The sequence below is a fragment of the Triticum aestivum genome, chromosome 6D, assembly GCF_018294505.1.
Source record: "Triticum aestivum cultivar Chinese Spring chromosome 6D, IWGSC CS RefSeq v2.1, whole genome shotgun sequence".
NCBI lineage: Eukaryota > Viridiplantae > Streptophyta > Magnoliopsida > Poales > Poaceae > Triticum > Triticum aestivum.
In genome coordinates, this window is record NC_057811.1 from 308,443,655 (window position 1) to 308,515,743 (window position 72,089).

General features: G+C 43.7%; 1 protein-coding gene and 1 long non-coding RNA gene across 4 annotated transcripts; one reads left to right on the forward strand and one right to left on the reverse strand.

The window, feature by feature from the left end:
* The first annotated feature begins 42,130 nt into the window (after positions 1-42,130).
* On the forward strand, positions 42,131-48,050 carry LOC123144794 (hydroxycinnamoyltransferase 2). The gene is made up of 2 exons (XM_044564034.1): positions 42,131-42,839; positions 46,916-48,050. Exons 1-2 carry the CDS (start codon positions 42,414-42,416, stop codon positions 47,816-47,818), a joined length of 1,329 nt encoding a protein of 442 aa, XP_044419969.1. The 5' UTR covers positions 42,131-42,413; the 3' UTR covers positions 47,819-48,050.
* A 17,068-nt stretch (positions 48,051-65,118) lies between these two features.
* On the reverse strand, positions 65,119-68,198 carry LOC123144795 (uncharacterized). Of its 3 annotated transcripts, none has more exons than XR_006471928.1 (4): positions 67,695-68,198; positions 66,344-67,511; positions 65,731-66,264; positions 65,119-65,423 (listed from the first exon to the last, which is right to left on the reverse strand). It is a non-coding gene; the product is annotated as an uncharacterized lncRNA (long non-coding RNA). The 3 variants fall into 3 exon arrangements; XR_006471930.1 differs by lacking the exon at positions 65,119-65,423 and having other exon boundaries at positions 65,809-66,264; positions 66,344-66,721; positions 67,015-67,511; XR_006471929.1 differs by lacking the exon at positions 65,119-65,423 and having other exon boundaries at positions 65,809-66,279.
* Between the last annotated feature and the right edge of the window lie 3,891 nt (positions 68,199-72,089).

Consider the following 72,089-nt stretch of genomic DNA (forward strand, 5'->3'; position numbering starts at 1 on the left):
CCACCCTCGTGGGCCCCTCGTGGCTCCCCTGACCGACTTCTTTCACCTATATATATATCAATATACCCTAAAACCATCGGGGAACAGAATATATCGGGAGTTCCGCCGCCGCAAGCCTCTGTAGCCACCAAAAACCAATCGGGACCCTGTTTCGGCACCCTGCCGGAGGGGGGATCCCTCACCAGTGGCCATCTTCATCATCCCGGCGCTCTCCATGACGAGGAGGGAGTAGTTCACCCTCGGGGCTGAGGGTATGTACTAGTAGCTATGTGTTTGATCTCTCTCTCTCGTGTTCTTGAGGTGGTACGATCTTGATGTATCGCGAGCTTTGCTATTATAGTTGGATCTTATGATGTTTCTCCCCCTCTACTCTCTTGTAATGGATTGAGTTTTCCCTTTGAAGTTATCTTATCGGATTGAGTCTTTAAGGATTTGAGAACACTTGATGTATGTCTTGCCGTGCTTATCTGTGGTGACAATGGGATATCACGTGATCCACTTGATGTATGTTTTGGTGATCAACTTGCGGGTTCCGCCCATGAACCTATGCATAGGGGTTGGCACACGTTTTCGTCTTGACTCTCCGGTAGAAACTTTGGGGCACTCTTTGAAGTTCTATGTGTTGGTTGAATAGATGAATCTGAGATTGTGTGATGCATATCGTATAATCATACCCACGGATACTTGAGGTGACATTAGAGTATCTAGGTGACATTAGGGTTTTGGTTGATTTGTGTCTTAAGGTGTTATTCTAGTATGAACTCTATGATAGATTGAACGGAAAGAATAGCTTCATGTTATTTTACTACGGACTCTTGAATAGATCGATCAGAAAGAATAACTTTGAGGTGGTTTCGTACCCTACCATAATCTCTTCGTTTGTTCTTCGCTATTAGTGACTTTGGAGTGACTCTTTGTTGCATGTTGAGGGATAGTTATATGATCCAATTATGTTATTATTGTTGAGAGAACTTGCACTAGTGAAAGTATGAACCCTAGGCCTTGTTTCAACGCATTGCAATACCGTTTGTGCTCACTTTTATCATTAGTTACCTTGCTGTTTTTATTTTTTCAGATTACAAAAACCTATATCTACCATCCATATTGCACTCGTATCACCATCTCTTCGCCGAACTAGTGCACCTATACAATTTACCATTGTACTGGGTGTGTTGGGGACACAAGAGACTCTTTGTTATTTGGTTGCAGGGTTGTTTGAGAGAGACCATCTTCATCCTACACCTCCCACGGATTGATAAACCTTAGGTCATCCACTTCAGAGAAATTTGCTACTGTCCTACAAACCTCTGCACTTGGAGGCCCAACAACGTCTACAAGAAGAAGGTTGCGTAGTAGACATCAAGCTCTTTTCTAGCGCCGTTGCCGGGAAGGTGAGTGCTTGAAGGTATATCTTTAGATCTTGCAATCGTATCTTTTAATTTGTTTCTTGTTTTATCACTAGTTTAGTTTATAAAAGAAAACTACCAAAAAATGGAATTGAGTTTGTCTCATACGCTTCATCTTTTTAATATCTTTCGTGAGTATGATGGAAAGGAAAATCGTGCCAAAGTGTTAAAAGAAGAATGCATTAGAATGTTTGGCACTAAATATTTGAATGATGAGCATGATTGCAATGTTGTTAGTACAAATTCCTTGAATATCCATCATGCTAATGATATGCAAAGCCACAAGCTTGGGGAAGCTATGTTTGATGAAGATGATATTTTTGTCCCCCAAGCTTTGATGAGCAAATTTACTATGATGAAAGCATGCCTCCTATCTATGATGATTATTGTGATGACACGTATGCTTTAAAGAATAATGATAACCACGAGACTTGTCATCTTGATCTTAATTTTCAATCATATGATAGTTATTTTGTTGAGTTTGCTCCCACTACTATTCATGAGAATAAATTTGCTTATGTGGAGAGTAATAAAAATTATATGCTTGTAGATCATGAAAAGAATGCTTTAGGTGCTGGTTATATTTTTGAATTCATTCATGATGCTACTGAAAATTATTATGAGGGAGGAATATATGCTTGTAGGAATTGCAATAATATCAAGTTTCCTCTCTATGTGCTTAAAGTTTTAAAGTTATGCTTGTTTTGCCTTCCTATGCTAGTTGATTATTGTTCCCATAAGTTGTTTGCTCACAAAATCCCTATGCATAGGAAGTGGGTTAGACTTAAATGTGCTAGTCATATTCTTCATGATGCTCTCTTTATGTTTCAATTCTTATCTCTTATGTGAGCATCATTGAAATCATCATGCCTAGCTAGGGGCGTTAAACGTTAACGCTTGTTGGGAGGCAACCCAATTTTATTTTAGTTTCTTGATTTTTGGTTCTGTTCAGTAATAAATAATCCATTTATCTTCTCTTTAGATGTGGTTTTATGTTTTAATTAGTGTTTGTGCCAAGTAGAACCTTTGGGAAGACATGGGTAAAGTTTATATGATCATGTTGTAAAAAACAGAAACTTTAGCGCTCACGAGATTAGCTACAACTTTTTACTAGAGAGTGATATTTAGTTTATTATTTTTTCACCTGATCACTAGACAAATTCCTCACGTCCAGAAGTTTATTTCAGAATTTTTTGAGTTACAAAAGTTTGCGTTAGTTACAGATTACTACAGACTGTTCTGTTTTTGACAGATTCTGTTTTTCGTGTGTTGTTTGCTTATTTTGATGAGTATATGGTTAGTAAAATAGTTTATAAACCATAGAGTAGTTGGAATACAGTAGGTTTAACACCAAATACAAATAAAGAATGAGTTCATTACAGTACCTTGAAGTGGTGTTTTCTTTTCTTTCGCTAATGGAGCTTACGAGTTTTCTGTTGAGTTTTGTGTTGTGAAGTTTTCAAGTTTTGGGTAAAGATTCGATGGACTATGGAATAAGGAGTGGCAAGAGCCTAAGCTTGGGGATGCCCAAGGAACCCCAAGGTAATATTGAAGGACAACCAAGAGCCTAAGCTTGGGGATGCCCCGGATGGCATCCCCTCTTTCGTCTTCGTTCAACGGTAACTTTACTTGAAGCTATATTTTTATTCACCACATGATATGTGTTTTGCTTGGAGCGTCATTTTATTTTCTTTTGTTTTGCTTGCTGTATGAATAAAATACTAAGATCTGAAATTCTTAAATGAGAGAGAGTCTTCACATAGTTGCATAATTATTCAACTACTCATTGATCTTCACTCATATCTTTCGGAGTAGTTTGTCGTTTGCTCTAGTGCTTCACTTGTATCTTTTAGAGCACGGCGGTGGTTTTATTTTGAAGAAATAGATGAACTCTCATGCTTCACTTATATTCTTTTGAGTGTCCTAAACAGCATGGTAATTTGCTTTGGTTATGAAACTAGTCCTAATATGATAGGCATCCAAGATAGGTATAATAAAAACTATCATAAAAAGGATGATGGAGACTATGATTCCCCCACAAGTCGGGATGAGAATCCGGACTAAAAAAAAGAGGCCATAAAAAAAGAGAAAAGGCCCAAATAAAAAAATGAGAGAAAAAGAGAGAAGGGACAATGCTACTATCCTTTTACCACACTTGTGCTTCAAAGTAGCACCATGATCTTCATGATAGAGAGTCTCCTATGTTGTCACTTGCATATACTAGTGGGAATCTTTCATTATAGAACTTGGCATGTATATTCCAATGATGGGCTTCCTCAAAATGCCCTAGGTCTTCATGAGCAAGCGAGTTGGATGCACACCCACTTAGTTTCTTTTGTTGAGCTTTCATATACTTGTAGCTCTAGTGCATCCGTTGCATGGCAATCCCTACTCACTCACATTGATATCTATTGATGGGCATCTCCATAGCCCGTTGATACGCCTAGTTGATGTGAGATTATCTTCTCCTTTTTTGTCTTCTCCACAACCACCATTCTATTCCACCTATAGTGCTATGTCCATGGCTCACGCTCATGTATTGCGTGAAGATTGAAAAAGTTTGAGAACATCAAAAGTATGAAACAATTGCTTGGCTCGTCATCGGGGTTGTGCATGATTTAAATATTTTGTGTGATGAAGATAGAGCATAGCCAGGCTATATGATTTTGTAGGGATAGCTTTCTTTGGCCATGTTATTTTGAGAAGACATGATTATTTTGTTAGTATGCTTGAAGTATTATTGTTTTCATGTCAATATTAAACTTTTGTTTTGAATCTTATGGATCTGAATATTCTTGCCACAATAAAGAAAATTACATTGAGAATTATGTTAGGTAGCATTCCACATCAAAAATTCTGTTTTTATCATTTACCTACTCGAGGACGAGCAGGAATTAAGCTTGGGGATGCTGATACGTCTCCAACGTATCTATAATTTTTGATTGTTCCATGCTATTATATTATCTGTTTTGGACGTTTATGGGCTTTATTAAACACTTTTATATTATTTTTGGGACTAACCTATTAACCCAGAGCCCAGTGCCAGTTCCTGTTTTTTCCCTTGTTTCAGTGTTTTGAAGGAAAGGAATATCAAACGGAGTCCAAACGGAATGAAACCTTCGGGAGAGTTATTTTTGGAACGGAAGCAATCCAGGAGACTTGGAGTGTACGTCAGGGAAGCAACGAGGTGGCCATGAGGCAAGGAGGCGTGCCTACCCCCCCCCCCCACCGGGTGCGCCCCCCACTCTCGTGGGCCCCTCGTGGCTCCCCTGACTGACTTCTTTCGCCTATATATATCAATATACCCTAGAACCATCGGGGAACAGAATATATCGGGAGTTCCGCCGCCGCAAGCCTCTGTAGCCCCCAAAAACCAATCGGGACCCTGTTCTGGCACCCTGCCGGAGGGGGGATCCCTCACCGGTGGCCATCTTCATCATCCCGGCGCTCTCCGAGGAGGGAGTAGTTCACCCTCGGGTCTGAGGGTATGTACTAGTAGCTATGTGTTTGATCTCTCTCTCTCGTGTTCTTGAGGTGGTACGATCTTGATGTATCGCGAGCTTTGCTATTATAGTTGGATCTTATGATGTTTCTCCCCCTCTACTCTCTTGTAATGGATTGAGTTTTCCCTTTGAAGTTATCTTATCGGATTGAGTCTTTAAGGATTTGAGAACACTTGATGTATGTCTTGCCGTGCTTATCTGTGGTGACAATGGGATATCACGTGATCCACTTGATGTATGTTTTGGTGATCAACTTGCGGGTTCCGCCCATGAACCTATGCATAGGGGTTGGCACACGTTTTCGTCTTGACTCTCCGGTAGAAACTTTGGGGCACTCTTTGAAGTTCTATGTGTTGGTTGAATAGATGAATTTGAGATTGTGTGATGCATATCGTATATTCATATCCACGGATACTTGAGGTGACATTGGAGTATCGAGGTGACATTAGGGTTTTGGTTGATTTGTGTCTTAAGGTGTTATTCTAGTACGAACTCTATGATAGATTGAACGGAAAGAATAGCTTCGTGTTATTTTACTACGGACTCTTGAATAGATCGATCAGAAAGAATAACTTTGAGGTGGTTTCGTACCCTACCATAATCTCTTCGTTTGTTCTCCGCTATTAGTGACTTTGGAGTGACTCTTTGTTGCATGTTGAGGGATAGTTATATGATCCAAGTATGTTATTATTGTTGAGAGAACTTGCACTAGTGAAAGTATGAACCCTAGGCCTTGTTTCAACGCATTGCAATACCATTTGTGCTCACTTTTATCATTACTTCCTTGCTGTTTTTATATTTTCATATTACAAAAACCTATATCTACCATCCATATTGCACTCGTATCACCATCTCTTCGCCGAACTAGTGCACCTATACAATTTACCATTGTATTGGGTGTGTTGGGGACACAAGAGACTCTTTGTTATTTGGTTGCAGGGTTGTTTGAGAGAGACCATCTTCATCCTACACCTCCCACGGATTGATAAACCTTAGGTCATCCACTTGAGGGAAATTTGCTACTGTCCTACAAACCTCTGCACTTGGAGGCCCAACAACGTCTACAAGAAGAAGGTTGCGTAGTAGACATCAATGACCGCGACGAGGCGGTTGTCGTAGCGCTGGGCCTGCTGGTCGGCCCTGTGTTTGTTGTTCTGCTGGTTGTTCTACTGGCGGCTGCTCTCGCAAGCCGGCTTGGAGGCGCTACTGGCTTTGCCTTGCCGGCTTCGTCCAGCACCACCTGGATCTTCATGGCGGAATCGGCGTTGGCGTACTTGCCCGCGATGACCATGGGCACAGCCATGGTGGTCGGCTCGGAGCGTAGGAGCTTGTGCTTGAGGAGGGTGCCATCCCGGCAACCGCTCGTGAAGTACTGGATGGCTTGGACCTCGTGGACGCCTTCGCAGCTGTTCCGGAGCTCGGTCCAGGGCGTGAGGTATTCGCGGCCGGTTTTCGTCGGCCCCTGCATGCACATGGTGAGCTGACTGGGGCGGCCGGGGCACTTGTAGGTGTGGTGAAGTTGCACACGAAGGCCTGTTCGAAGTCGACGCATGCACTGATGCTGCCAGCCAGCAAGCTGTTCAACCATGTGCGGGCCGAGCCCTGGAGCATGAGCGGGGTGTAGCGTACGGTGAGGCAGCGTTTGCCGCCCACGATGCCGATGGCGGTGGTGTAGTCGATGAGCTAGTCCTCCGGCTTGATGGTGCCATTGTACTTGGGGGTGTGGCGGGGGAGTGTGAACCCTTTATGGAAGGGCTCGTCCCGGATGCGGGGACCGAAGCAAGCCAGCTCAACAGTGTTGTCCTCCTTCAGCTCCAAGGAGAGGGCGAGCTGCTCGAGGCGGTGACGAGCGTCGCGTCATCAATGGCGCGTGGGCCTGGCCGGGTAGGCTAAAGCCGGACGGGCACGGCGGCCATATTGTAGGGGAGGATCTTGCTGGCGTCAGGCTTCCGGAGCCGGCTCGTCGCCCAAGCCGTCGCTGGTCGTCGTGGTGCGGTTGTGTCGGGTCCTTGTGCGGCCGGAATGGGCTTCGCCAGGCAGCAAGGACACCGTGTTCTACTGCTTGGGGTCGTTGGCACAGTGCGAGACGGATCCCGCGGGACGGACGAGGCGGTCCTGCTGTGTGTTCGCAACGTCGAGCTCGTTCACGCGTTGTAGGTGCTCCTGCAGCTCCTCGCCCTGCAATCATTCCATGCCGACGACGGCCGCTTGTGCCGCGTGCATATTCTTGACAGGAGTGTCATAGACGGGCGGGATTGCACCGAGGGCGCTGCCACGGGTCCGCACCTCAGCGACCCGGCTGGGTTCTGCGGCGGTTGGCGTGAAGCCGTATGCGGCATCGCGCTCCCGCTGAGCGGAATCCAGATGACGCTGCACGGCAGCGAGCGTCTCGGACACGTCCAGCAAGCGCTTACGCCCTTCCTCGGGTCTCGACGGTGTTGGTGGCGTCAACGTCGGTGGCAATGGGAACGCGGAGGCTCTGCATCATGGCGCATAGAGGGTCGGGCGCGTTGGCGCGATCTACAGTGGCCTTGGCTTTGGCGGCCTTCCTCGCAGCGCTGGACGAGGAGGAGCCGGTGTCGCTGGCGAGCACCTCTACTCGGACGCAGAGGTCCGATGCCCCGGCAGAAACATCATCACTGACGGGAACGGGAGAGTCGGAGATGTCGAGCACCCCGCTAGGGTATTTGTTGGCCGCGGGCGCATCGGAGATGCGCAGCGTGGCGAAGGAGGCGGCGAGCGCGTCGATGACGTCGGCTGCCAGTGCGACGGGCTCGTCGGAGTCAGAGATTAGCCCCGTCTGGAACATGTCTCCGACCGGAACCTTGAGCTGCCCCATGGTGGGCGCCAACTGTCGTGGTGGGCGCGCGGCATATGCCAAAGGATGGCTAAAGAGAGGAGGAGGCTCGAGGGCACCGGTGGGCTCCAGAGGCGAGGTCGATATGAGCCAGCGGGGGACGCAAGACATACCCAAGTTCGGGGCTCTTCGAGAGATAATACCCCTAGTCCTACTGGGTGTGGTTTATATGAAACAGTACAGAGTTGCTCCTAGAGCTGTTTGGAGGAAGAAGGAAGACATGCCAAGGCTTAGGCTGCTCCCTCTCCTGGTGTGTGTGTGTGTGTGATAATTCTCAAGTGCAAGGAATCATCATAGCACTTTCCAAAGGTGGAAGTGATAAGTATGGAGTGTCGAACCCACAAGGAGCTAAAGGTAAGATCAATATTCTCTCAAGTCCTATCTACCACTGATACGACTCTACGTACACCGAACGTTTGCTTCCATCTAGATACGAGAAATAAAACTAGGTTGTGGGTATGAAGAGGATAACTTTGCATTATATCGAAGAACTAAAATATAAAAGTGGTTGCTGTTAATATAAAGTTAGAGTATATTATTATATATTATAAATAGCGAGTGTGGAATAATGATGGATCGGTGTGCGGAATTGTCCTAGGCAATTGTTAACAAGATCGGTAGTCGTCATTGCAATTTTATATGAGGGAGAGGCATAAGCTAACATACTTTCTCTCCTTGGATCATATGCACTTATGATTGGAACTCTAGCAAGCATCCGCAACTACTAAAGATCATTAAGGTAAAACCCAACCATAGCCATTAAAGCATCAAGTCCCCTTTATCCCATACGCAACAACCCCCTTACTCGGGTTTTTTAAGCTTTTGTCACTCTAGCAACCCACTATAAGCGAATCATGAACGTATTGCAACACCCTACAGCGGGAATCCTTCACATGTGCGCGGCACGGCAGGCACCATAGGATAGCACAAAGTAAAACATACAACTCAAACCAATCTATATCATCAATCAACCCAAAACACAAAAGAAATCTACTCAAAACATCATAGGATGGCAACACATCATTGGATCATAATATGTGGCATAAAGCATCATGTTCAAGTAGGGGATTACAGCGGGGTGCGGGAGAGTGGACTGCGTAAAAGAGATGAGGATGGTGATGATGATGGTGATGTTGATGAAGATGATCACCGCGGCGATGGTTCCCCCGATGGCACTCCGGCGCCACCGAGAGAGAGGGGAAGCGGTTCTCCCCTTTGTGCTTCCTCATCCATGGCCTCCCCCTTAGATGGGGAAAGGTTCTCCCTCTGGTCCTTGGCCTCCATGGCAATGGTAACCCCCTCCGGCTTCCTCCTCCATGGCCTCCGGTGATGTTGGCCCTCTCCGGCAGGGGGCCAGAGAGGGCCTAGATTGGTTTTTCGTGGCTACAGAGGCTTACGGCGGCAGAACTCCCGATCTCTCTTCTGTTCTGGGATTTTTAGGATTTATAGGGCTGTTGGCGTCGGGGGCAAGTCAGGGGGACCCACGAGGCGATGACAAGGACGGAGGGCGCCCCCCACCCTTGTGGTGGGCCTGGGACTCCCCTCTGGTATCTTTTTGTTCCAGTATTTTTGATATTTTCCAAAAATATTCTCCGTAGATTTCCATCCCATTCTGGAACTTTTATTTCTGCACAAAAACAACACCATGGTAGTTCTGCTGAAAATAGCGTCAGACCGGGTTAGTTCTAATCAAATCATACCAAAATCATATGGAATTGTTGTAAACATGGCATGAATACTTCATAAATTATAGATACGTCGGAGACGTATCAGCATCCCCAAGCTTAATTCCTGCTAGTCCTCGAGTAGGTAAATGATAAAAGAAATAATTTATGAAGTGTGAATGCTACCAAGTGCACAAGTTTGATCAATGAAAGTTCCAAGCACTTTTTCTAGCATTATTCTTTATCATAAATAGTAGCTCATCTTATAAAACGTTTCATGATCAAGTAACAAGCTATTCACGAATTAAGGTATAGAACATAAACTTTCTTGAAAACTAACAAACTATCTTCTCAATCATCAAACAATTGTAATTCATCTTATTTTCAGGAAGGGTCTATGTAAGAGCTTTGATTTAGCAAATTCCACATACTCAACTATCATTTAATCTTTCACAATTTCTAACACTCACGTGATATTTATGGGTTCAAAGTTTTAATCAGACACAGAGAAAGATAGGGGCTTATAGTTTTACCTCCCAAGCTTTTACCTCAATAGTAATGTCAACAATAATACTTTATGAAAACCTACATCCGAGTGGATATATATATATATATATATATATATATATATATATATATATATATATGGATCGCTCCAACACATAGTTCTTGCCAAAGGAAAAGAGTAAAAGAAAGGAAGGTGATGATCACCATGACTCTTGTATAAGGGTAGAAGATAAAAGTAAAAGATAGGCCCTTCGCAGAGGGAAGCAGAGGTTGTCACGCGCTTTTATGGTTGGATGCACAAAATCTTAATGCAAAAGAACGTCACTTTATATTGCCGCTTATGATAAAGACATTTATTATGCAGTCCGTCACTTTTATTTCTTCGATATCACAAGTTCGTATAAAGCTTATTTTCTTCACACTAATAGATCATACATATTTAGAGAGAAATTTTTATTGCTTGCACCGATGACAACTTACTTGAAGGATCTTACTCAATCCATAGGTAGATATGGTGAACTTTCATGGCAAAACTGGATTAAGGGATGTTTGGAAGCACAAGTAGTATCTCTACTTGGTGCAAAGAATTTGGCTAGCATGAGGGGGAAAGGCAAGCTCAACATCTTGGATGATCCATGATAATATAACTTCTACTCGGATATAAGAAAACATAACTCATTATGTTGTCTTCCTTGTCCAACGTCAACTCTTTAGCATGTCATATTTTAATGAGTGCTCAGAATTACAAAAGATGTCCAAAATAGTACATTTATATGTGAAATCTCTCTTCCTTCAATATTCTTTCATGAATTGTTCAAGTGACCAATGTTGAGTTTGCTAACTTTCAATAAATTTTACCACCTATACTTCCTATAAGTGAAGTCATTACTCCCCATGGGATAAGCATATGAAGCATATAAAATTTTGAATCTATGATATTCAACTCATTCAACCATTTACACATTGGATATAAGTGAAGCACATGAGTAAATGACAAACTACTCCAAAAAGATATAAGTGAAGGACAATGAGCAGTCAAATAATTAACTAGCGATGGGAGGACTCTATCTCATTCAAGATTTCAGATCCAATGATTTTATTCAAAGAACAAGTAAAATTAAAAATACGCTCCAAGCAAAACACATATCTTGTGACAAATAAAAATATAGCTCCGAGTAAGGTACACCGATGGTTTTGAAGATGAAAGAGGTGATGCCTTCCGGGGCATCCCCAAGCTTAGGCGCTTGAGTCTTCCTTGAATATTACCTTGGGGTGCCTTGGGAATCCCCAAGCTTAGGGTCTTTCCACTCCTTATTCTCCACATATATATCGATATCTCACCAAAAACTTGAAAACTTCAATCACACAAAACTTAACGAAACTTCGTGAGATGGGTTAGTATGAGAAAGGCAAATCATTCGCTTTGGTACTGTCAAGACAAGATTCATAATTGTTCTCACACAATGCCTACTGTACCATATCATTTCTACAATTTATATTGAGCAATATAAGCCGTAGAAACTACAAAACAAGCAAACTATGCAATGAAAACAGAATATGTCAAAAATAGAACAGTCTGTAATGATCTGAATAACAACCATACTTATGTTAATCCAATTTTTTTTGAACAAATAGGACAGCATAGACAATTTGTATATTAATCATCTGTAAAAAATGCAGAATTTTTCAACGCTCCACTGATTTTAAAACATTCTGTGACTGGGTGCAAAAGTTTCTGTTTTTGCACAGAATCAAGTCAACTACCATCCACACTACCCCAAAGGCTTTACTTGGCACTTTATTGAAACAAAAGCTATAAAACATGATTACTACAGTAACTTAATCATCTGGACACATAAAAACAGTAGGGATAATTATTGGGTTGTCTCCCAACAAGCGCTTTTCTTTAATGCCTTTCTAGCTAGGCATGATATTTTTAATGATACACTTCCAAGCCCAATTCCGATGATAGTCTTATTCATACTCCAAAAGATATAAGTGAAGTTCATGGAGCATTCTATAAAGCCATACTCAAAAGATTTAAGTGAAGCACATGAAGCATTCTATAAATCAATGAAGGACTATCTCATACTAGCATGGTACATAAAGGAAAGAAAGGAAAAAATAAACACAAAAGACACATATCATGTGAACAAAACAAAAACCGAGGTATACCAATAATTGTTGAAGAAGAAAGATGGGATGCCAACCGGGGAATCCCCAAGCTTAGATGCTTGAGTATCTTTGAAATATTTACTTGGGGTGCCTTGGGCACCCCCAAGCTTGAACTCTTGCCTCTCCTTATTCTTCTCATATCGGTAACTCCTCGTTCTTCGAACACTTCATCCACACAAAACTCAACAAATACTTTGTGAGATCCGTTAGTATAATAAAGCAAATCACTACCTCTAGGTACTGTTGTAAACTCATTCCAATTTCATATGAGCATTACATCTACTGTATTCCAACTTCACCATGTTCATACCCACCGATACTACCCATAGATTCATCAAAATAAGTGAACAACACATTGAAAACAGAATCTGTCAAGAACAGGACAGTCTGTAGCAATTTGGATCTTTCCTATACTTCTGTAACTTCAAAAATTCTAAAAAAATAGGACAATCCAAAAATTTTGCAGAGCAGTAATGTGTAAAAATTTCAAGATTTTTTCATGCTCCAGTAAAAAATAAGAATTCAAACACTACAGCCAAAGTTTCTGTTTTTCTTTTGCACACACCAAACAAGCAATTTAAACATTCTAAAGCCAAACCTTGGCACATTATTTTTATAATACAATGTATATATACAAGGGGATACTTATTTTTGAGAAACTTCCATGAAAAATTCTACATTGTTTCCATGAGCATGAACACAAGTGTTCAAGGTCGACCCTCACTTCTCCAACACATAACCTTCCAATCACTTCTCTTTTTGAAAAAGTTTTTAGGCATAAGGGGCAAGTAATTTTTTGTATTTTGCAATTTGTATTTTTGTTGTTGTTTCACCCACAACTAAAGAAAACAAAAAGGTAAAACAAAATCTACTTAGTGAAGAAAGCAAACAAGCATACACGAGAATACCAACCCCACGCTATTGCTCCCCGGCAACTGCGCCAGAAAAGAGCTTGATAATACTCAAGTGCAAGGAATCATCGTAGCACTTTCCAAAGGTGGAAGTGATAAGTATGGAGTGTCGAACCCACAAGGAGCTAAAGGTAACATCAATATTCTCTCAAGTCATATCTGCCACTGATACAACTCTACGTACACCGAACATTTGCTTCCATCTTGATACGAGAAATAAAACTATGTTGTGGGAATGAAGAGGATAACTTTGCATAATATCGAAGAACTAAAATCACTTGTGAAAATCACTTGTCATTTCCTTCTACTCATTGTTGGGTTCGACACTTTTAATTCTTGGGGAACGTAGTATTTCAAAAAAATCCTACGATCACGCAAGATCTATCTAGGAGAAGCATAGCAAGAGCGGGGAGAGTGTGTCCACGTACCCTCGTAGACCAAAAGCGGAAGCGTTTAGTAACGCGGTTGATGTAGTCGAACGTCTTTGCGATCCAACCGATCAAGTACCGAACGCACGGCACCTCCGCGATCTGCACACGTTCAGCTCGGTGACATCCCTCGAACTCCTGATCCAGCTGAGGCCGAGGGAGAGTTCCGTCAGCACGATGGCATGGCGACCGTGATGATGAAGTTACCGGCGTAGGGCTTCGCCTAAGCACTATGACGATATAACCGAGGTGTGTAACTGTGGAGGTGCACCGCACACGGCTAAGACAAATCTTGAGTGCCTTTGGGGTGCTCCCCTCCCCCGTATATAAAGGAGGGAGGGAGGAGGCGGCCGGCCTAGGGGGCGTGCCAAGCATAGGGAGTCCTACTAGGACTCCCAAGTCCAAGTAGGATTCCCTTTCCTATTCGGAGTAGGAGAGAAGGAAAGAGAGGGAGAGGGAGAAGGAAAGGGGGTGGCCGCGCCCCCACCCCTTGTCCAATTCGGTTTGGGCAGGGGGAGGCGCGCGCCACCTCTTGGCCCTTCTCCCCAATCTCCACTAAAGCCCAACAAGGCCCATTACTTCTCCCGGTGAATTCCCGTAACTCCCCGGTACTCCGAAAAATACCCGAATCACTCGAAACCTTTCCGATGTCCGGATATAGCCTTCCAATATATGAATCTTTACCTCTCGACCATTTCGAGACTCCTCGTCATGTCCGTGATCTCATACGGGACTCTGAACAAAATTCGGTCATCAAATCACATAACTCATAAATCGTCATCGAACGTTAAGCGTGCGGACCCTACGGGTTCGAGAACTATGTAGACATGACCGAGACACATCTCCGGTAAATAACCAATAGCGGAACATGGATGCTCATATTGGCTCCTAGATATTCTACGAAGATCTTTGTCGGTCAAACCGCATAACAACATACATTGTTCCCTTTGTCATCGGTATGTTACTTGCCTGAGATTCGATCATCGGTATCCTCATACCTAGTTCAATCTCGTTACCGGAAAGTCTCTTTACTCGTTCCGTAATGCATCATCATGTAACTAACTCATTAGTCACATTGCTTGCAAGGCTAATAGTGATGTGCATTACCGAGAGGGCCGAGAGATACCTCTCCGATACACGGAGTGACAAATCCTAATCTTGATCTATGCCAACCCAACAAACACCTTCAGAGACACCTGTAGAGCATCTTTATAATCACCCAGTTACGTTGTGACGTTTGATAGCACACAAGGTGATCCTCCAGTATTCGGGAGTTGCATAATCTCATAGTCAGAGGAACATGTATAAGTCATGAAGAAAGGAATAGCAATAAAACTAAACGATCATTTATGCTAAGCTAACGGATGGGTCTTGTCCATCACATCATTCTCCTAATGATGTGACCCCATTCATCAAATGACAACACATGTCTATGGTCAGGAAACTTAACCATCTTTGATTAACGAGCTAGTCTAGTAGAGGCATACTAGGGACACTTTGTTTTGTCTATGTATTCACACATGTATCAAGTTTCCGGTTAATACAATTCTAGCATGAATAATAAACATTTATCATGATATAAGGAAATAAAATAATAACTTTATTATTGCCTCTAGTGCATATTTCCTTCAGTCTCCCACTTGCACTAGAGTCAATAATCTAGTTCAAATTGCCATGTGATTTAACACCAATGGTTCACATCGTCATGTGATTTAACACTATATAGTTCACATCGCCATGTGACCAATACCCAAAAGGTTTACTAGAGTCAATAATCTAGTTCATCGCCATGTGATTAACACCCAGAGAGTACTAAGGTGTGATCATGTTTTGCTTGTGAGAGAAGTTTAGTCAACGGGTCTGCCACATTCAGTTCCGTATGTATTTTGCAAATTTCTATGTCTACAATGCTCTGTATGGAGCTACTCTAGCTAATTGCTACCATTTTCAATATGTATCTAGATCGAGGCTCAGAGTCATCCAGATCGGTGTCAAAGCTTGCATTGACGTAGCTCTTTATGACAAACTCTTTATCACCTCCATAACCGAGAAACATATCCTTATTCCACTAAGGATAATTTTGACCGCTGTCCAGTGATCCACTCCTGGATCACTATTGTACCCTCTTGCCAAACTTATGGCGAGGTACACAATAGGTCTGGTATACATCATAGCATACTTTATAGAACCTATGACTGAGACATAGGGAATGACTTTCATTCTCTCTCTATTTTCTGTCGTGGTCGGGTTTTGAGTCTTACTCAACTTCACACCTTACAACACAGGCAAGAACTCCTTCTTTGACTGTTCCATTTTGAACTACTTCAAAATCTTGTCAAGGTATGTATTCATTGAAAAATCTTATCAAGCGTCTTGATCTATCTCTATAGATCTTGATGCTCAATATGTAAGCAGCTTCACCGAGGTCTTTCTTTGAAAAACTCCTTTCAAACACTCCTTTATGCTTTCCAGAAAATTCTACATCATTTCCGATCAACAATATGTCATTCACATATACTTATCAGAAAGGCTGTAGTGCTCCCACTCACTTTCTTGTAAATACAGGCTTCACCACAAGTCTGTATAAAACCATATGCTTTGGTCACACTATCAAAGCGTATATTCCAACTCCGAGAGGCTTGCACCAGTCCATAAATGGATCGTTGGAGCTTGCACACTTTGTTAGCACCTTTAGGATCGGCAAAACCTTCTGGTTGCATCATATACAACTCTTCTTTGGGATATCCATTAAAGAATGCAATTTTGACATCCATTTACCAAATTTCATAAAATGCGGCAATTGCTAACATGATTCAGACAGACTCTAAGCATCGATACTAGTGAGAAAATCTCATCGTAGTCAACACCTTAAACTTGTCGAAAACCTTTTGCGACAATTCAAGCTTTGTAGATAGTAACACTACTATCAGCGTCCGTCTTCCTCTTGAAGATCCATTTATTCTCAATGGCTCACCGATCATCGGGCAAGTCAATTAAAGTCCATACTTTGTTCTCATACATGGATCCCATCTCAGATTTCATGGCCTCAAACCATTTCGTGGAATCTGGGCTCATCATCGCTTCCTCATAGTTCGTAGGTTCGTCATGGTCTAGTAACATGATTCCCATAATAGGATTACCGTGCCACTCTGGTGCAGAACATATTCTGTTTGGCCTATGAGGTTCGGTAGTAACTTGATCTGAAGTTTCATGATCATCATTATCTTCCTCGCTAATTGTTGTAGGTATCACTGGAACTGATTTCTGGGAAAAGGTACAATTACCTCATCAAGTTTTACTTTCCTCCCACTCACTTCTTTCGAGAGAAACTCCTTCTCTAGAAAGGATCCATTATTAGCAACGAATGTCTTGCCTTTGGATCTTTGATAGAAGGTGTACCCAACAGTTTTCTTTGGCTATCCTATGAAGACGCATTTCTCCGATTTGGGTTCGAGCTTATCAGGTTGAAGCTTTTTCACATAAGCGTCGCAACCCCAAACTTTAAGAAACGACAGCTTAGGTTTCTTGCTAAACCATAGTTCATATGGTGTCGTCTCAACGGATTTAGATGATGCCCTATTTAACGTGAATGCAGCTGTCTCTAATGCATAACCCCAAAACGATAATGGTAAATTGGTAAGAGACATCATAGATCGCACCATATCCAATAAAGTATGGTTATGACATTCGGACACACCATTACACTGTGGTGTTCCAGGTGGCGTGAGTTGTGAAACTATTCCACATTGTTTCAAATGAAGACCAAACTCGTAACTCAAATATTCACCCCCGCGATCAAATCGTAGAAACTTTATTTTATTGTTACGATGATTTTCCACTTCACTCTGAAATTCTTTGAATGTTTCAGACTTATGTTTCATCAAGTAGATATACCCATATCTGCTCAAATCATCTGTGAAGGTCAGAAAATAATGATACCCGCCGCGAGCCTCAACACTCATCGGATCGCATACATCAGTATGTATTATTTCCAATAAGTCAGTTGCTCGCTCCATTGTTCCAGAGAACAGAGTCTTAGTCATCTTGCCCATGAGGCATGGTTCGCAAGCATCAAGTGATTCATAATCAAGTGATTCCAAAAGCCCATCAGCATGGAGTTTCTTCATGCGCTTTACACCAATATGACCTAAATGGCAGTGCCACAAATATGTTGCACTTATCATTATCAACTTTGCATCTTTTGGCATCAATATTATGAATATGTGTATCACCACGATCGAGATTCAATAAACTATTCACCTTAGGTGTATGACCACAGAAGGTTTTATTCATGTAAATAGAATAACAATTATTCTTTGACTTAAATGAATAATTGTATTGCAATAAACATGATCCAATCATATTATGCTCAACGCAAACACCAAATAACATTTATTTTAGGTTCAACACTAATCCCGAAGGTAAAGGGAGTGTGCGATGGTGATCTTATTAACCTTGGAATCACTTCCAACACACATCATCACCTCGCCCTTAACTAGTCCCTTGGAATCACTATGTGGTATGTCTTCTCGTGAGAAATTCAAATTCTAAATAGTCCATTAATTATCTCTTGTTGGATCCTCTTATTGCCTCTTGTTAAGTTTTCTTTAATTGGTACCACATTATGGGGGAGTAATATGCTATGTATATTACTAGCCTAGAAAATGTGTACATTTGAGATATTGTCACCTAGTGTTGATATTGTAGATTATATTGTTCCTAGGTGGCATGTTAGCTCTACAAGTTGTAATTTACTTGTGTTTGGTGTGAAGATGATGTTGGATATCCTTGCTTTCTACCAACGGGAATTATTTCCAAATACTTCTTGTCTTATGACAATTGGTACTCACTTATGTGTGGTAGATATTATTGATCATCTTTACATTGGCCTTTGCTTTTTTTTTGCCTTATCTCGTGCCTAGGATTGTGTCAACTCCCATTGTATCCCATACCACTTGTGGATCTTGTTATTTCCTTGAGCTTGTCTAGTGTTTGTATAGATATAGTGAAAGTGGTGATCCCATCTTGTGCTTTTTGTATTCAAATGCAAATTCTCTATAATGCACGATGCTTAGGGGAGCTATCCTATTTTTCTTAGAACGCTCACCTTGTGATCCTTATCAAGTGTGTGTTGGTGGAATGCAAACCGTTTCTTGTTGGTACTTTGTGCCATCATGAAACTTTGTAGAGCACTTGGTTTGTATGGAACCATTCTCTCTTTTGGGAGTTTGACATCTTTCTTTTTGCATGTATCATTGGATATCTCATTCCTTGATGTATCTTTCATTTGATATCCTCCAAGTGTTGATTTTTTTTCTTTCGATATCTCTTCTTCACTTGGTATTTCTTTGTCAATTGGTATCGGTTCTTGAAAGTATTGAGCATGCATATTAACTTCATGTAGTTTCTTTGGCATGCTTTCCTTCTTTGACCCAATATATAGGGGAAACTCCACCAAGTCTCAAATTGGATGAGATGTGCATGAAATTCATTTCCTTATCTTTATGCACATATTTATGTGGAGTTTGTCCTATGTATATTGGTGTTTCTAACTCTTTGGCCCCAATGAGTTTGGGTACCATTTTGTTTGTGTTGTTGTTCTAGGAACAGTTGGAAATGCATTGGATGCTCGGCTCACTCACAAGGAAGGTCGTGTCACCATGTGCTTATTGGAGTCAAGTTAGGATGCTCAATGAACTACTATCTACTACCTTCAATTGGTTTCTTCTACATCCTTCCAATGATATCTTGGTAACAAGTATCTATTCATGCATTCTTTTCTTGCATTCAACCTTGTGTAGGTTGCATCTTGGCATGATATTCATTCCATCTTGTGATACTTGTTTCCTTTCTCAAAGCATCTCAACGATGATCTCATGTTGCTAGTTGTGATGTCTTTGATGGGTGTGTGGTAGGAATTCTTTTATATACTATAAGACCATATCTAGCCATGTGCTATGATTCCAAGCAAATATCTTATTGGTATATGTATGACTTCCTTTTGGATATCTTGTTCCTTCGTGCTGTAACTATTTCGGGTGTACATCCTTCTTTGTAGATATATATCATCATGATTTCATCTACCTAGAACCTTATACACTTGAGAGAAATTACATCTCTAGATGATATCCTTTCTTTCACGTCCACCTTGTCCTTCTTATGTTATTTCTCTTGTGGCTCCGTGAAAGCTTTTGCCTTGAGTGCGTGTCTTATACCGTTGCATCTTGATGCACTCTTGTGTGGTGAAGATTATTTTCCTCACGCTTGTCTTTACGAGGCTTTTGCCATCTTAATTGGTATCCCTCGTCTTGATAAGGCTTTCATCTTCTATCTTCACCATGGGTTGTCGCAATCTTTGTTGTTATCTTTTTAGTGAGCTTGTGAACCCATTTGGTAGTTGGGTGTGTGTGGGGAGGACATGTCATGCACCGTGTATCTCATTTATCCAAGACTATGTTGATGCTTAATGCTCATCCTTATTTTAGTCTTCTCAAGTGCTTTGCCATGACTCACACACATAATTTTGGTTGAGCCTATTCTTAAGTTGCCACTTTTACATGTTGCTCAACCATGTGTTTGTTGCTTGTGCTAGGGTTTGTTTCCTACATGCTCACTTACACTTGTTGTGAGTTTCTATTGATTTTCGAGGAGTGATGATCCTATTTTGTGCACTTGGTATCCTAATGCAAATATTCTAAAGAGTGCACAAATCATGGGGAGCTTCACTAGTGTCTTTAGAACACTCCGTTGCTCCCTTGCACTTGTCGTGAGGTTCTATTGATCTTGGGGGAGTGACGATCCTATTTTGTGCTCAGTGCATCCAATTACAAAAGTAAATTGTGCACAAATCATGGGGAGCTTCTCTAGTTTTTCTATAACACTCCTTTGCTCATTTCATAATATCTTTTATTCATGTGGCTCGTAGGATCATTGGTCTAGTTGGTTCATTTGTTATATTTTGATAGCTTGATTCAATTGGTATCTTTTGATTTCTTGATTGCTTGTTTCTCTCTTTGTTATGTCTTTGTGGCATATCATTCTTTTGCAATCTTTGGGCTGTTTGTCTTCCTCCAAGTATTTACCGTTAGATATGTGTATTGCATTCCACTGTCTTGTGGAGAAATACACAATTTATGGAGAAACACAATTTATATTGGCCTTCTAAGCTTTTCTCCCATTTTGGCAATCGATGCCAATGGGGGAGAAGTTTCAGAGAGTTTTATGGAGGAGTTTAGATAGTCATCTTTTCTTGCTTTGGTTGTGTTCCTAAGCGTTTGCACCTCATATGCATGCATTATTGGTTGTTGCATTGCATGGTGATGCATAATTCCTTGTATAAACTCTCTTGAAAGTGATTGTCATCAATTACCAAAATGGGGGAGATTGAAAGAACATGCGGTGCCCCCATGTTTGGTTTTGGTAATTGATGACAATCTCTACGGACTAATGGTTGCCTTGAGTTATATTTGAAGGTTTTGTCCATAGGCTTTTCTTGGAATACATGTGTTCGTTTCAAGGAGAGTTTGTGTCGACCAAGGTGCTATTCAAGGAATTACCTTAAGATTGGTCTTCTGAGAGGTTGATCAAGAGTAAGTCAAAGAGTGAATCAAGTTGATCAACACACAAAGCGTAGAAGATGTACCGAGAGGGATCAAGCGATCCCATGGTATGGTAAGCATTGTCAATTCCGCTTTGTGTACTAACCCATGGTCTTCGTGAGAGTTCTTTGTGGGGTTAGGTTGCGGTATGCAAGTTCAATTTATGCATCACGAAGACATCAAGTGCTTGAAGCTTGCCATCCATTGTGGTGACAATGGATTTGTGAAGATGTGCCGAAGAGTGGCTCACCCATAGTGGAGTATGGGGGAGCAACCTACTAGTCTTCACCGAGCCAACGCAATCAAGAAAGGTGGTCCAACTTGAGGAAGTCAAGATTGTCTACATCTAGCTCAAGTGGACTTTGTGCAAGACAAAGGTTTGCCCTGGATAGGTTTTCTATTTTACCGGTCTCATGGTGGTAGTTGGGAGACCGGGTTATAGGATCGATTGCCGTACTATCAAGGGGGGCTCTTGATGAGTAGCTTGATCGTATCGTTCGTAGAGAGATCAAACCATTGCATCCTTGCATCATCTTTCTTGGTTCTTGTTTGGTGTTTCTCTTTGTGAGTTTTGGAGCTTATGGTCATCTTGTTGACAAGCTCGAGTTCATCGAAAATGGAGTTCACTCATGCATCTTCTATGATGTTTTCCATGTTGGAGGTTATGCTGGTTCTTCTCTAATGGAGGGTTCACTCCTCTATATCTTAGGCATACCTCCCCTGCCTCTTCTCATTATAACCTTTTGCTGTTTCAATGCTACTCGTTGTCATCTATCCAACAAGCTTGAGTTTACTCAATTCGGAGTTCATTTGCAGAAGTTGTGGCAGTTTAGGCTTTATTGCTTCCTCTGTTTTCTCTGTCGTGTTCTTGAAAGCCTCAAGTGGTAGTACTGCTCTCTCGAGCGGTAGTACCGCTTGTAAGTGGCAGTACTGCGGCCCTGTGCAGTGCGTAGTACTGCTGCTTTTGGGGATGCGTTTTTCGTGTCGGGTTTCGCGGTAAGCGGTACTACCTCTCCCCTCGAGCGGTAGTACCTCTTATAAGCGGTACTACCTCTCCCCAGAGCGGTACTACCTCTCTGGCAGAACTTCAACTCATGTTTTTCTCTCTCGTTGGGTTGTTTTGACCGTGCTAAGCGGTAGTACCGCTCCTCCAGAGGTAGTACCGCTCCTCCAGAGGTAGTACCGCTCGTGTGCGGGCTGAGCACATAACGGTTGGATTCGGGAGGCCCTATAAAAGGGGGGTCTTCTTCCCCAATGAACCTTATCCTTTGAGCTTGTGTTCTTCCCCCATTGTTGACCTTCTTCGAGCTTGCTAACTCTCAATCCCTCCATGGATTCTTGCTAGTTTTGGGGGGAAAAGAGAGAGGAGATCTAGATCCACATTTCCACCCATCACGTTCTCCTCTATGTGAGGGGAACCCTTTGGATCTGGATCTTGGAGTTCTTTGTGTTCTCTTCTTCATTCTTCCCGAGCAATTTGACGGGTACCTGTGACCGCCCCCAAGGGTTTCCAAAGTGTACGGGTTCGGTGACCGCCCCCAAGGGTTGCCATTTGTACAGGTTCGATGACCGCCCTCAAGGGTCCCTTAGTGGAATCGCGGCATCTTGCATTGTGCGAGGGCGTGAGGAGATTACGGTGGCCCTAGTGGCTTCTTGGGGAGCATTGTGCCTCCACACCGCTCCAAACGGAGATTAACATCCGCAAGGGTGTGAACTTCGGGATACATCATCGTCTCCGCGTGCCTCGGTTATCTCTTACCCGAGCCCTTTACTTATGCACTTTACTTTGTGATAGCCATATTATTTCTTGTCATATTTCTTGCTATCACCTAGTTGTTTATCTCGCTTAGCATAAGTTGTTGGTGCACATAGGTGAGCCTAGTTGTTGTAGGTTTTGTGCTTGACAAATTAACTGCTAGGTTTATTCCGCATTTGTTCAAGCCTAAACCGTAATTATTTTAAAGCGCCTATTCACCCCCCCTCTAGGCGACATCCACGATCTTTCAGCAACTCCCGTTTCGAGTTACTACTCTTAGTAACTGAACCAGTATCAAATACCGAGGGGTTGCTATAAACACTAGTAAAGTACACATCAATAACATGTATATCCAATATACCTTTGTTCACTTTGCCATCCTTCTTATCCGCCAAGTATCTAGGGCAGTTCCACTTCCAGTGACCATTTCCTTTGCAGTAGAAGCACTCAGTTTCAGGCTTGGGTCTAGCTTTGGGCTTCTTCACGGGAGTGTCAACTTTCTTGTCATTACTTTTGAAGTTCCCTTCCTTTCCCTTGCCTTTTTACTTGAAACTAGTGGGCTTGTCAACCATCAACATTTGACGCTTTTCTTGATTTCTACCTTCGTCGATTTCAGCATCACGAAGAGCTCGGGAATCGTTTTCGTCATCCCTTGCATATTATAGTTCATCATGAAGTTCTAGTAACTTGGTGATAGTGACTAGAGAACTCTGACAATCACTATTTTATCTGGAAGATTAACTCCCACTTGATTCAAGCGATTGTAGTACTCAGAAAATCTGAGCACATGCTCACTCTTTGAGCTATTCTCCTCCATCTTGTAGGCAAAGTACTTGTCAGAGGTCTCATACCTCTCGACTCGGGCATGAGTCTGAAATACCAATTTCAGCTCTTGGAACATCTTATATGCTCCGTGGCGTTCAAAACGTTTTTGAAGTCCCGGTTCTAAGCCGTAAAGCAGGGTGCACTAAACTATCAAATAGTCATCATACTGAGCTTGTCAAACGTTCATAACGTATGCATCTGCTCCTGCAATAGGTCCGTCACCTAGCGGTGCATCAAGGACATAATACTTCTGTGCAGCAATGAGGATAATCCTCGGATCACGGAGCTAGTCCGCGTCATTGCTACTAACATCTTTCAACTTAGTTTTCTCTAGGAACATATCATAAATAAAATGGGGAAGCTATACGCGAGCAATTGATCTACAACATAATATGGAAATACTATCAGGACTAAGTTCATGATAAATTTAAGTTCAATTAATCATATTACTTAAGAACTCCCACTTAGATAGACATCCCTCGAGTCATCTAAATGATCACGTGATCCATATCAACTAAACCATGTCCGATCATCACGTGAGATGGAGTAGTTTTCAATGGTGGACATCACTATGTTGATCATATCTACTATATGATTCACGCTCGACCTTTTGGTCTCAGTGTTCTGAAGCCATATCTGCATATGCTAGGCTCGTCAAGTTTAACCCGAGTATTCTGCATGTGCAAAACTGGCTTGCACCCATTGTATGTGAACGTAGAGCTTATCACACCCGATCATCACGTGGTGTCTCGGCACGACGAACTGTAGCAACGGTGCATACTTAGGGAGAACACTTGTACCTTGAAATTTTAGTGAGAGATCATCTTATAATGCTATCGCCGTATTAAGCAAAATAAGATGCATAAAGGATAAACATCACATGCAATCAATATAAGTGATATGATATGGCCATCATCATCTTGTGCCTTTGATCTCCATCTCCAAAGCATCGTCATAATCACCATCGTCACCGGCTTGACACCTTGATCTCCATCGAAGCATCGTTGTCGTCTCGCCAACTATTGCTTCTACGACTATCGCTACCGCTTAGTGATAAAGTAAAGCAATTACATGGCGATTGCATTTCATACAATAAAGCGAGAACCATAAGGCTCCTGCCAGTTGTCGATAACTTCTACAAAACATGATCATCTCATACAACAATTTATATATCATCACGTCTTGACCATATCACATCATAGCAAGCCCTGCAAAAACAAGTTAGACGTCCTCTACTTTGTTGTTGCAATTTTTACGTGGCTGCTACGGGTTTAGCAAGAACCGTTCTTACCTACGCATCAGAACCACAATGATTTTTCGTCAAGTGTGCTGTTTTAACCTTCAACAAGGACCGGGCGTAGTCATACTCGACTCAACTAAAGTTGGAGAAACAGACACCCACTAGCCACCTGTGTGCGAAACACGGCGGTAGAACCAGTCTCATGAACGCGGTCATGTAATGTCGGTCTGGGCCGCTTCATCCAACAATACCGCCGAATCAAAGTATGACATGCTGGTAAGCAGTATGACTATTATCGCCAACAACTCTTTGTGTTCTACTCGTACATATAACATCTATGCATAGACCTGGCTTGGATGCCACTGTTGGGAATGTAGTATTTCAAAAAAATTCCTACGATCACGCAAGATCTATCTAGGAGAAGCATAGCAACGAGCGGGGAGAGTGTGTCCACGTACCCTCGTAGACCGAAAGCGGAAGCGTTTAGTAATGCGGTTGATGTAGTCGAACGTCTTCGCGATCCAACCAATCAAGTACCGAACGCACGGCACCTCCGCGATCTGCACACGTTCAACTCGGTGACGTCCCTTGAACTCTTGATCCAGCTGAGGTCGAGGGAGAGTTTCGTCAGCACGACGGCGTGGTGACCGTGATGATGAAGTTACCGGCGCAGGGCTTCGCCTAAGCACTACGACGATATGACCGAGGTGTGTAACTGTGGAGGGGGCACCGCACACGGCTAAGACAAATCTTGAGTGCCTTTGGGGTGCTCCCCTCCCCCGTATATAAAGGAGGGAGGGAGGAGGCGGCTGGCCTAGGGGGCGCGCCAAGAGGTGGCGCGCGCCTCCCCCTGCCCAAACCGAATTGGACAGGGGTGGGGGTGCCCCCCTTTCCTTCTCCCTCTCCCTCTCTTTCCTTCTCTCCTACTCCGAATAGGAAAGGGAATCCTACTGGTCCTAGTAGGATTCCCTTTCCTATTCGGAGTAGGAGAGAAGGAAAGAGAGGGAGAGGGAGAAGGAAAGGGGGGCACCCCCACCCCTGTCCAATTCGGTTTGGGCAGGGGTCCTAGTAGGATTCCCTTTCCTATTCGGAGTAGGAGAGAAGGAAAGAGAGGGAGAGGGAGAAGGAAAGGGGGGCACCCCCACCCCTGTCCAATTCGGTTTGGGCAGGGGGGAGGCGCATGCCACCTCTTGGCCCTTCTCCCCTCTCTCCACTAAAACCCAATAAGGCCCATTACTTCTCCCGGTGAATTCCCGTAACTCCCCGGTACTCCGAAAAATACCCGAATCACTCGGAACCTTTCCGATGTCTGAATATAGCCTTCCAATATATGAATCTTTACCTCTCGACCATTTCGAGACTCCTCGTCATGTCCGTGATCTCATCCGGGATTCTGAACAAACTTCGGTCATCAAATCACATAACTCATAATACAAATCGTCATTGAACGTTAAGCGTGCGGACCCTACGGGTTAGAGAACTATGTAAACATGACCGAGACACATCTCTAGTCAATAACCAATAGTGGAACCTGGATGCTCATATTGGCTCCTAAACATTCTACGAAGATCTTTATCGGTCAAACCGCATAACAACATACGTTGTTCCCTTTGTCATCGGTATGTTACTTGCCCGAGTTTCGATCATCGATATCCTCATGCCTAGTTCAACCTCGTTACCGGCAAGTCTCTTTACTCGTTTCGTAATGCATCATCACGTAACTAACTCATTAGTCACATTGCTTGCAAGGCTTATAGTGATGTGAATTACCGAGAGGGCCCAGAGATACCTCTCCGATACACGGAGTGACAAATCCTAATCTTGATCTACGTCAACCCAACAAACACCTTCGGAGACAACTGTAGAGCATCTTTATAACCACCCGGTTATGTTGTGACGTTTGATAGCACACAAGGTGTTCCTCCGGTATTCGGGAGTTGCATAATCTCATAGTCGGAGTGAAAGGATCGATATAGTTGACTAGAGGGGGGGTGAATAGGCAACTAACAATTTAACTTTTCTTTACCAAATTAAACTTTGCATCAAAGTAGGTTGTCTAGATATGCAACTAGGTGGGCAGCCTATATGATGCAACAACAACAAGCACACAAGAAAGCAAGGTATATAACACAAATAAGCTTGCACAAGTAAAGGGATGAGATAACCAAGAGTGGAGCCGGTGAAGACGAGGATGTGTTACCGAAGTTCCTTCCTTTTGAAGGGAAGTACGTCTCCGTTGGACCGGTGTGGATGCACAATGCTCCCTAAGAAGCCACTAGGGCCACCGTATTCTCCTCACGCCCTCACACAATGCGAGATGCCGTGATTCCACTATTGGTGCCCTTGGAGGCGGCAACCAGACCTTTACAAACAAGGTTGGGGCTCTCTCCACAACTTAATTGGAGGCTCCCAACGAAACCACGAAGCTTCACCACAATGGAATGTGGCTCCGAGGTGACCTCAACCGTCTAGGGTGCTCAAACACCCAAGAGTAACAAAATCCACACAAGAAAGTATGGGGGAAGCAAATATCCTTTGGTGGAAGTGTAGATCTAGGTCTCCTCCTTCAATCCCTAGCAAATCAACAAGTTTGAGTGGCTAGAGAGAGAGATCGGGCAAAGAGAGCTTGAGTAGCATTAATGGTGGAGTGAGAGAGGTAAGAGGTAAATGTGGTAGGTGGAAGAAGCACCCTTATATAGCAACCCTAAAAATCCAACCGTTACTGTGTTTTCTGTACTGCAGCGGTACAACCGCTCCTTGTCCCGGTACAACCGAGACTCACGGTTTACGTGCAGAACCCTACCAGGCGGTACAATCGGGCGACCAGGCGGTAGTACCGGTTTAAGAGAACAACCGGACCAACCGCCCAGCCACCGCTCAACTACCGCATAGAAACAGTAGGGAGTCACCCCTGAGTGCGGTAGTCGAGCGGTACAGGACCGGTGCAACCGCTTGGCCTTGAGCGCTCGGGGCGGCTAAGTCCCGAGCGGTAGAACCGCTCCGGACACCGGTGGTACTGGTACGACCGGACCAACCGGGCCACCACCGCCCGAGTACCGCATCAAAATAGAAGTCTGACCGGTACTTGGCCGGTACTTGGCCGGAACAACCGCCCTAGTCTTTGCTGAGCATGGTGGCGGTACCACCGCCCGGAAGCAGCGGTACAACCGCTCGATCAAAACTAGTAAGCGCCAAGAACCAGCGGTACAACCGCTCCAGAGAGCGGTACAACCGCTGGGAAGCCACAGAAAGCAGTAGGATAAGAAGGGAAGAGCTCTCTCTCACAACTAAGAAAGTCAAGAGAGGGGTGAGGTAAGTGTACGTGAAAAGATTCCCCCAACTCTTTCCAAAGTGGATTCCCTCTGGATAGTACGGGTTCCCTACGACCAAAGAGATAAAAAGCGTAGAAAACTCCGTCTTCGATCTTTTCCTTCCAGAGAGAATAGCTATCCGATGAAAGCCTAACCACCGAGAGCCTGAAGCACTTAGCACACGATTAGACCAACAACGGGTTGTCATCATCATCCAAAACACAAAGTAGGGAAATGCCCTTAAAATCTCCCCCTTTTTGGTCGATGATGACAACAACACGATTTGCACGAGGGAAGTCTAGAAAATGTAGACGGGACTCCCCCTAGATGTGTGCCCCAATTTTGGCGCCCATTAAGGGCGAGACTCCCCCTAGATTTTATAGACTCGCCACTCCTACTAGAGAGGATATGCGAAGATAAGCATAGAAGCACATAATATGAAGGTAACGATACTAACGGAATAAAACAACAATATCACCGATAAAAGAGATAGATAGCTAGATAGGCGCATGTCTTACCCCACGCAAGAAGAGATAAGCAACAAAGTTCACAAGCTAAAGTTCAAACACAAGGGAAACACAAACCCAAGCGAAACACAAACCCAAGCGACTCAACAAACACCCATGCAAATCCCGAGCCCTATATAACTCTCTCCCCCTTTGGCATCTAGACACCACAAAGGAAAAGAGCGAAGCTAGTGCCCCAAAGCTCAGTCGTCCTCCTCTGACTCCTCGGTAGCATCTGGATCCTCATCATCAGCAGACTCGTCATCATCGTCGTGATCGGATTCCTCCATAATATCATCAGCTGCAGCAAAGGAGGTGGAAGGCTGGCGAGGAACCTCATCATCAGACCACGTGCTATGTGCAGAGATCCATCGCTCCTCCGGTGTGATGCTCTTCTCAGAACCACTCTGGATAGGCATGTTGAGGTGCTTCATCATCGCAATCTGACGACGCCTGGCAAGCTTCTCATTGACATGGGCCTCATACATCTTCTTCTGGATGTCAGACTGGAGGCAGAAAGTCTTCTTCACCTTGGCAGTGAGCTTGTCCACCCAAGAGGGCTTGACCCCTGGCTCCATCTCAAAGTCCTCATCGTCCGAGGTGGCATAGACATCCTCAGGAGCATTAGCAGGGAAGCAAGGCTCGGCGTGCTTCTTCTTCTTGAGTAGCTTGACCTCATGAACAGTGAGATTATCGGGAGAAGTGAGAGCCTCTCCAGGATGGCGAACCTCCCAAACTGAGTTCAGAAAGCACATGACAAACGGAGCATAAATGGGGACCTTCCTGTAGATGACCATGTTGAACATCTCGTGCCACAGCCAGTTGGACACATCAAACGTTTCCTCAAAGCCCACCTTGGTCTTCATTGCAACCATCAAGTCAACAAGATAGCCATGGATTTCATCTTGATTCCCCACCTTGGGCAGAAGCACATTGCGAAACACGCGATGCATGATGTCATAGACCTTCACCAAATCCTTAGATTCTCCAATAATACCACGGCCCCGAATGTACAGAGGGGCAGGCTTCTCCTTAGGCATGGACTCAGGATGGTCATGAGGACGAATGCCACCCCTTCCTTCCAGACCGGTATCATCATACCCAATAGCATTGCAAAAAGCCCTCCAGGGAACTTGAAAGATCTCATCACGACACATGAAAGTGAGAGTGCGCGCGTCATCTTCTCCAAAGTGAACCGTGGCATAGAACTGATGGACGAGTTGAACATCAAAGTCACAGTTGACTGACATGAGCTTGACAAGATCAAACTCCTCACAGAGAGCCAATGCCTCACCAAAATACTCCAAGTTGTTCCTCCAATGGTCAAGATCAATGGTCCACTGCTTGGCATACCTGTTCTTGTTGTGCTCAAAGAGTTCATGAACAATCCGCACCTGCATCTCATTCCGGAACTGAACGGTGGTCCAACGAGGAGCAATGGGAACCTCATAAGGATTCTTCGAGCGGAAGGCTTCCCAATCCTTGGCTTTCCAACGGTGCAACGGCAACACCACACGTTGCTTGGCAGCGGCGGAATTTTCACGGCGAGTGGGCTTGGTGGGAATCACAACCTCTTCTTCGTCATCAGACGCAGCCGGGCGCAAGGTCCTTCATGCCCTCTTTTTGGTCTTGCGAGGAGCAGAGCGAGAACTAGAGCCACGTGTACACACACATGAGGAGAACACAAGAAACCCAGCAAAGATGAGAGGATTTCACACACAAACAGAGGAATAGATAGTTTGCACAAACATAGAGAACAGAACAGGGCCACGTGGTGCAGATATCCCGGTTGTACTGGTTCTCCCACCGGTAGTACCGCTCCAGCGGTTGTACCGCCCGTAGAGGCGGTAGAACCGCTGAACAATGGTACTACCAGTAGGGAATAGATCTAACCGCGAAATATGAATCACACTAGCCATATTCTAATCTCGAAGAAGTGCAATCTAAGCAGGAGGCAAATATAGATTTCTTCCACCCAATAGTTTAAACAATAAATGCGGAATGTCAAGTAATGCCCTAGAAGTAGGGAACAAACCCTAGAACGAAGAACGAAGGACAATGGGGCATTACCGGCATCCATGGGAAGAAATCGGGAAGGAGGAGGCCTCCTTGCAGAGGATCCACGGAGACCCCACGGATCCGAAGCGTGAGAAGCACTCCGGGGCAGAGGCAATGGCGACCGGCGGCTAGGGCACAATATGGGAAGGGTTGGGGAAGAAGGGGAAAAGAAATCCCCTCCAGCCCCGACGGGTATATATAGGCCCAAAGTCGCGTGGCGGTTGAACCGCTCAAGGAAGCGGTTGTACCGCTGCCTGGTACGAGCCAGTGGTTGAGGGCGGTACTTCCGTCGCCAAGAGGCAGCGGTAGTACCGCCGTAACCAGCCGGTAGTACCGGCCAGACGGGCACCCAGTGGTTGAGCGGTGGAACCGCTTAAGCACCGCTGGGAGACCGCCTGGGGCGGGATAGCCCGAGTGCACCAGCGGTAGAACCGCCTGTGACCCCGGTTGTACCGCCCGGTCACCATCACCTAAGCCAAGGTCAAGTGTGTGCAATTGGACTAGATGGTTCAAGGAAAGGGAAGGCTAGAAAAGAGAGGACACCAAAAAAAGGGAGGGTCTCCAAGAGCCTAAAAGGAAAGCACGAAAGAAACCACACTTGGAGACCCCAACACCTAGAGCCTAAGAGAACAAACTAAGGCAAGGGCAAGAAGGACAAACACAAAGCACAAGCTCTTCCAAGGGGGTCGGTGGCCGTAGCCACCTATGTATGAGTCAGTTGGTATGGCACCGCGAAGAATTATCCTTGGGCCCATGACCAAAACTCATCTTTAAAGCACTAGTGCCATCAACAATGGCTAATGTGAAAGAGTTGATCAATTTATGCATAATGGGGGGAGGGAGAGTTCATTGAGAGAACAACACTCCCCCTATGTCCATGCCTACATATAAACAAGATAACAAGTTGAGTATGGTGGGGTGTGCAAGGGTTCAAGCAACATTGCTCGAATCAATGATATTTAGCTCATGCCTTAACTCGCGAAATCTTGCTTCATCCAAGGGCTTCGTGAAAATATCTGCAAGGTTATCATGAGTTTTGACGTAGTTGAGCTCGATTTCCCCTCGCCTAATGTGATCTCGGATGAAGTGATACCGAATCTCAATATGCTTCGTCTTGAAGTGTTGCACCGGGTTGAGAGATATCTTGATGGCACTTTCATTGTCACACCAAAGAGGCACTTTGTCACAAATGACACCGTAATCCTTTAAAGTTTGCCTCATCCATAGAAGTTGTGCATAACAACTACCGGCCGCCATATACTCCGCTTCGGTGGACGGGAGAGACACACAACTTTGCTTCTTAGAAGACCAACTTACCAAAGAGCAACCAAGGAATTGGCACCCTCCGGAAGTGGACTTCCTATCCACTTTGTCTCCCGCCCAATCCAAGTCCGAATAACCTACAAGCTTGAAGTTTGCTCCTCTTGGGTACCATAAGCCAAAGTTTGGGGTATGAGCCAAATATCGAAAGATTCGCTTGACTGCCACAAAGTGGCTTTCCTTAGGTGCGGCTTGAAACCATGCACAAATTCCCACACTCAACATGATATCCGATCTAGATGCACAAAGGTAAAGCAAGGAGCCAATCATGGAGCAATATACCTTTTGATCCACCACTTTACCATTGGGATCAATGTCAAGTTGGCACTTGGTGGGCATTGGAGTGGAAGCCGGCTTGACATCACTTAGCTTGAATCTCTTGAGCATGTCTTGAGTGTATTTGGCTTGGTTGATGAAGGTTCCTTCTCTTCTTTGCTTCACTTCGAACCCGAGAAAGAACTTCAACTCTCCCATGGAAGACATCTTGAACTTTGAGGTCATGAGAGCGTCAAATTCCTCGTTGAAAGCTTTGTTAGGGGAACCAAAGATAATATCATCAACATATAGTTGGCACACAAACAACTCCCCTTTGACCTTCTTAGTAAAAAGAGTGGGGTCGATTAGCCCAACTTCAAATCCACGGTCTTGTAACAACTCCGTAAGGTGGTCATACCAAGCACGTGGGGCTTGTTTAAGGCCATATAGTGCCTTATCGAGTTGATACACATGATCGGGAAAGTAGGGATCCTCGAACCTGGGGGGTTGCTTGACATATACCAACTCATTAATAGGACCATTAAGAAAAGCACTTTTCACGTCCATTTGTTGCAACTTAAAGTTGTGATGAGAAGCATAAGCAATCAACAAACGTATGGATTCAAGGCGAGCAACGGGAGCAAAGGTTTCACCGTAGTCGATACCCTCGACTTGGGAGTAGCCTTGTGCCACCAATCTTGCCTTGTTGCGAACGATGGTCCCATGAGCATCTTGCTTGTTCTTGAATATCCACTTGGTTCCAATTACATTGTGGTTCCCCGTTGGCCTTGGCACCAATCTCCACACCTTGTTGTACTCGAAGTTGTTGAGTTCTTCATGCATGGAATTAAGCCAACCCGGATCTTCAAGCGCCTCATATACCTTTTGGGGTTCAACACAAGAGACAAACGCGTGATGTTCACAATAGTTTGACAATTGTCTATGAGTGCTTACCCCCTTTTGAATGCTTCCAAGCACATTCTTCATGAGATGACCCTTAGTGGAGAGCTTGGAAGCAATCTTGGCGGCACGACGCTCCAATTCCTCCTCGAGGGTGAGTCGAGGAGCGGTCACTTGATCATCTTGAGCGCCGTCTTGAGCTTGTTCTTGATCTCGAGGAAGCTCTTGATCTTGAACTTGCTCGGGGGAGAGAACTTGACCTTGGGCATCACTTGATGTTACAACACCATCTTGAGATTGATCTTGCCCTTGGTCTTGTTCTTGAGGTTGAGGGCCTTCACTTTGTTCTTCGGAAGCGTGTGGGCCTTGGGTTGGTGATGGCTCCACTTGAGTGGAGCATTGTCCTTCTCCTTCGGCCACAAGGGGTTCCTCAATGGGTAGGATAAAACGAACACCCATTCTTCTTATGGCTTGAGGAGGAATTTCATCACCTACATCACAAGTGCCACTTTGCTCCACTTGGGAGCCGTTATTCTCATCAAACTCCACGTTACACGTCTCCTCAATAAGCCCTATGGACTTATTGAGGACACGGTAAGCATGAGAGTTTGTAGCATAACCAACAAATATGCCCTCATGAGCTCTAGCCTCAAATTTAGACAAACGAACACCTTTCTTGAGAATGAAGCACTTACACCCAAAAGTACTTGAGGTTGGGCTTGTTACCGGTGAGTATCTCATATGGAGTCTTGTTCAAGCCTTTGCGGAGATAGAGACGATTTGATGCATGACACGCAGTGTTGATGGCTTCGGCCCAAAAGTTGTAAGGAGACTTGAACTCCGCCATCATGGTCCTTGCCGCATCCATCAACGTCCGGTTCTTCCTCTCCGCTACACCATTTTGCTGAGGGGTGTAAGGTGCAGAATATTGATGCTTGATCCCCTCCACTAAGAAATTCATCCAAGGTGTAGTTCTTGAACTCGGTGCCGCTGTCACTTCTTATTGTCAAGATCTTTGCATTGTGTTGACGTTGGGCTTCATTTGCAAAGTCAATGACGGTTTGTTGGGTCTCGCTCTTCCTCTTGAAGAAATATACCCAAGTGTATCTTGAATAGTCATCCACAATCACCAAGCAATACTTTCTACCCCCAAGACTATCAAAGGATGGAGGCCCAAAGAGATCCAAGTGAAGGAGCTCCAAAGGCCTCTTCGAGTAGATGATAGTCGTGGGAGGGTGAGCCTTTTCATGAAGCTTTCCTTCGATACACGCACTGCAAGCATGATCTTTAGCAAAACTAACATTTGTTAGTCCACGGACATGGTCCCCCTTGAGAAGACTTTGCAAAGATCTCATATTGACATGGGCTAAACGGCGATGCCAAAGCCATCCCATGTCAACTTTAGCCATTAGGCATGTCGCGGTCTTAGTGGGTCGCTCCGAAAAGTTAATCACATATAGACCGTTCTCGGCATGCCCAACAAAGGCTACTTTAAGAGTCTTGCTCCACAAGAGGGCCACGGTATCAATATCAAAGAAAGTGGCAAAGCCCATGAGTGCAAGTTGACAAACGGAAAGTAAATTGTATGCGAGGGACTCAACAAGCATGACATTCTCGATCGTGAGATCATGAGAAATGACAACCTTGCCAAGCCCCGATACCTTAGAGGACGAGGCATCACCCCACTCGACATTGGTGGGCATAGATGGAATGTTGTGAACGTCCGCCACCAAGTCCTTGCTTCCGGTCATATGATTAGTGGCTCCACTATCGAGCAACCATGATCCCCCACTGGAAGCACACACCTACAAGAGATCAATGCTTGGTTTTAGGTATCCATTTTGTAATGGGTCCTTTGATGTTAGTGACAAGAGTCTTAGGAACCCAAATAGACCATTCAATATACTCATGAGGAGAACCAACAAATTTGGCATAAACATGCCCATCACTAGCACAACACAATACATAAGAAGGGTTAAAGTCGCCGGCTTTGTTGGAAGGGGTGGCATTGCCTTTCTTGACACCACTACCCTTCACATTGTTCTTCTTCTCCTTGGAAGCACCCTCTCCCTCCTTCACAAAGGTTTGCTTGAGAGGGGGAGGTCATTTGGTCTTGTCATTCTTCTTCTTATTCTTGGGCATGGGTGCGAACCCAATCCCTTCCTTGGCCACAACTTCCTTTTGATTGCTCAAAAGGTCGTTGAGGTTCTTCTCACCTTGAATGCATGACACAAGGCCTTTCTCAAGTTGCTCCTTCAACTTAGCATTCTCCTCAACAAGATGCACATGCTCACAACAAGGGTTAGTAGCATTTGCATTATCAATTAACACCATATGAGGAAAGGTGGCTTTCTCCTTGGTTAGCTTCACTTGGAGTTGATCATGAGACTCCTTGAGGCTAGCATGAATACCTTTCAAGGCCTTGTGAGCCTTGTCAAGTATATCAAACTCCTCCTTGAGTCTAGCAAGATCAACCCCAAGTTTGGCCTTCTCGGAATTTAGCACACGAGATACAACAAGAGCATGATCAAGATCTTTATTTATGTTAGCATGATCATCGTTGTGTGACTCCTCAAGAGCCAAACAAAGACCACACTCTTCTTCAAGAGCATTGGAAAGATCCGAAATCTCATCGGCATAGTCACGACTATGCCCCTCCATCTTAGAGATGGTATCTTCGTGAGCCTCGATCATGTCACTGGCTTCACCAAGTTGTTCCAAGAGAGCAACGAAGTGCTTCTTGGATTTACCTTTGAGTTTGTTCATGAAAGACTCAAACTCATTCTCCTCCACAGTAGAACCCTCACGTTCATCAATGCAATCCGTCAAAGAGGGATTATTAATGATGCTAGTTTTGATGTTGGGGGTTACCTTGTTGGTGGCTTTAGCCATGAGGCACTTGGCGGTGAAGTTCTCATTAGGTGAGTCGAAGAGAGAAGCTCGTGGGGTTGTTGCAATGGCAACGAAGGCCATGGCAACCGACTCACCATCTTCTTCATCATCATCATCATCCTCATTGTACTCTTATTGTACCACCAACGCCTTGGGAGGAGTCTTCTTGGTGAAGTTGCTCTTGTTAGAGAAAGACTTGGCCTTGTCCTTTCGGATGAGCTTGCCACCATTGTCTTCCCTTTTCTCATAAGGGCATTCCGCAACAAAATGGCTCACATTGCCACAGTTATAGCAAGTCCTCACACGTTGCTTAACCTTCGTGCCACTTGAGTTGCTCTTGTTGAAGTTGGGCCTTGTGTTCTTCTTGCTCCAAAATTGCCTTGAAGCAAGAGCCATGTGTTCATGATAAGCATACTTTGTATCTTCGGGGTTACTTTCCTCTTCTTCCTCTTCTTCTTCTTCTTCAACACAAACCTTTGCCTTCAATGCAAGGTTGGGCTTCTTTGCCCTTTGAGAGCGTAGCACCGCATTGTCGGCGGTCTTGTCCAAGATGCTCATAGCCACAAACTCATCCAACACTTCACTTGAGGACAAAGTGTGGAAGTCCGGCCTTTGACGAATGACGGAGGACATTCCCTTGTGGTAAGGCATCATTGCCTTGAGGAATTTGCGATTTATCCAATTGTCATCCGTGTCCTTGCTTCCATGATCTCGGAGTGAAACCGCGAGTTTGGTTACTCTCCGATAAAGCTCACGAGGTTCTTCATCCTCTTTCATTGCAAACTCGTCGGCTTCATCCTGCACCACTTCATAGTTGGAGCATTGAATGCTTGCGCTTCCCCGGTAGAGGGAAACAACTTGGTGCCATGCATCTTTGGCCATGGCGTAGGGCCGGAGGTGAGGAAGATCTTCGGGTGGAATTGCATCTTGGATGATGAAGAGAGCATTCTCATTGAATTGATTATCCGCGGCTTCTCTAGGAGTGAAGTTGCTTCGGTCATGCGGATAGAAACCTTCTTCAATGATTCTCCAAAGATTAGTATTCACATGATTTAAATGATGCTTAAACCGATAGACCCAAGAATCAAAGTCCTCATTTTTCACAATCTTAGGGGGAGGACCGGCATGATTCAAATGAGTAGAAGGAATCGGTCCACCATAAACAAGTGGAGGTTCCACATGGGCAAAGATGTCGGTGCCATTCTTACCACTAGAAGAAGGAGCTTTTTCACTAGTAGCTTCCCCCTTGTCGGAGTTAGCATCCGTCACCTTGTTAGTGGGATCACCCACTTTCAACAGTGCGATGGAAAGTTTAAGCCCTTCAATGAACTTGTTAAACATGCTTTCAACCTCGGTCGTCATGGAGGTTTTCAATGTGTCCAAAGCCACATTGAATTCCTCACGAGAGACCGCGGTTCCCCCATCGCCCGTAGACGAGACCGGATTCACACCGGAGTGCTCCTCCGCACCGTCTACGACGTCAACCATACTCTTTGGACGGCAAAGTCTTAAAAAGAGATGAGGCTCTGATACCAATTGAAAGGATCGATATAGTTGACTAGAGGGGGGGGTGAATAGGCAACTAACAATTTTTAACTTTTCTTTACCAAATTAAACTTTGCATCAAAGTAGGTTGTCTAGATATGCAACTAGGTGGGCAGCCTATATGATGCAACAACAACAAGCACACAAGAAAGCAAGGTATATAACACAAATAAGTTTGCACAAGTAAAGGGGTGAGATAACCAAGAGTGGAGCTGGTGAAGACGAGGATGTGTTACCGAAGTTCCTTCCTTTTGAAGGGAAGTACGTCTCCGTTGGAGCGGTGTGGAGGCACAATGCTCCTCAAGAAGCCACTAGGGCCACCGTATTCTCCTCACGCCCTCACACAATGCGAGATGCCGTGATTCCACTATTGGTGCCCTTGGAGGCGGCAACCGGACCTTTACAAACAAGGTTGGGGCTCTCTCCACAACTTAATTGGAGGCTCCCAACGAAACCACGAAGCTTCACCACAATGGAATGTGGCTCCGAGGTGACCTCAACCGTCTAGGGTGCTCAAACACCCAAGAGTAACAAAATCCACACAAGAAAGTATGGGGGAAGCAAATATCCTTTGGTGGAAGTGTAGATCTAGGTCTCCTCCTTCAATCCCTAGCAAATCAACAAGTTTGAGTGGCTAGAGAGAGAGATCGGGCAAAGAGAGCTTGAGTAGCATTAATGGTGGAGTGAGAGAGGTAAGAGGTAAATGTGGTAGGTGGAAGAAGCACCCTTATATAGCAACCCTAAAAATCCAACCGTTACTGCGTTTTCTGTACTACAGCGGTACAACCGCTCCTTGTCCTGGTACAACCATGACTCGCGGTTTACGTGTAGAACCCTACCAGGCGGTACAACTGGGCGACCATGCGGTAGTACCGGTTTAAGAGAACAACCGGACCAACCACCCAGCCACCGCTCAACTATCGCGCAGAAACAGTAGGGAGTCACCCCTGAGTGCGGTAGTCGAGCGGTACAGGACCGGTGCAACCGCTTGGCCTTGAGCGCTCGGGGCGGCTAAGTCCTGAGCGGTAGAACCGCTCCGGACACTGGTGGTACCGGTACGACCGGACCAACCGGGCCACCACCGCCCGAGTACCGCATCAAAACAGAAGTCTGACCGGTACTTGGGCGGTACTTGGCCAGAACAACCGCCCTAGTCTTTGCTGAGCATGGTGGCGGTACCACCACCCGGAAGCAGCGGTACAACCGCTCGATCAAAACTGGTAAGCGCCAAGAACCAGCGGTACAACCGCTCCAGAGAGCGGTACAACCGCTGGGAAGCCACAGAAAGCAGTAGGATAAGAAGGGAAGAGCTCTCTCTCACAACTAAGGAAGGCAAGAGAGGGGTGAGGTAAGTGTACGTGAAAAGATTCCCCCAACTCTTTCCAAAGTGGACTCCCTCTTGATAGTACGGGTTCCCTACGACCAAAGAGATAAAAAGCGTAGAAAACTCTGTCTTCGATCTTTTCCTTCCAGAGAGAATAGTTATCCGATGAAAGCCTAACCACCGAGAGCCTGAAGCACTTAGCACACGATTAGACCAACAACGGGTTGTCATCATCATCCAAAACGCAAAGTAGGGAAATGCCCTTACACAGAGGAACATGTATAAGTCATGAAGAAAGCAATAGCAATAAAACTAAACGATCATTTATGCTAAGCTAACGGATGGGTCTTGTCCATCACATCATTCTCCTAATGATGTGACCCCGTTCATCAAATGACAACACATGTCTATGGTCAGGAAACTTAACCATCTTTGATTAACGAGCTAGTCTAGTAGAGGCATACTAGGGACATTTTGTTTTGTCTATGTATTCACACATGTATCAAGTTTCTGGTTAATACAATTCTAGCATGAATAATAGACATTTATCATGATATAAGGAAAAAATAATAACTTTATTATTGCCTCTAGGGCATATTTCCTTCATTAATTATCAAAAAGACTACGATTGATCCCCTATACTTGGGGGTCATCGCAAGGCCACCCTTTATCTTTTTCGAGGCACTTTGAGGCTCAAGGTAAACCTATAAAAAAGCGCTATCATCCCGATCCAGTGCCATGAGCTGCATCTGCAAGGCCTCACCAAAAATTCCCATTGCATGATTCGTCCTTCCCGATAAAAATACCTATGCCTTCCCCTCTCTCGCTCGCAGCTTAAAAAAGCCGACCTCATGCCCCTGGTGGACCAATTCACAAGCAAGCTACCCTCTTGGAAAACCAGTTTGATCGCACCATCGGCCATATCATCTTGCTATATACCATGATCATGACCATGGGCATCTACTATATGCTTGCTTTGGACCTGACGCCATGGTTTCTCATGGAGGCCGACAAGATTAGGTGGGATTTCCTATGGGCTGGCATGGATTGTGCAAAATGATGCCAATGCTTGGTCGCTTGGACGGTTGTGTTCACTCATGTTTAATTTGGAGGGCTCGGTTTGCACAACCTCAAAGCTCTCAACAACGCTCTAAGAACTAAATGGCTTTGGCAGCAAAAATTTCCGATGTTCTCCCCTGGTTGTCCTTGGAGCTCTCCCTTTCAGTTGATGTCACATCCATCTTCAAGGCATCTTCTCATATTGAGACCAGAAACGACGCTTTAGTGCTATTTTTGCAGGACCACTAGATCGATAAAGCTAGTATCCCTCAGTTGGTACCCGATCGATGTTGCTGCAGTTGTCAAGCATGCTTCCCTAGCCAGCCGAATGGTTTAGGAAGGCCTTCATGTATCCTCCTGTGTGTGTGACCTTCGTGGCTGTCTTCCTACCGCCGCGATCATGCAGTTCCCTACCACGTGGCCAACAATTTCAGACTCCCCAATGACGCATGGCATTGACTCATGGAGCTACAAGTGGACGACTACTAGATGCCACCCCTCCAAATCCATGTTTCAGGCCTTCTTTGCTGGCCGTATCTCTTGTGGATGGAATCTTCTAGTATGAAAACCCTAGGCGCCCATGATATTCAAGTTCTTTGTGTGGCTTGTGCAACAAAGCAGGTGTTGGTCCTCTGATCGCCTTGCCAGATGAGGGCTCCTCCATCAGCCGTCCTGTCCCCCTTTGCAACTAGTGTGATGAAACGATCGAACACCTCCTTATCTGGTGTATCTAAGCCCGCAAAGTTTGGCTCAGTGTGCTCCACTGGACTAGCCTCGTCCGCCTTGCTCCTTCATCGAGTGACCAAATTCTTCCATGGTGGTCCTCGTGGTAGCAGATGATATCTCCCAAGATGCAGAAGGGATAAACTCAGTCATTATCTGCACTCTCCGTCACGTTTGGTTCGAGAGAAACATGAGGATATTCAAGAACAAATCCCTTCTCACCTCGGCAGTTGTCAATAAGGTCCACGATCTTTTGCGCGAGCGGAAGAAGTGGGGATGGTAGTCTAAGGCCCTATTTGTTTGGGCTTTTGCTTTTGCTTTTGCAGCTTTTCCATTTTGGCCAAAAAGCCACAAAAGCTCCTAAATAGGTGCTTTTGCAGCTTTTCCATTTTGGCCAAAAAGCCACAAAAGCTCCTAAATAGGTGCTTTTGGAGCTTTTATGGCTTTTGGAGCTAAAACATGTTATATTGATTCATCAAAAGTCATAAAAATTAGGAGCTTTTATGGCTTTTTGACAAAATGAAAAAGATGCAAAAGCAAAAGCAAAAACCCAAACAAACAGGGCCTAAAGCAAGTAGTAGGCTAGTCATGCTTGTGTCAACCCCGGTGGTTTGTGTAGACTGCCATGGATTATATGCGGCTTTAGAGATCCGTTCTTGTAACATAAATATTGTTTTCTATCTTAATATATAGGCATACAGAGCTCATGCGTGTTCTAAAAAAATCGATCTTGTGTCATTCTCAAATTCAAAATCATTTTGGTTCAGATTCTGAGTTTCTGGACATAATCCAAGCCCAAATAGGAATTAGGGGCTCGTGATTTGAAGCAAGCTCGTCCGCTAAGAAGAGAGACATAGTCCTTCTGTTTCTAAATACAAGATCTTTTAGATATTTCAATACGGACTATGCACAGATGTATATAGACATATTTTAGGATGTAGATTCACTCATTTTATTCCGTGTGTTGTTCATATTGAAATATCTAAAAGAACTTACATTTAGAAACGGAGGAAGTAGTATATAATTCAAAATCCGCCATTATGTCACACTCTCACGTGAGCGGAGTGACAAAGCCTCCAAAACCAGGAAAAATATAACAAACAATGATGCTCGTCCAAGATCATTGGCCGCTGCATTTTCATTTTTCGCCAAGTAGGAATTAGGGGCAGCTGATGAATTCCCAAAATCGGAAGCTTTCCCCGCAAAAAAATAAAAATAAAAATAAATATCGGAAGCTGCTGTCAGTGCTGATGCAGCGGATAGAGGTGGACAGATCACGCTGATGTGGATCACCGGCAACGCGTCCACGGTCCGGTAGGTTGGACCGCGTCCACCGAGGAATTAAAGGGGTCCCGCTTCCGAGCCTGGTCATCCATCCCACCAACTCCCCACCCGTCACCAGCTCCTCCCACGAAGCAATCGAGCAAAAAAACTGGAGGCAAACGAGGGCAAGTCGCGCCATCCCGCCTCGCCGGCTATAAAACCCGCGCCACCCCCCGCTCGCTCACCAGCTCTCCACCAAGAGCTACCAAACGCCCTACTTTAATTTTAATTATCGCCGCTGCTCCCACGCGCCTTCACGTACGTACCGACGACCTTTCGCTCGCTTTTCTTCCGCCTAGTCTGCCCGCCAGATCTGCATCCGCGGAGATGAAGATCACGGTGCGGGGATCGACGGTCGTGGTGCCGGCGGAGGAGACGCCGCGGCTCCGGCTGTGGAACGCCAACCCGGACCTGGTCGTGCCGCGGTTCCACACGCCGAGCGTCTACTTCTTCCGGCGCGGCGCGGGGGAGGGGGAGGAGGCGGGCCGCTACTTCGACGCGGAGCGGATGCGCCGGGCGCTGGCGGAGGCGCTGGTGCCCTTCTACCCGATGGCGGGGCGGCTGGCCCGCGACGAGGACGGGCGCGTGGAGATCGACTGCAACGCGGAAGGGGTGCTCTTCGTGGAGGCCGACGCGCCCGACGGCACCGTCGACGACTTCGGCGACTTCGCGCCCACCATGGACCTCAAGCGCCTTATCCCCGCCGTCGACTTCACCGGGGGCATCTCCTCCTACCCGCTCCTCGTGGTCCAGGTAAACCATGAATGCCACTCCGTGATTTTTCTCACACGCGAGGAACAGAGTAGGACGTGCCGACGAAGCAGAGCACAACGCGTGCGGTAGAGGCGTGCCCGTGAGGGGCGCTGGATGTCACCACCGCTGGGTACGGTAGAAACGGACGGTCACGCGTCGCTTTCAGCAACTCGTCTAGGTCGTCGGCGCCGCATGTCCGCATGCAATGGACCGTGTCAGGTGGACCTGCAAGGAAATGGGACGAGGTGTGGCGTGTGGTTCGATCACTGACTTCTGTTTGGCCTTGTTGGCACACCTCGCAATTATCTGTCGGTCCCTCATTTTTTTTTCGGTCGATCTTGCCCCGCGTACTGGGAATGCTAAGATCTTTCAGATCTTATCTTACCTAATAATAAGCAAATGTGGTTTCTTTCGGCCGTCATGGCATTTTTCACAAAAGTCCCTGTGTTTTTCTGAAATCAACCCGCAGTCCGGATTTAAGTCACACACGAACCGTTATTTTGCATTTTTCGAAACCTCCTGATGTTTTAGGTAATTCATCCGCGGATCAGGAATCATATTTAAGTCAAACAAATGCTTTTTTAAATCATCCATATCTTTTAAATCGTAACTCTGATTTGAACGTGTTATATATGAAATTTGATTAGAAAAATATGTAGAATATGAATATGAGATTAATTTTACCTGTTAAGTATTTTTAAATATTATTTTGAAATATATTTAAGTCAAATAAATGATTTTCTAAATTATCTGTATCTTTTAAACCGTAACTTCGATTTTAACATATTATATATGAAATTTTATTAGAAAAATGTGTGGAATCTAAATATGATGTTAATTTTACCTGTTAAATATTTTTAAAATATTGTTTTGGAAGCAAACTTATAATTTATAGCGCAAGATCTTTTTTTTGTACCGGCGTGATCCGGATTGCAAATAAACACCCCACTATAACCATATAGTGAAATGAAAACAACGATAACTACACATGCCATAGGATTAACCATATTCAAACAAGTTTTTGTTTTGTTTTGTGTGAACACCGAGGCCATCGCCGGTGAGGGTGAGAAGGAGGATAAGTGGCAACACAAATAAGATGCCTCGCAAAAATAAAGGAGATGGACCTATTATGGTCTTGAGTGATGGTCGTTGGGTTAAGAGCGTGTGTTATGTTTTCTTTCCCGTTGCAACGCACGGGCTCTTTTGCTAGTTCTATATAATACTCCCTTCTCTCTCAAAGCATCCCTGGACCTTTTTAGTGCCCTCTCTCTAAAAAAAATCCTCATTGGTAGGCCGCCCTCAATTTCGCACCTCGCGTGAGGCTTTATTTTTCTGTCCTTATTGTAAAATAAAACGTCAACTTTATTAATTGGAAATAATAGTTACATCGTCAATAAGAAAAGATACAATTTCAAACATAGGCTCCTCAAACCAATCCCTTGTCACGGAAATTTTCGCTATTCTAGCAAGTTTGTGAGCAACGTTATTTGCTTCCCTATTACAATTTTCAAAACTAGTAAAAGGGAAATCATAAGCAATAAAAAAAATCATCGAACACTTGCCGCCGCGTCTCATGCGGAATGTTATCCATTCTTCATTGTGTCAATAACTTTCATATTGTCGGAGTTAATAACAAGACAATTGCATCCCGCTCTTTGTGCAAGTAATAAGCCAAATCTTAGAGCCAACGCTTCTGCTGTGAAAACATCAGCACACCAATCAATCTTCCAATTTCCGCCAACAATGAACCTTCCTTTATCATTCCAAGTAATAAGCCAGCAATGAACCTTCCTTTATTTTTCTGTCCTTATACCACTACAAAAGTGGTAGCATCATGTTCTTCATAAGAATATGTAGTAGTATCATCGATCAGTTTGCGTAATTACGTGTTCAGTTTATTTGAAATTGTCGGCATGGGTCTTGTTTATGTGAAGATTGAAATTGTACTAGTGGAATTTTATCTCAACTTGCGTACATTACTAGTTTGGATTTACCATTCCAATTTCGTGACTAATATCATTGCAATTCGGCAACATATTAGTTAGTAGATGGAATTATCTTTTTGTAGGTCTTTATTAGCTAATAAAATGCATGTCAGCAAATGATTGAGGATACCTGTTATGCAAATGCCTACAAAATAACTTGCCGATGTGGCCCCTTCAGTGCATGAATTATCAAGCAGTTCAATTCTAGTGTTGGTGCTTTTAGTTTTTTTCTTGGAAAAACCTTTCGATCTATTCATCGTCTGTCATGGTAGTATAAGGAACACCAAAATAAAAATAAAAATTACATATCCAGGTCCATAGACCATCTAGCAACGACTACAAAGCACTAGAGCGAGCCAAAGATGTGTTGCTGACATTGCCCCTCCCTCGCTGGAGCAAAGATAGAACTAGTTTTAGTATACGGTTGGGAAGTCGTTGTGCCAAGGCCCCGTTGGAGCAACACACCAGAACAGCAATCACAACGGATAAATAGAAGCGTAGATTGGAAGGATCCAACTTGTAGACACACGAACGAACACAAACAAAGACTGAATCCACGGAGATCCATCGGATACCAAAACCGACTGAATTCCACGAGATCCGCCAGAAACAAACCTTCACACGACCCTCCGACGATGCTAGACGCACCATTGGGACGGGGTAGGCAAAGAGGACCTTATTCCATCTTCAGCGAGACGCTGCAGCCACGCCTTCCTGAACAAGACACAAACTGTAATCGACCAAAAAATAAACACCAAAAGACGGAGCAACAACCCTCGTGACAGCAAGGGCCAGGGTTCACCGCGCCTTTATGGCCCCAAGACCACCGGGACCAGGGGCGCCAGGGATGTCGAGAAACCCTAATGACTTGTACACTCACGTTAGGAGGTGAAGGGGTATGCACGCGAGCATACCTTAATATTGGTGTTTGTAGTTATGGTCATGTACTACCAAGACGGCAATGAGCTTTGCTCATGGCGTGGAGCTGATTGATGCAGGAGGAAGAAGGCTTGGACACCCTCAAGAATTTGGATCTATTTTTTAATTTATGTACAGGAGTGTTTTTGGTGGTGCTACTTAATATATGGCCTTTGGCCTTTTTACAAGAGAAAAAAGGGCATATCCAACAGCTATTTTTTTTAACTTTGACGGCATCTTCCCTTGAAAACGAATCATGCTTCCACAAAAAAAGAGTAAAAAATAAGTATGCTGAGAGCGTTGTGTGAGTGACCAGCTCGAATCCGATGATTCGCCGAGTTCTTTCAAACACAGAAGAAGCCAATATGTTGATAAGGATTTTGTTTTGGACCCGAATAACTGACAAACGTTTCGAGGAGGGGTTGGCACATACGAACAATTTTGATGGCAGTTTTAGTTGTAGAGGGGTGGCAACCTTAGTTGTAGGGGTTGGCAGTTCTCATTTTGTGAAGGCATTTTTTCCCGAACGTTGCTATCATTTGATCACGATCAAACGGCTGTGAGGTGGTTCGCTGGACCTCCCTCCCAGGGAAGTTAATTGTTTTTTGCAGTTAATACGCTGATGAGGTTGACAGATGATAATCTTAATGCAAACACGCAACTGCACCAAAATGATATACAACCATCTGGTTGCTTGCTGCAAGTGTACTTTGCTTCGGACGCACATTACATATCGTTGCGAGAAAGTGATTGCCTAACTGGAATGCCGGTGACTTTTCTTGTGCTAGGAAGCAAGCAACCTATGATTAATCTTTCTATCACGGTCTGAATGTTGTAGAGTAGTAGCTATCGTTTGTGGTGGAGCCTTACGTGCTGTTTAGTTGATTGTGCATTATGCGGCTGACTTTAGTTCTTGCGATCACAAAGGTGCTGTGGGACATTCAGAGCTCGTCACGAGTAGTGATCGCGGCCTTGAGAGGTGTTGGTGTTATCTTGAGGGGTCATTTGCCATATGCAAGCCTCGATGGACCGTAAACAAATTTGAATAGTGAGGCGTCGAGTGTGATACAAAATCATTAAAATCGGTGCCACATGCTCCAGTTGTGTTAGTATGATAAACCCGCTAATTTTATTTGCATGTTGCGGACCCTGACTCGCACGATTTTGCTGCAGGTGACCCACTTCAAGTGCGGAGGCGTGGCCCTCGGCATAGGTATGCAGCACCACGTCGCCGACGGCTTCTCCGGCCTGCACTTCATCAACTCATGGGCCGACCTCTGCCGCGGCGTGCCGATTGCCATCATGCCGTTCATTGACCGCACCCTCCTCCGCGCACGCGACCCGCCGACGCCGTCCCACCCGCACATCGAGTACCAGCCAGCGCCCGCCATGCTGGACTCGGAGGAGCCGCAGGCCCTCACCGCCAAGCCGGAAGCGCCGCCCACGGCCGTGGACATCTTCAAGCTGTCCCGCGCCGACCTCGGCCGCCTCCGCGCCCAGCTCCCCACGGGCGAGGGCGCGCCGCGGTTCAGCACCTACGCGGTGCTCGGGGCGCACGTCTGGCGGTGCGCGTCCCTGGCCCGTGGACTGTCCCCAGAGCAGCCCACCAAGCTGTACTGCGCCACGGACGGGCGGCAGCGGCTGCAGCCGCCGCTCCCGGAGGGCTACTTCGGCAACGTCATCTTCACGGCCACGCCGCTCGCGGTGGCGGGCAAGGTGACCGGCTCGCTGGCGGACGGCGCGACCACGATCCAGGCGGCGTTGGAGGTGATGGACAACGAGTACTGCCGCTCGGCGCTGGACTACCTGGAGATGCAGCCGGACCTGTCGGCGCTGGTCCGCGGTGCGCACACGTTCCGGTGCCCCAACCTCGGGCTCACCAGCTGGGTGCGCCTGCCCATCCACGACGCCGATTTCGGCTGGGGCAGGCCCGTCTTCATGGGCCCCGGCGGCATCGCGTACGAGGGCCTCGCGTTCGTGCTCCCCAGCGCCAGCCGCGACGGCAGCCTGTCGGTGGCCATCTCGCTGCAGGCCGAGCATATGGAGAAGTTCCGGAAGATGATCTTTGACTTCTGATCAAACCAACAAGACGCACGCGCAACGCAGAAAGAAAGAAGCAGCACCGGAGCGATAGTAGGATGCAGCAATGATTCTTTGATTACACACGTAGTTCCTGCACATTTTCCCTTCCCTCTTTCCACTTTGGGCTGGACGAATTTTGTGCATCGTTATCAAATTTCCGACAAATGTATCTACTTAATGAACAGTCAATGCATGCAAACATATGAAGAATATACCTGTTTATGTACTCACGCTCTCGCGCGCGCGCCTAAATAAGGTAGACCACCGACATGTTCATCAGGGTGGCTGGTCCCAGACTGATCAGTTTGAAGTGAGTTGTGTTTGCAGGAAGAAAAAATAGATTGAAGTGAACCGTACGAATAATGCCTAGTACAAAACTGCAAATTTCATTTTGATCTCACAAGTGATAGCCAGCGACAAGTGCAAACTAGCACGTTTTTTTTATGCGCCCACCAGACAAAGGACTTAATTTGGTGCGACTCTTAAGGGTAAACGTGGGTGCGTGACGACTGATGAGGACGAACGAGAGTTAGGTCGAATTCGGGGCACTGCTGTCTCAACATGCTAGTAGGTGTGGATGCCTCGTGATGAACGAATAACACATTCATTCTGACCATCGTCCGTTGGTCCTAGACATGGATTATTTGGATGGTAATATTTTCAAACGTCCAGAGAGGCGTGTGAAACAATTTGAAGCTAGGTGGCTAAAGGAAGAGACCGTCGCTGAAATTATTAAGGCATCTTGAGAAAAAGCCAAGTTAGCAGGTATTGGTCCATCCCTTGTTGATCGAACACGAACAGTGCATGTCGATCTGCATTCTTGGGATCGTGAAATTCTCAGGGGCCCGAAGCGGAGAATTAATAAGTTAAGAAAAGATTTATAGAGAAACTAAGGCATGGCCTGTTGAATGCTGACTCCCGTTCCCGATAGACGGAAATTGTTACGGTCATGGAGAATCTTTTGGATCAAGAGGAAATTCTCTCGCTACAAAGAAGTCGAACAAATTGGTTGATGCATGTGGACCGTAATACTTCATTCTTCCATAATGCAGCCACGACCAGGAAATAAAGAAATAGAACTTCTCGATGATTCTGAGATTTGGAGAAAAGATAAGGAATTGAAGGATCACATCACTGATTATTTTCTAAGCTCTTCACTTCAGAAGTTCCGCATCCGAATCAAGAAGTTTTGTCCCTTGTCGGAGGAGAGTGTCTACTGAAATGAACAACGCTCTCCTTGCCTCTTATACTACCGAAGATGTTCATAAGGCTTTGTTCGATACTGGAGACTTAAAACCCCCAGGGCTAGACAGACTCCACGCTATTTTCTATAAAAGATTTTGGCCCATGTTAGGGGATGACCTAATTGAGGACGTGTTACAAGCAATCAATACCTGCACTAGCCCATCTGGTTGGAACGATATCGCGATCGTGATGATTCCTAAGGTTAATACACCAGAAAAGGCAACCCAATTTAGGTCCATCAACTTATGCAATGTGGCATATAAAATAATTGCAAAAATAGGAGCCTCTCGTTTGAAGGTTTTCCACCTGATATTATTAGCCCAACTCAGATTGCCTTCCTGCCTGGTAGATTGATCACAGATAACATTTTAGTGGCTTATGAGTGTTTTCACACAATCAAGAACATAAGGGAAGGTAAAGAGGGTTTGTGTGCTATAAAACTTGATATGCACCAAGCTTATGACAGAGTTGAGTGGCCTTTTCTAAAGGAGATTATGTCGGGATTAGGTTTCCGTCAAGATTTGGTGAATTTTATTATGCAATGTGTCTCAACTGTTGAATACCGAGTTCGGATTAATGCAGAGGAAACTGAGAGTTTTAAGCCTACAAGGGGGTTGAGGCAGGGAGACTCGTTGTCACCTTACCTATTCTTGTTGTGCACGGAGGGATTGAATGCTTTACTAACACATGTAGAGGAAAATGAAAATATTTCAAGAGTGAAAGTCCATTGAGATGCCCCAACGATTACAAATCTTCTCTTTGCGGATGACTCGTTGATTCTTATGAAAGATAGCCAATACAGTGCGAAAGCTCTAAAATCAGTGCTAGATTCATATTGTGTGGCATCGGGACAATTGGTAGTGTTGAAAATTCTAGCTTTTTCCAGCCCTAACATGAAGGTGGAGATTAGAGAACAAATGTGTACCCCACTGAATGTAATGACTGATGCCCTCAACGATAAATATTTGGGCTTGCCAGCAAATGTGGGATTAGATAAAACAGATTGTTTCCAATTTCTTGTTAAGCGAATTGTTAAGAAAATTAGTGGTTGGAAAGAAAAATTATTGTCTGCCAGAGGGAAGGAGATCTTGCTCAAGGCTATTGTCCAAGCCATACCCGCCTATGTAATGTCGGTCTTCAAACTTCCTAAAAAAATCTAAAGGAATCATTGACGCGATGGCGCATTTCTGGTGGGGAGACGAGGAGAACCAGAGGAAGATGCATTGGATGGCCTGGTGGAAAATGCGCGTCCCTAAAAATCAAAGAGGGATGGGATTTCATTATATTCACTGTTTCAACTTGGCAATGCTTGCCAAACAGGCGTGGCGCCTTCTTGGGAATCCTAATTCTTTGTGTGCTATTATTCTGAGGGCCGAGTACTATCCTAATGGCGATTTGTTGAACACTAAGTTAAAGAAAGGCTCTTCTTTTACCTGGCAAAGTATTATGGAAGGCGTGAATTATGTAAAACATGGTTATATTTGGCGAGTGAGGAATGGACATAATATCAATATTTGGGAAGACGCTTGGATTCCAAATTGTGCCATAGGAAAAAATTACGTCGAAGGGGGGAGAACTATTATCTAAGGTGGGGGATTTGATTGATCATGTTTTGAATAATTGGGATGAAGACCTGATTAGACAAACTATGTGGCCCATTGATGTACATCGGATTCTTTCAATCCCACTCTCGCAACATCATATGCTAGATTTCATTTCTTGGAGTTGCACGAAAATGGTAGTTTTCGGTTCGGTCTCCCTACTTTGTGGAGTGGGACCATCAGTGTGGAAGTAAACTTGGACATTCCAATGGGATGGGACGAACCACAGTTAACCCAATTTGGACCAAGGTATTTAAATTATTGGCAAAGGTCAAAAAATTATCTGGCATACGCTACATGGCACACTTCCATATTGTGTTATGCTCGCAAACATACATATGAAAATATCATCCACTTGTCCTACTTGCTCTGCGGGTCTAGAAGGCACGAAGCACATGCTTTTTCTCTATAGTAAAGCAAAGGAGGTTTGGAAAAGGCTGGGGATAGATGATATTATTGATAAAGCTTGTGAGGTTGATCGTGCTGGAGAGGCGGTGTTGGAGTACTTACTTCTTCTACCATACCAAGAATTATGGATTATGGGTCATCACAATGTGCATGAAATGGTTGCTATCTCAAATGGTATCTATGATGAGAAATACGGAAATTGATGCACAAGAAGACAACTCAGAACGCGTATCAGATTTCTATGGTGATACTAGCCCTTATGGCAATCTTCGTTACTGTATCATCTCCAAAGGCCTCTATGAAAGAGGGGGGCTGGTCTTGCCCTCCTATGGGGTTTGTGAAATTTTTTTAGTCGGGACAGGAGAGAACAAATTTGCTCAATTTGAATATCATGACCGAGGCTCTCAATGACAAGTATCCGGGTCTGCCAGCGAATGTGGGTTTAGAAAATACTGATTGTTTTCAATATCTGATTGACCGCATTGTTTTGAAAATTAGTGGTTGGAAGAAAAACTTTTATCCATTGGAGGCAAGGAAGTTCTTCTCAAGTCTAGTATTCAAGCCATCCCAACCTCTGTTATGTCTATCTTTAAAATTCCTAAAAATATAAGTAAATGAATAACTCACGGGATGTCGCATTTTTGGTAGGGTGATGTAACAACCCGAGACCAACGATCCAAATGCCTTCCATGTTTTGCGTGATAGCCGCGCTAATTATTGTTTGTTGCACTCATCATCGCAACATTCACATTGCATCGGCACTCCGTTGCCGTCATTTTTCAAAACTTGCATCCGTCTGTAGTGGCCGCTTTTCCCCGTTGTCATCATAGACCGTTCCGAGACCAACTACACTTGCACGCGCCCGCGGTATCGTCAAATAATTGTTTGCTAAGTGGGCATAAAACATTCTCGAAATGGGTTAAAAGTTGGTGTGTGGTCTTGTTACATTTAAGGTAGACCGCCTGCCAAATTTCGTCGCATTTGGAAGTCGTTTGATGCTCCAACCGTTAAACTATAGCGGCACTATAGCCGGTTAAATTGTCGGACATTTTCGTAAAACAAACTTGTGTCGGTTCGCTCAAACTTCCCTCTCATCTCGGCCCGACCAATCTGCACAACCCGTCTAGCCCAGCTAATATTTCCCTCCATCCAGAACTGTCGGATCACGACCGGAGGACTCTGAAACCCCCCAAACCTAGCCCTCCCTGCTATATAAGGAAGGCCTACCCCTTCCTTATCTGGAACCCCAGCCGTTGCCTCGTTTTCCGCGTGCCCCCAATCACCAGCCGCTGCCACCTTCCTTGTCTCCCTCCTCCCGTGCGAGCCCGTGGAGCCTAGATTCAGCCCGCTCGGGCCCGGATCGAGCCGCCACCCGTACGTCGCCGCCTGAGCCTCCTAGCCCCGCTCGATCCCGATCTAGATTGAGGGAGCCGAGCCCCACCGCCCCGTCTGCTCCTCGCTACTGACCTCGCGCCGCGCTTCCACCATCGAACCAGTGCGTGCTGCCCCTCTTCCCTCCTCCCCCTTCCTTTTCCCTCCTGTTTTTCCTCTCCTCTAACCTCTCCCTGTGTGTGCGCCATGGACAGGAAGCCCCCGCTACTTCTTGAGCTTGCGTTGATTTTTCCCTTGAAGAGGAAAGGGTGATGCAGCAAAGTAGAGATAAGTATTTCCCTCAGTTAAGAACCAAGGTATCAATCCAGTAGGAGGTACAAGAAAGTCCCCAATAGATGCACCTGCACAAACTAACAAACACTTGCATACAACACGAAAAAGGGGTTGTTAATCCCTTCACGGTCACTAGCAAGAGTGAGATCTAATAGAGATAGGTTTAAAAGATAAGTAAAAGGCAAAATAAAGTAAATATAAATAAATTGCAGCAAGATATTTTTGGGTTTTTGGTTTTATAGATCTGAAAATATATGATGCGAAATAGACCCGGGGGCCATAGTTTTCACTAGAGGTTTCTCTCTTGAAAGAAAACATACGGTGGGTAAACAAATTACCGTTGAGCAATTGATAGAAAAGCGCAAAGTTATGACGATATCTAAGGCAATGATCATGAATATAGGCATCATGTCTGTGACAAGTAGACCGACTCTTACCTGCATCTACTACTATTACTCCACACATCGACCACTATCCAACATGCATCTAGAGTATTACGTTCATAAAGAACGGAGTAACGCCTTAAGCAAGATGACATGATGTAGAGGGATAGATCCAATCAATATGGTAAAACCCCCATCTTTTTATCCTTAATGGCAAGAATACAATACATGCCTCGCTATCCCAACTATCACTGGGTGAGGACACCGCAAGATTGAACCCATCACAGAGCACCTCTCCCATTGCAAGAAAAACCAATCTAGTTGGCCAAACCAAATCGATAGATCGGAGAGAAATACAAAGCTGTCTTAATCATGCATAAACGAGTTCAGAAAAGACTCAGATAATATTCATAGATAATCTGATCATAAATCCACAATTCATCGGATCTCAACAAACGCACCGCAAAAGAAGATTACATCAAATAGATCTCCAAGAACATCGAGGAGAACATTGTATTAAAGATCAAAGAGAGGGAAGAAGCCATCTAGCTACTAGCTATGGACCCGTAGGTCTGTGGTGAACTACTCACACATCATCGGAAGGGCGGTAAGGTTGGTGTAGAGGTCCTCCGTGATCGAATCCTCCCCGGACAGAGTGGCGGAAAAGGCCCCAAGATGGGATCTCATGAGAACAGAAGCTTGCGGTAGCGGAAAAGTATTTTTGGTGTGCCCTCTAACGTAAGAGGAATATTTGGGAATTCATAGAGCTGAGATTAGGGTTAGAAGGGCTACGAGGGGCCACAAGTCCTAAGGGCGCCCCTAGGACGCAGCCGAGAGGCTTGTGGCCTCCTCATGGCTCTTTTGGCCTCCTCCTGAAGCTTCGTGGTTGTCTTCTAGTCTAAGAAAAATCCTCAAAAAGTTTCGTTCCGTTTAGTATTGATTTTCTGTAAAAGACAAAAACAAGAAAAAAACAGCAATTGGCACTAGGCACTAGGTTAATAGGTTAGTCCCAAAAAACTAATATAAAATAGCATATTAATGCATATAAAACATCGAAGATAGATAATATAATAGCATGGAACAATAAAAAATTATAGATACGTTGGAGACCTAGCAAGCATCCCCAAGCTTAATTCCTGCTTGTCCTTGAGTAGGTAAATGATAAAAACAGAATTTTTGATGTGGAATGCTACCTAGCATATTTATCAATGTATTTTTTCTTATTGTGACATGAATATTCAGATCTATAAGATTCAAAATAAAAGTTTAATATTGACATAAAAACAATATTGTGCACACTTTTGTTACCCTGTGCCCATTCCCTGTTTCGACCCAACATCAGTTTCAGCCCGTAGATGTTTTTTTTCGTTCTAAGAATTTATCAAATATCCAGGACATGCTTAATTGCAGAAAATGCCACCGTTTTAAAATGCTAATAACTGAATATCGTAATAAAAATGTCATATATTTAACTTGGGTAGAATTCCATGTACTTTCACAATATCCAACTTTCATCCATGTTATTTTAAAAAAAATTCTATTTGCATTAATTTGCATCAATGACATGCTATGTGTAGATCAACATGATGCACTTTATGTAAATGGAGTAGATCAATGACATGCTATTTGCATAATTTGCATTAATGAAATTTCGTAACTAAATAACCATAGCTCCGAATTAAATAAAATATATATGTAAATGGAGTAGGAAAATATGTAGATCAACATGGTGCACTTTATTTTCCCGTTTAAGAACAATAAAATTGTGTTTTAGGTAGAACAGCAGCAAATTCGAAAATTACATAAGCGGTCATTTCAGAAATGCTATGTGTTGTTTCTGGCCTCATTTAAAATGCCTAGATAATGTAGTTATTTATGCTTCACCTCTTGCCATGAGTAACAACATTTAATCTTGTCATGCACATAAATGGGAGTGAAAGAAATAACCGAATGTGGAGTTCGTCAATATGCAACTTGTTGCATATTGAGCTTCACTTAATGTGTAACGATTCTTTGTGCACTTTTCCATGCCATGCCTATTTAAACCGGACATGCATCATACTTGATTGTGCACCATGCCATGCTTATGCTTGTGTGTACCATGTTTCTGATTGTGCTTCTTCTTGATAGTTTCCGATAACGTTGCGAGTGCGTGAGGATTCGTTCGACTACGGTTGTTCGACTACTTCATGGATTCGGTCTTCTTCCTAGCAGGATTCCAAGCAAGATGACACCATTACCTTGGATATCACTACTATCTTTGCTTGCTAGTTGTCTCGATGCCATCACTATGTCTCGTTACCTGCCACTTGTTTGTCAAGCCTCCTAATATGCCATGATAAGCCTCTAATCCCCCACCCTCCTAGCAAACCGTTGTTTGGCTATGTTACCGCTTTGCTCAACCCCTCTTATAGCATTGCTAGTTGCAGGTAGTTCCATGTTAGTACATGGATATCATGGGATATCACAATATCTCTTATTTAATTAATGCATCTATATACTTGGTTGTGTGTGGAAATCTCGACCTTTTGCCTGTTTGTTCCACTCATGTCGCCCTAGTTTCCGTCATACCGGTGTAATGTTCCTTGATTAGCATTCCTGACACGGTTGGGGTTTATGAGCCCCCCTTGATAGTTTACTTTGAATAAAACTCTTCCAGCAGGGCCCAACTTTGGTGTTAGAATTTGCCTAATAACAACTAAAACTTGCATAGGGACCTGCTAGCCCTCGTGGATAATTGATCAACAACCTGGGTTAGTGCTCCTCATGACGGTTGGTCCAAAACAGAGCACCTTGCGGTGCCCGCTTGGAAACTTTGGTCTCAGCCAACTGTAAGCTTAGCTCATCCGTCGTGGCTCGATTACGACATACGTGCGGATCCTATCGGGGTATCGACACGTTGGGAGGTCTTGCTGCTTTTGTTTTAACATTGTCGAAATGTCTTGTGCACTAGGATTCCGAGGATACTTCGAGCTATCTCGAGTTTGAGTTTTTTCCAACGCTGACCGTGAGAGTTTGTGAAGGACTAAGTTGGGTCACCCCTGCAGGGTTAAATATTTTGGAGAGCCGTGCCCACGGTTATGTGGCGACTTGGAAATTTATAATATCCGGTTGTAGAGAACTTAACACTAAATTTAATTAAAATGCACCAAGCGCGTGCGTAACCATGATCGTATATTTTCGAGGGAGTTCGGGAAGAGAACACGGTGGGGGTTATGTATGACTCATAAGTAGGTTTTCAGAATCACTTCTTGACCGTTACTAGATCACGACCGTTTATGCGTAGTTTACTCTTCCTATTCTTGTACTCGTAAGTTAGCCACATTCAAATGCTTAGTGCTTGCTGCAACCTCACCACTTAACCATTCCATACCAAATAAGCTGCTAGTTTTGATACCCATGGTAATGATATTGCGGAGTCCCCGTGGCTCACATATTACTACAACAACAGGTGCAAGTACAGGTAAAGCAATGCTTTGACATGAGAGCGATGTATGTTTGCTTTGGGAGTTCTTCTTCTGCTTCTTATTCTTCATCATCAATCATAGGATGGGTTCCCGGTTGGTAGCCTGGGATTCGCACGGTGGATGCCATTCTTCCTTTTCGTTTGATTTCATCCATAGTCGGGTACTCCTCTTCTATATATGATTGCTATGTATTGATGTATTCATGTTGTAGCTTGTGGTGAATGTAAGCCTTTATCTGGTATTCTCATCTATGCAGTACATGGTATGTTGTATTGATATCCACCTTGCGAAGCGTCTCTGATATGTGCTTCTATCCTTGGCGGTACTTCCAAGTTTCACGAGGATAGGACTGCATATTGGGTGCTAAAACTTGGTTTCAGTGCCTTTAATGACCACAGGAGCCCCCTTGATTGACCGAACTTGGTCGCAGTCGAGTTTAGAAAAAAAACTATTTTGAGTCTAGTTATATATCAGAGAGTCTCTTTTTACTCCTCATCCCCATCGTCGCTCTGGTGAGGAATTGTGACATAGGTGTTTTGATTCTACTACTCTTCTCACTCATTTTTTTAGATAACGTGGGTATTGTTGGAATTGTTGCGATGCCGGTGTGACGAAATTCTGTATTTGGTGCCTCCTATCTATGGGTTGTGTCTGGGGGAGTTGAGCTCCAAGGGATTCTTGTCACATTTGATATCGTTTTAGTTCTTGAATACCACAGGACGCCGACATCGAAAACGCTTCTATATTGTTTGTGGTGCGACGAGTCTGGCACCACCCATGCATTACCGGGGAGGGAGATCAGATGTATTGCCACGACTAGTATAACTGTTGTTTTTTGAAGGTCTGAGGTACACGAGTTTCCGAGGTTCTTGGTTATGTGTTGATGGGGGCGGTAAATTTGGAGCGTAGTATTATGCTAGGAGTTGTCTAATAATTTTTGCTCCTTGTACTCGTTGGACCGGATTGCATAACCGAAAATCTCGGGACATCCTAGGTGGGAATCAAAGTAGTTACCTAGGATTTCTTTCCGATAGATGCATGATATGAAATTGGGGTTTGACATCTTGGGGTTGGCTTGTCATGATCGGTTTTACAATGGGTCTCATTGTGTCTTAAAGAGCCTGTGGGGCCTCACCACAAAAATTTCAGACGAAATCTCTATCATATGTTTGTTTCTAGCTTATTTTGCAAGCCCAATCCTTTATTTGAGTTATGGTATTCGAGTTGCTTCGATGTCAAGTGTTGATTCCATACCTTTTCCTAAGCGTTGTTCTCATATTTCTATGTGATGCTAATTCTTTTGATCATTCGAGATTGTCATGAAATTATTTTCCAACCGATGTGCTTCTCTTCAAGTTAATTCAATCCTTTTTAAAATTGCAAGATCAATTATCAGTTTTCTCAATGATATGTTCATTTATTCATCCCAAGTTGTCTTCTTTATCCCACCCTCCCACCCTTTTTCTTCATGGAGCCACAATTCTTAATCAAGTGTCCTTATTTAAGACCCTTCATCCATTTGTTCAATATCTCAATCTGGTGAGTTCCTCGTGAAGATGCCCAGGATCTTTAAGTTCATCATCCTTCTTTCTCATTTTCTTCTCCGATGGACTAAATGCAAGCTTTCGGTGTTGATCATATCCCTTTCCTCGTTTCAAATGCTTTCTTATGTCGGTGCACCTCTTAATCATTCACCTCTAGCTATTCATTTATTTCAGGGTGCTGATGATATTTTAGAAGATTCGTGTTTCCATTCTAGATCCGTTCAATCTATTTTGAGGTTGTTACCTCATTTGAGCCATTTAAATCAACTGGTGCAATCTCCCTTTCAAGCAATCATTTCCAACGGTGTTTCTTTTGAGTGGCCCCATAACCCACATGTCTATTACCAGGATCTTACTTGACTCTTCTAAATTTCCCAGAGATTTTCTCAAATTCTTTTCAAGTTTGATGTAAGAATGAATTTTATCAGTCATATGCCTTCTCCAAGATCGCTTTCAAATTCTTTTCATCTTTGGCTCAACCTTTCTATTCTTCATTATTCCAGAGTACCTCACAATTCTTCATGGTGGTTCTCGTTACCATTCTCAACATTTGAAGACCGAAGAAGAGTTCTCGTAAATTGTATCCTTTCTCTCAAAGATTCATAGTTCAAGCTTGATGTTATCCTCTCAAATTCTTTCGACCGTGAGAAATTCTTTTCATCCATCCGAAGCATTTCAGGAGTGTTTTCGTTTTATTTTCCGGAGGCCATTATCTCAGAATATTGATTCCTTCTCAGCTTTTAGCTCTCGTTCACTAATTCTCCTAAATTGTTGTTTCTTCATTCATCTCTAAATTATTTCAGTGCTTCATCTAAGTATTCTGTAGTCATCTTGTGATCTCTTCGTTCTCCCATATATCATTTCCCTCAAGTATCTTTGTTTGTTTTCTAATTCTTCGCGGTGATTCTTTCTCTTTTCTTCGCTTGTTTTCTATTCTTATGGTGGGTCATTCAACATTCCTATGCCTTTATTATTGTATCATTCCATTCGTTCTTTCCAATCCTACAGTTGGTTTGTTGAAGACCTTCCCAATTTGGCGCTATATCTCTCTCCTATCCGTTTTCAAGAAGAACAAGTAGTATGCCAAATCCATTGCTTGTCATCGGTTTAATTTGATGAAGGATAGACAATAGTCCTTATTCTAGTTTCATGGAGGTGATTTAATTCTTTCTTTCGGAGTTTGTTCATGTGAATGAATTCGCGATTCCAAGTGTTTTCATTTTCTCTTTTCCGGAGTTCCAAGTTTTATCGATTATCTCATCACGGAGCTTCTTCTCTTTTCTTTATCGGTGTTCGAAGGAAATCATTGCAATGCTTCAAATCTTGTTCTTTCAGCCTTCATTTCTTTTCTAGCATCCTTTGCATTTCTGGAGTTCGTCCAAGAGGTTCTTCATGGTGGTTCATTAAAGATTTAATTCATTCTCGAAGTGTTTGCCAAGATTCTTTTTGGAGGAGCTCAAGTATTCTTCTTCTTGTATTTCTAAGTCCAATTAATTCTCCATTGTCTTTTAAGGTGGTGTTTCACGTCTTTTCATTCCTCTCAAGCAATCATTTGTTTCCGTTAGTAGCATAATTTCACCTCAAAGCTTGAGACGGTTTCCATAAGCCCACGTGAATCATATCTTCTCATTGTTGATTATGCAGCAACTCTGTTCTAGCATTCCTCGTAAGCTTCCTCTTTCAAGTTCTTGGTTGTAGAAGAGGTTGTTCTCTTCACTGTTCTTTCCATTCCATTCTTTCATATCTTCCAAAGGCATTGTGTTATTGCTCTCGTCAAGTACCATCCCATCTTGTCAAATTCATGCTAATTCCTTCCATTTTCAACCGGAGTGCTATCCAAATTCTTTCTTTCTTGTTCCTTGTCTATCTGGTTTCAATTGAAGTGGTTTCAATTCTTCTTGTTCCTTGAGCTCTTGATTCACGTATTTGCAACTTCCAAGGTTCTTTTATTTTGCTTGTTTGTCAAGAAACAACTTAGTTTTACCTCTTTGTCTCATTTTATTCCAGGATCTCAAGGCGATATCTCTTGTAAGTGGGGGATAGTTGTAACAGCCCGAGACTGACGCTCCAGATGCCTTCCATGTTTTGCGTGATGGCCGTGTTAGTTATTTGTTTGTTGCATTCAATCGCATCATTCGCACTGCATCGGCACTCCGTTGCCATCATTTTTCAAAACTTGCATCCGTTCATAGTTGCCGCCTCTCCCCACTGTCTTCGTAGACCGTTCCGAGACCAACCACACTTGCACGCGCCTGCGACATCGTTAAATAATTGTTTGCCAAGTGGGAATAAAATGTTCTCAGAATGGGTTGAAAGTTGGCATGTGGTCTTGTTACATTTTAGGTAGACCGCCTGCCAGATTTTGTCACATTCGGAGGCCGTTTGATGCCCCAACCTTTAAACTATAGTGGCACTATAGCCGGTTAAATCCAACGTATTCGTAAAACAAACTTGTGCCTAGTTGCTCAAACATCCCTGTCGTCTCGGCCCAACCACTCTACACAGCCCACCTACCCCAACTAACATTTCCCTCTATCTGGAACTGTCGGATCGCAATCGGAGGGCTCCGGACCCCCAACCCCCCAAACCTAGACCTCCCTCCTATATAAGGAAGGCCTACCTCTTCCTTATCTGGAACCTTAGCCATTGCTTCATTTTCCGTGCACCCCCAATCACCAGCCGACGCCACCTCCCCTATCTCCCTCCTCCTGCGCAGACCCGCGGAGCCCAGATCCGGCCCACCCAGGCCCGGATTGAGCCACCGCCCGTATGCCACCCGAGTTTCCCAGCCCTGCTCAATCCCAATCTAGATCGAGGGAGCCGAGCCCCGCCACCCCCCGCTCCTCGCCGCTAGCCTCCTTTTTTAGGGTAAATAACTTTATTTCTGGGATAATAGAAAGATCTTGTACAATCAAGTGAGAAATAAAGTCTGAGATGGAAATCTCCCAAACCTCACATGATTTGTTGCTAAGCGAGTGTTTTGCAATACTATCAGCTACACTGTTGGCTTCCCGAAAACAATGGACTACATCGGCATTTCATAGGTACATCCGGAGAGAATTACTTTCAGAAATGATTGCTGCTTCCGGGCCTAGATAATCATCTTGGTTGGTTGGCTCAACAGCGTCCAGACTATCAAATTCAACTATGACTTACTTGCATCCGATTTTTGCAGCCAAATATAAACCATTTCGGATCGCTGCTATCTTATTCGCTTCTGCATTCTGTACATGTGATATGAACCATGAAGCTCCAGCTATGAACTTGCCCTGATCATCTTGAGCTACTGCTCCTGTAGCTCTTTTCATAGTTACATCACAGAACGAAGCATCTACATTAATTTTTACACTCCCCTGGATGGTTTTCTCCACATGTGATCACACTGCTGTTGTGGTCGATTAGGGGTAGCTGCGCACATAAAGTTTGTTGCTAAAACTTTGATAGAAACTATAGTACAGTCATGTGGCCATATAATTCTCCCTTAACAACCTGACGCCGCTGCCATCAAATATACCAGCTCGCAACTGCTATTGGCTCCTCCATGGGGATCTCGCCTATCAATGTTTGTTGCCTCATCAGAGTATCCATGGCGATAGCACTAGATCGATGTTCCAGGACTAACCGTTGTATCTCTTCTTTCAACCCAAGTTCAGTCCATACATCTGATGCTCGTTTACATGTAAATAAACAATGATGCGAGTCCTCACAACGAATGCGGCAAATAGTACACTGTGCAGAAGTTGGGATATGTCTACCTGCTAATGTACCTAGGCACGGCAAAACCCCTCTAAGCACTTTCCACATGAAGTGTTTAACCTTTCCTCTCTTGATGGCTGCCCGTTCTGTCATTCCGGTTCCAATTGTGACCAAATTTGTGTTCAAATTCAACGTGATACACAAATCTTACAAAGAATGTGCTAGACCGAGTATGGTACCACGCAATAAAATCGTACATCACCTCTATTTGAAGTGGTATTTGCAAAATTCTATGCACATACACCGGTGAGAAGATCGATCGTACCAGCTCCTCATCCCATTGACCAGAATGCAGATCAATTAGTTCTTCCACTCTACCCAACATAGTTGTCTGATACGTCTCCGTCGTATCTATATTTTTTAATTGTTCCATGCCAATATTCTACAACTTCATATACTTTTGGCAATATTTTATATTATTTTTGGGACTAACATATTGATCCAGTGATCAATGTCAGTTCCTGTTTGTTGCATTTTTTGTTTCGCAGAATATCCATATCAAACAAACTCCAAACACGATAAAAATTTATGAAGATTTTTTGGAATATATGTCATTTTTGGGAAGCGAAATCAACGCGAGACGATGCCCGAGGGGCCCACAAGCAAGGGGCGCGCCCCCCTACCCAGGGCGCGCCTGGCAAACTTGTGGCCACCCCGTAGGTTGGTTGGAGGTGTCCTTCAGACGCAAGGAAGAAGCTTATATCCGAAAAAAAATCGCATTAAAATTTCAGCCCAAACGGAGTTACGGATCTCTGGATATTTAAGAAACGATAAAAGGCTAGAAAACGAGGTCATGAAATAGAAGAGAAACAGAGAGATAGATCCAATCTCGGAGGGGCTCTTGCCCCTCCGCCGCCATGGAGGCCATGGACGAGAGGGGAAACCCTCCTCCCATTTAGAGGGGAGGTCAAGGAAGAAGAAGAAGGAGGGGGCTCTCTCCCGGTGGTGCCGGAGTGTCGCCAGGGCAAGGATCGTGACGGCGATCTACACCAACAATCACGCTGCCGTCAACACCAACTTTCTCCCCCTCTATGTAGTGGTGTAACACCTCTTCTCCCCACTGTAATCTCTACTTAAACATGATGGTCAACGCTATATATTATTATCCAATGATATGTGGCTATCCTATGATGTTTGAGTAGATCCGTTTTGTCCTATGGGTTGATTGATGATCGTGATGGGTTTGAGTTGTATGTTTTATTATTGGTGATGTCCTATGGTGCTCTCCGTGTCGCGCAAGCGTGAGGGATCCCCGCTATAGGGTGTTGCAATATGTTCATGATTCGCTTATGGTGGGTGGCGAGAGTGACATAAACTTATACCCAATTAAGGGGGTTGTTGCGTATGGGAGTAAAGAGGACTTGATACTTAATGCTATGGTTGGGTTTTATCTTAATGATCTTTAGTAGTTTCGAATGCTTGCTAGAGTTCCAATTATAAGTGCATATGATCCAAGTAGAGAAAGTATGTTAGCTCATGCCTCTCCCTCATATAAAATTGCAATAATGATTATCGGTCTAGTTATTGATTGCCCAGAGATAAATAAATTTCTTGTGTTACAAAAGTTTTCTACTAAACAAATAACTTTATTATCTTGCAATTTACTCGTAGTTTTATTCTCGCTAGTGCAAACCTATCCTATCACACCTACAAAATAGTTTCATACTTGTAATAGGTAAAGCGAATGTTAAGTGCGCGTAGAGTAGAGTCGTATCGATGGTCGATAGAACTTGAAGGGAATATAAATTCTACCTTTAGCTCCTCGTTGGGTTCAACACTCTTATTTACCGAGAAATCCTACAATTGATCCCCTATACTTGTGGGTTATCAAGACTTTTTTTTGACGCCGTTGCTGGTGACCAATAGTATGGGGTGAATATTCTCGTGTGTGCTTGTTTGCTTTATCACTTACTATTTTATTTTGTACTCTTGTTTTCTATCTTTAGTTATGGGTAGGAAAGATAAAATACCAAAAAATAGTTGTACGTGCTACTCATGGAGATGGGGAACCTCCTAAAACCCTCAATGCTCGTTACCTGGAAAATGTTAAACACTACTTTGATAATTCTGAGAAAAACTCAGTCAACTTGATAATGGGAGACACGGTGGATGAACGTAAATACTTCAGGGATTATCACTTGACTCAAAAAGGGAAACTCTTATGGGATCAAATTGAAATTTTGCATTGGTATGCTTGCGATCTATGCTTGAGATATGATTATACTTGCTGCTCTAGGATGAAGGCTCCATACCTTCCCTTTTCATGTGAATTTAATGACAATGAAACCTTGGCTTGTTATGCTAATGGTATATATGATTATTATGATCTGGAACGAATAAAAGAATTTGTTGCTTTTAAGGGTGCTTATGAAATTGAATCTTTGTTTGAAAAATATGAAGATTGTGATGATGCTGTTTACAGACCTGAAAATTTTGCTATACTTAAACATTGCTATGAGAATTGTAAATACAATGCCGATATTGATGAATTTATTGAGAAAGTCTCTGCTGTCCAAGAAGAGACTAATATTTTACAGGAATCTATGAAAGAAGAAATTAATGGCACTATGAGCTCATTGGATGAAAAAGATGACGAGGAGAGCGAAGAACACAAGGAGGAAGAGCGGATTAGCTACCCGTGCCCACCTTCTAATGAAAGTAACTCTTCAACTCATACATTGTTTAATTTTCCTTCGTGCTTACCGAAGGATGAATGCTATGATGATTGCTATGATCCCTTGGATTCATTTGAAATATCCCTTTTTGATGAAATTGATGCTTGCTATGCTGGTAGCCATGATGCCAATATGAATTATGCTTATGGAGATGAACTTGCTATAGTTCCTTATGTTATGAAAGAAATTGTTGCTATTGCACCCACACATGATAGTCCTATTAACGTTTTGAATTCTCTCAACTACACTATATCGGAGAAGTTTGCGCTTATTAAGTATTATATTGATGGGTTGCATTTTACCATTACATATGATGATTTTGATAGATATAATATGCATGTGCTTGGTGCTCCTAATTGCAATTATTATGTGAGAGGAACCACATCTCTACCTTTCTATGTTTTCAATACGATGAAATTGCAAGAAATTGTCTATGCTATGTATCAGCCTTTATTATGTGTGAATGAATTGTTCTTTTATGACATGCCGATGCAAAGGAAGAGAGTTAGACTTCATTGTTGCATGATACATGTTGCTTTGTGCTCAATGCTAAAATACAAATCATTGTTAATTAAAATTGACTTTGATATACCTTGGGATCCGGGTGGATCAATTACTTGAGCACTTTATGCCTAGCTTAATGGATTTAAAGAAAGCGCTGCCAAGGAGGCAACCCGTAAGTCTTAGAGAGTCATTCTATTCTGTTGTGTGCTTTCAAAAAGTTAAAAAACAAAAAATATATAGGGGAACATGAAACTTTTCAAAAAGGAAAGTGAAAGTAAGAAAGACGAGCACCGTTGAGCGGGGGAGCTCCTTGAACTTTATCATGCCCCTGGAAACTTTGCATATCTTGAACTACAGAAAAAAATTCAACAAAAATAATTATCCCCTTGTATAAATCCATTGTACTAGCAAGATGCCCGTGCTACGCTACGGATCAAATAAGATTAGGTGAATTTAAGTTATAGTCAGGAACCAATATATTAGCACACATACTATAGCTTGAGCACACTTATATATGGTTTCATGACAAACAATTGGTTAACTAAATGCTTTGCAAAATATGCACAGGAAAAATGAATTTGGATACAATGCCACCATAAAGAGAAGCAATATCCCAAACATAACCCGCACAGCTAGTTCCACTTAATTAGTTACATACCTTAGGCGTCTATGAGGCCATGGAATCATTTGTCAAGCATAGTATAGTCTTCTTTTAGTTGTTTGCTCAAAACATATGTGCCAACAATATTAGTTCTGTGGTTTTTTGCTTTCATCCAACTGCTAGGACATCATACATAAATGTCTGATATATTCTGACAAAAGGAAGAAAACTGAGCCTGTGGAGGGTCTGTAGTATATATTTACATAAAAGGAAGAAAACAATGAACAACACTTGCAATACATCTTGTACCGAGCAAAGAAACAAAATGTACTATAATAGATGCTTTGAAATCAGGTGTATACAGAACAGATACATACACAAGATTAGTACCGGACCTCTTGTAACTCCAGGTGGTATGCAACAGAGACAATCCTAAATAACATACAACTATGCAATTGTGGCGTTGTTCAGCAAGAAGACAGCTTGTCTTCTATTGGCAGCTGGGCACCACCCAAACAGACAAGAATTACAAAGACAATCCCTTCAGTCAGAGCAACAGAAAATTGTTCATGAACATACAGCAGTATTTCTCTGCAGAGACATATACTGAGAGAAATTAGTGTGATTTCTTTCAAATAAACTAACACAAGAATAGACGCAATGGCCTCACCTTGCTCGTCGGTGACCCCTCTGCGAAGCTGCCTTCTATATTCTGAAATCCGCAGAAAAAAATCAAAATCAGAGACATGTTAGAACGAGATTATCTCGCGAAATATGCACCTAATCGCCGGCAGCTAAGATGGCACCGATAGAGAAAGGGACCTCATTCCCTTTATTGGCAATTTCAGGTCTAGCTCTTTACTTAGCCAAGGTGCATCTCGTCTTCTCTTTCATTACCATTCTCATTATCTACTCATTCTCTTTCATTATCCTAATGTCTGCTTCTTCTTCTCTTCCATTATCTTCCTCATGTTTTATTTCCTGTTCTTCAGGTTCAGAGTTCACACATCCTCTTGATAACTGAATCATCATCTTCTTTTTTATCATCCTACAGAATTATTATGTAATTAAGTACTTGCAGGTTTCAGAACTTACACGAATCTATACCATAGTCCGCACTCAGGAAACATTTAATTTTTTACATGCTGCCATTATTAAGGGATTTTACTAAATGCACATGTCATTATAACAGTAGTATACAGTAGCACAATGCACTGAAATAAGGGGCACAGAGACAAAAAGAATTGTTAGCCTCAGCCCTCAGGCTGTCAAGCATGACTATAAGTGGGTAATAGAAACTATAAGAAGGATACACGCATACAGATGTGTTGTGGAATTTACATGACAGCATAAGGGGCACATATAGATCCATCCCAGGAATTTCTTCTTCTATTTACTTCATCCCCTAAAACAAAGCAGTATAAACAAAGTACTGAATTTCCCAAATGAACAACACCAGTAACTTGCTTCTCTCTATCTCTTCTCCTAAATCGATTTAGACAAAGAAAGAATAACTGGATAATATTCAGATAGAAACATTCCTTCCTTATCTAAGCCACATATACATAATGCAGAACCAATGTGTGTTAGAGGGTGAAGATGGAGAAAGCTCACCGACTGGCGACTGATATCACCAGAAGGAGGACCTCCTATGGTGTATGGGGCTTACATCTAATATATCAAGATCAAAGTCTTCTCACGGTTGTCGGCTACGTGTCTAAGTAGCGGATGCCACTGCATAGCCACCAGACACCTGCCGCTGCAGCACCGATCTCTTTTCACCATGTTCACGAGTACGTACCAGCAGCATACATATCTTCATATCATAAAGCGAGTACCTGTAGCAACAGTCGTAATCATTAAGCAAATACCAACATTAACAAAACCAGTAGCACCATGAACAAAATCGTAGCAGCCCTACTGCTGCTTTCCTCTATGATCTCTTTATATATGCTCAAATAGTGGTATATCAGGGCAGAGCAACAAAATTAACAACATTAGAGCAACCTTGACGCACTCACCAGCCAGCCAGCGCCCATCCCACCGTTCACACCCTCCTTCCACCGTTCCACGCAACTACTCCCCAACGTCCACGCCTTCTACCTGAACGTCTTCTTCCTCTGCCCCCAAGAACTCCCGCTCAGCGTCCCGCCCAGCTCAAGCTCCACCGCGTGCAGGGGGAGAGAGGAAAAGGGAGGAGAAGGGGGAGCTCCTGCACGCCGCCCTAGCATTCAAGCGCACGCGCACACGCATATAGCACGCGCGCCATCGATCCAATGACACCGTCTCGCACGCGTTGGCATGGGGAATTGGGGGGCGTCAGTGCCATCGTGGGCGGCGGGTCGTTGACCATGGCGGAGGGGATGGGCTCGATCCGGCCTCTCACGTTGGTGTGCTCATTTGGGTGTCGAGATTGGGACCGTGTTCGGTTGTGGCAGTGGGAGTGTTCCACCGGCGGGGGAGAGGATGGGCTTCGGTGGCCAGAGATAGGGTGGAAGCACGTGAGGCGCTAGAGATCTGTTTCGTGAGAGGAGGAGAAACGTCCAGACTATTCTGTTTTGGCCCTTGGTACAACACGTCTTAGCTCAATCTCAACCTTAGATTCAGGATCGGACGGTGCATATGATCCGAAGGCAGACACACCATCATCACCAACTCGTATTTTTATAGGAGTAGAGATTATAAAAATAGTGTGCCAAGATTTGCCTTTAGGATGATTAGATTGCTTGTTTGGTATGTGCGGTGCAAAAACAAAAACTTTTTCTGTAATGCGTGAATTTAAATTTTTTATTGGGAAGTGTAAAATTCTGAAATTTTTACATAGTACTGCTGTGTAAATTGTTTATTTTGTCCTAATTTTTCAGAAATTTTTTGAGTTATAGAAGTATATCTACCATCTGCATCTTTACAGATTGTCCTGTTTTCACATGTTGTTATAGTTTCATTATTTGCATATGTTTGAAATCTTGTTGAGCCCCCTTTGACTTGGGGACATAGAATTGTGATAGAATACAATGGGTAATGTTTGATTATAATTATACAATAATGTTACAACAATACATGATGGGATTTGATGTTATATGCACTAACCCCGCTAATAAAAAACTTTGGTTAAGTTTTGTGTGGATGAAGTGTTCGAAGATCGAGGAGTATCGATATGAGGACAATAAGGAGGCACAAGAGTTCAAGCTTGGGGATGCCCAAGGCAGCCCAAGTGGATATTCAAGGAGACTCGAGCGTCTAAGCTTGGGGATGCCCCAGAAGGCATCCCATCTTTCTTCAACAAGTATCAATATGTTTCGGGTTTTGTTTTGTTCACATGATATGCGTAAATTCTTGGAGCGTATTTTGTGTTTATTTTTTCCTTTTCTTTTATGCACCATGCTGGTATGAGATAGTCCTTGGTTGATTTATAGAATGCTCTTTGCACTTCACTTATATCTTTTGAGTATGGCTTTATAGAATGCTTCATGTGCATCACTTATATCATCTGAAGTTTGGATGCCTGTTTCTCTACATAGGAAAACTGTTATTTGTAGAATCCTCTTTTGCTTCACGTATATTTATTTGAGCATCATGTTTTATAGAAAGATTTAAACTCTCTTGCTTCACTTATATCTATTTAGAGAGTGATACGTCTCCAACGTATCTATAATTTTTTATTGTTCCATGCTATTATATTATCCATCTTGGATGTTTTTATGCATTAATATGCTATTTTATATCATTTTTTGGGACTAACCTATTAACCTAGTGCCCAGTGCCAGTTGTTGTTTTTTCCTTGTTTTTGTCTTTTATAGAAAATCAATAACAAATAGAGTCCAGATGGAACGAAACTTTTTGAGGATTTTTCTTGGGCCAGAAGACAACCACAAAGCTTCGGGAGGAGGCCAGAGGAGCCACGAGAGGGCCACAAGCCCTAGAGGCGCGCCCTAGGGGGAGGGGGCGCCCCCAGGCTTGTGGGCGACTCGGGACTCCCCTAACCCTAATTCCAGCTCTATAAATACCCAAATATTCTCTGTATACCAGAGGACACACCAAAAATACCTTTTCACCGCTGTAAGCTTCTGTTCTCGTGAGATACCATCTTGGGGCCTTTTTTGGTAATCTGTCGAAGGGGAATTCGATCATGGAGGGCCTCTACACCAACCTTGCTGCCCTTCCAATGATGTGTGAGTAGTTTACCACGGACCTAAGGGTCCATAGCTAGTAGCTAGATGACTTCTTCTCTCTCTTTGATCTTCAATACAATGTTCTCTTCGATTTTCTTGGAGATCTATTCGATGTAATCTTCTTTTGCTGTGTGTTTGTTGAGATCCGATGAATTGTGGATTTATGATCAGATTATCTATGAATATTATTTGAGTCTTCTCTGAACTCTTTTATGCATATTAGATAGCTGTTTATTTCCTCCGATCTATAGATTTGGTTTGGCCAACTAGATTTCTTGCAATGGGAGAGGTGCTTTCTTTTGGGTTCAATCTTGCGATGTCCTCACCCAGTGACAGAAGGCGTAGCGAGGCACGTATTGTATTGTTGCCATTAAGGATAAAAATATGGGGGGTTTTACCATATTGTTTGTATCTATCCCTCTACATCATGTCATCTTGCTTAAGCCGTTACTCCGTTCTTGTTAACTTAATACACTAGATGCATGCTGGATAGCGGTCGATGTGTGCAGTAATAGTAGTAGATGCAGGCAGGAGCTGGTCTACTTGTCATGGATGTGATGCCTATATTCATGATCATTGCCTTAGATTTTGTCATAACTATGCGTTTTTCTATCAATTGCTCAACAGTAATTTGTTTACCCACCGTATGGTTTCTTCAAGAGAGAAGCCTCTAGTGAAACCTATGGCCCCCGAGTCTATTTTTATTATATTGTTTTCAGATCTATAAAACCAAAAACCCAAAGATACCTTGCTTCAATTTATTTACTTTTATTTAGTTTTGCACTTTTATTTATTTTTAATACCTATCTCTATCAGATCTCGTCCTTGCAAGTAACCGTGAAGGGATTGACAACCCCTTTATCGTGTTGGATGCAAGTATTTGTTTGTTTGTGCAGGTGCTGTCATTGGAGACTTGTGTGTTCCTCCTACTGGATTGATACCTTGCTTCATCACCCTTTCCTCTTCAAGGAAAAAACCAACGCAAGCTCAAGAAGTAGCAGGAAGAATTTTTTGCGCCGTTGCCGGGGAGGTTCTACATCAAGCCTACCATGTACCTATCAGAAACTCGCATCTCTTGCATTTACATTATTCGCCATTTGCCTCTCATTCTCATCTCCCCCACTTCTAAATGTTTTCAGAAAACACAAAAATATTTGCCTTTTTTATTTGCCCTTTTTGTTTGCCTTTATGTCTTACTTGGTTCGTATGCTCGTTTGCTTGGTATAATTGCATGTTTATTCCAAATCAAAAAGAAAAAAAGTTTATGGATCCTGTAGCAACCAGACCTCAAACAGTCTGATCTCTGTGCATAAGTGTCATCCCTGGATCGGTAATGCTGACATGCACAGTACTTGAAGGATTTATAACAGAGTAGCAATCACACACTTATTACATCGAATGTCTCAAAAGAGAACTTATTACAATAAAAATGACTTAAGGCCATCTAATACGATAACAGCGGAAGGCTTGGAAGATAAAGTGAGTCCATCAACTCCAACGGCATCACTGAGTGAAAGACCATGACCTAAGGCTCCTTACTCGTCGTCTGAAAAGTCTGCAACATGATACGTTGCAGCCCGAAAACGGGTCAGCACATGGAATATGCTGGCAATGTAACACAAGAGAGTAATGAACAGAATAATGCTATCACTATATGCATATATGGCTGGTGGAGGCTGTATGGTTAATATGTTTTGCGAAAAGCCAATTTTTCCCTACTGCAAAGGAATATATTTTATTTAACTACAAAGTTTGTTGAAAAATATTGAGAAGGTAAACCCCCTCTCAATCCCAATTAAAAGTAATCATTAACAACCCAATTTTTTTTTATAATTAAGAGTGATGAGATCAACATGATAATCCAAGAACCAGATACTCAAGATGCCCATAACTGGGGACACGGCTAACCATGATTAGTTTATACACTCTGCAGAGGTTTGCACACCTTTCCCCACAAGACTCGATCTCCTCCGTTGGATCGCACTACATGGTGTTTGAGAAACGGATGACCGAGACACAGTCTTTCAGAAGTGTTAGCACCTTAAGATGGGTAGATAGTACCACCTACATCCCCTACATCTGCTAGTCTACCACTGTAAGAGTTCACATGACTTAATCAACTATGCTAGAGCCCATAATAGCTCGTGGCTGCACACGGAAGTTTCTAGCATGAATAATCTTATGATCCCTTTGAGCCTAGGTGGCAGTCCATAGGAGAATCACACGGTACCCCGGGATTTCCAA

Coding starts and splice junctions, on each gene's coding strand:
- LOC123144794 (XM_044564034.1), top strand. CDS start 42,414: ATGAAGATCACGGTGCGGGGATCGACGGTCGTGGTGCCGGCGGAGGAG. Junction 42,840..46,915: donor ACCCGCTCCTCGTGGTCCAG/GTAAACCATGAA, acceptor ATTTTGCTGCAG/GTGACCCACTTCAAGTGCGG.